A 72,089-nucleotide genomic window follows, 5' to 3' on the forward strand; every position below is an offset into this window, starting at 1 on the left:
TCCCTTTATTCAGAAATTTTGAATGGCACTAAATAGATTAAAGAGATATAAGAAGGCAAAGAAGCACAAAGAACAAAATAAAATAATTCAATATTAATTGAAAACTTCATTGCAAATGTTTGAAATAAAAAAAAAAACAAAGCTAAGACAGAACTTTTAAAGAAGGAAGAGATGTAAAAATTTTAAAAACCCAGCAAAATGTCAACATAGTTAGAAAAATGTAAAAGAGAAAAATTGCATGATTAAACACTTAGATTGAAGTAGGTGACTGAACTTTGAGCTTCCCTGCAAAGCTCTGAGAATCCCCATTCCTCACTCTCACAGATGAGTCTAAGGTTCTGTATCAAAGCCACATTTCTTACTCAGGATCCTAATAGTACCCAAAAGATTCAGTCATGTTGGAATCCTTACTAACTGCTAACTAATTAGAGTTGATCTAATCTTACAAGAAGATGTTTTGGGCAGAACCTGAAACAAGGTACTAAGTAGAACTACCCATAATCCCTCTCTCTGGAAGGAGCATAAATAGGCCAATGGGCCAGTCGGAGACTTCTTGAGAGAGGAAGATGCTACAAGTCGAGATTTCACCGGAATGACATGAAGACTGGAGCTGGCTGGAGGCTAAAGAAAGCAGAGGCAGAGGCTGAAGGACCAGACCTTTGGATTTAAAGACATTTGGAGAGAGCTCTTGGAACCAAGCAGAGAGATAGGCCTCTAAGCTAACCAGGCTATATTGGGATAATAAAAGATCTGAACTTTTATCACCTGGCTGCTTTTTGAGAAGAAAAAGCTCACCACATTTTGGCGCCCTGAACGTGGGGCTGACAGACCCCTCAGTGGATTTCAGTGGAAAACCTCCGATCCTGATTCAAGTGGAAAAGCCTCTGATCCTGATCCAGTGGAAAAAACTTCAACCCAGAAATTAGGGTGAGTGCAACAAAGAAATTTTGTTAGAAGAGTTAAAGTAGAATTTCAGCTAAGATGGGACAGATATTTAGAAAACAGCCTGTTTCTGTTCAAGGAAAATGTTTAGAGAGCATTATTAATGTTATGGAAAGCCAAGGTTTAATTATAAGTTTACAGCAAATCACTGAATTTTTACAAACTGTAAAGGACATATGTCCTTGTTTCTCTCTTGATAAGGAATTAGATCTAAATGAATGGAAATTGGTTGGAGAGGATCTTTGTCAATTCTATGATAAAAATGGGCCTAACTCAATAATTAATACATATAATGTAATACAATTGGCTATAAGAAGTTATTTAAGTGATAGAATGATGAAAAGGAAAGTACAGGAGGAAGAAATGCCAACTTTACTAGGTGAAAAGGAGGACGAATCAGATGAGAATGGATTTAATTACAATTCTGAGTATGATACTTCACAGCAGGAGGAATTAGGTGATTCCACATCTCATGACCCTCCCCCCGCAATTAACCCTTCATGGGTGGAACAAGGGGGAGGGAGAGAGGCAGAAACACAGTCAGCTTCTCCTATAAAGCAGAATTTGACAAGATTAGAAAAAGCATTAATTAAAGCAAAAAATGAAGGAGAAGATATATCTGATTTTATAAATGCATATCCTGTGATTGAAAAGCTCAACTCCTCAGGTCAAAAAGAGAGAAAATACACTGCTTTTAATTTGGGAAAAATTAAAGATTTGAAAAAGGGTTGCTCTCTTTATGGGGCTACATCATCTTATGTGAAGATGTTACTAGATAATTTGTCTTATGAAATCTTAACCCCGAATGACTGGAAATCCATTGCTAAAACATGTTTTGAACCGGGACAAAATTTATTGTGGCTTTCAGAGTTTCATGAATTATGTAGGATTCAAGCCCAACGCAATAGGCAAACAGGAGCTATTGTACAAGTTGCTTTTGACCAACTAGCTGGTGAAGGTCAGTATGCAGAGAGTTCAGAACAAATTTATTATCCCATAACAGTGTATGAGCAAATTTCTAAGGCTGCAATAAAAGCTTGGAATTCTCTCCCTGGACAGAAAGATGGAAATAATGCTTTCACAAAAATAGAGCAAGGTCCCAATGAACCTTTTGCAGATTTTGTGGGACGTTTACAAACAGCTGTAATAAGAACCATTGGAGACAATGCAGCAACAGAAGTAATGACTAGACATTTGGCTAAGGAAAATGCCAATGAGATTTGCAAGAGAATTATATGGGGGCTAGACAAAAATGCTCCTTTAGAAGAAATCATTAGACGCTGTGCCACAGTGGGCAAAAATGCTTATTATGCCCAGACTATGATGAACATGGAAAGACAAGGTCCTTCTTGGCAGAGGAATTCTAGAGAAACTCGTCGATGTTTTCAGTGCGGAAAAATTGGACATTTGAGAGCTCATTGTAGATATGGAGATAGAGTGAGAAGACAGGGTGAGAGAAAACCCAAAACCCCATGTCCAAAATGTAACCGAGGCTTTCATTGGGCCTCTAAATGTATATTGACCCAGAGGAATGAGAGGCAGGGCCCAGCTCTAAAGTATCAATCAAAGGACAGGTGGGGCATGATAGCAGCTGAGGTTACACCCAGAGAGACTTTAGAAATTCAGAACTCTGATGTCATCAACCAACAGAAAAGCAATCAGGATTACAGTTGGGAAGAATACAGGCCTTTTAAGACAACAAGACAATATCCAATGCAAACAGCTCCAATGTAATTACCAGATGATGAGGAGAAATCCCAAATTTGGTAAATAGAAGGGAATTAGATTAACTGTTATATTTCCACTGATGAAGAAAGAATCAGATGGCTGACAATGAGACTGTCAAAAGGACTCTTAAAATCTTCAGAAATCTTTGAATTTCCTAACACAAGATGAAACTATTTCAGTTCCTGAAAAACCAGCAAGAATCATTGGGTTCCTTAAGATGAAAAATTGTTGATGAGACTTTTTGCAGTACTTCAGAGCTTACAGGAACTATTGGATTCCTGGCACATGAACTAATGGACAATGGAATCCTATTGGACTGTTTTTAGGACTTATGGACATGTGTAAATTTTCAGGATGATTCATGTTATTTGTTACATTACTACTAGCCTGTGTTATATTGCTATGTGCTTATGTAAATTATGTATAATGCCTCCCATATTGATGGATTTATGTATACCATGTATATCTGTTACAAAGTTCTGGCATATATTGATGGATTTATGTGTACCCCCTCAGAAACCCCCTATGTTTTAAAACAAAAGAAAGGGGGAGATGTTGGAATCCTTACTAACTGCTAACTAATTAGAGTTGATCTAATCTTACAAGAAGATGTTTTGGGCAGAACCTGAAACAAGGTACTAAGTAGAACTACCCATAATCCCTCTCTCTGGAAGGAGCATAAATAGGCCAATGGGCCAGTCGGAGACTTCTTGAGAGAGGAAGATGCTACAAGTCGAGATTTCACCGGAATGACATGAAGACTGGAGCTGGCTGGAGGCTAAAGAAAGCAGAGGCAGAGGCTGAAGGACCAGACCTTTGGATTTAAAGACATTTGGAGAGAGCTCTTGGAACCAAGCAGAGAGATAGGCCTCTAAGCTAACCGGGCTATATTGGGATAATAAAAGATCTGAACTTTTATCACCTGGCTGCTTTTTGAGAAGAAAAAGCTCACCACACAGTCATAATGACTAAGAGCATTCTCTAATGTCCTTAGCTCATTGATTCATGAATTCTCTATGCCCCCTTTTCACACTTACATACCTTTGATAAGTTGATAATTATCATATTATATATAATATTATATAATTATAATAATTAACTGACAAATTGAGAATTATTTAGCTAGTTGTCTTAAGCAAGGTGTTTACAGTGGTCATATGGTAATAACACTTGATACAAATCATCAACATATTCTTCTCAAATTTCACATATTTAACATATATTGGATTACTTACTGTCTAAGGGAGGTATGGGGGAAAGAAGGAAGAAAAAAAATTGCAGCACAAGGTTTTTCAAGGTGAATGTTGAAAACTATCTATGCATATATTTTGAAAAGAAAAGGATAAAAAACATTCTTCTTCAAATTCTGTGACACATTTTCCTTCAAGTATATACAGAGTCCAGAGAAAAGTTGGATCAAGCATAGAAAACATATATGACAAAAGTTTAACTCATTGATATGGATTGCTGGATATCCTTTCCTACTCTCTGTGGATCAAGAATTTCCCTGGGATATTATGTAACTTTGTTGTTAGGCTTGAGAAGTTCAATTTCCAGCTCACTCTTGGGTCCCAGGGTAGACATTGTTGTGAGCTGATCAGTAGGTACTGCCATGATATTGATGGGAAGATTACAATTCCAAAATCCTATAGGCTCTTAAATGCTCCTCAAAGTATGTGTATATGTGGGGAGAGCAGAGAGGAAGAAGATCTGGCCAAGGCTGAAATTAATGCCTTTCTTTCTCCTTCACCCATGTGCTGGAAAATGCTACACTTGCTCCATCTTATTCAACTTCTTGAAGAACTGATTCTCTGGTCTGTTAATTTATAGATAATTCTTGGGATATGACCAAGTTTGCTCTGCCTATCCAAATATAATTCTTGCACATAGCACTATAGTTCAAATGACTTTTCCCGCTGAATCTGAAGCCTATAATCAACTGATTATCTTATGATTTACTTTAGGTGGAGAAGGGTGACTTGATTAAATAAATATCATTTAGACCTATGTTTACAAACTGGAAAGTGGCAAGGCCAGCTATAGTTTATAATTATTGGCTCAAATACTTCCTAATGACAAATAAACTATGAGCAAAGTACTTTTTTAGCCTCTTCTAGATAAAATCTGGTCAAAATTATCTTAACTGTAGGTATTTGTTACTAAAATACTACTAGACTAGTGACCCTGACAACTAAATATTGGCTAATTACACATTTATGTATTTTATACAAATCATTCAGAGCTTGTAGCACTCAAAAACTCAAGAGAAAAAGCCAATCAATATTTATTAAGTGCTTGCTCTGTACCAGGCACTATTACAAATAGTATAATCACTTAAAAAAAAAGTACATTAGATGAGGAGGGAATGATAAAAGTTCCCAAGGGCAATTGATTATTAATTAGGTAATTAACTTGAACAAGATATTTCAAAGTATCATGTCATTTTCATTGTTTTTATGGATTATCATAAAGCCTTTGATTCAGTTCCACACTCATGGCTTTTTCATGGCAATACAAATATTAAAAAAAAAAAAAAAACCCAGAAAACAAATTAGCACCAGACTTAGAAATGCTTGATGTCTAAATAAAAATTGTTTTCTGTTAAACATGCAAAAATACTGTAATATATAGAACAATTGCTATAAAATGGCATATTTCTCAGGGAGATAATTTAAGTCTATAATGGTTCAACCTTCTTTATATCCATTGTCATCCCTTTTAAATAGAATCAAATATAGTTTTCAAATTAAACAATGACTGTAAGAAAAAAAAAGTCTTAATAATTTAGGGACAACTCTACAAAACACACAAACTCACATTAAATGGAGATCTTTCTCTAGTAATATAAAAATGCTATTTGGACATGCTAAGTGTAAAATTTTAATATATGAAAAGGAAATATAGAACCTGAGGTCTCTGAATTGGAATTCAGAAATCATATTGAATATATGGTTGAAGGCAGGACTTGCAAATGCTTTGTTTTTCTCCAGGCAAGATAAATCAAGTATAAAGTTATGAAGGAGAAGACTCTGGCTGAATATATTTACTGATATCCTGAAATCAAAGCTGAATGGGAAGAATATATTGAATCAATTGACACCTTGATAGCACTAATCTTAATATATGCTTTTGGAACTTGAAAATAAACCATAACAAAATTGGAAAGTATCCTCATAAAAATTCATAAAATATTAATGAAATGCAAGATTCTATTTCCCTAAGGCAGATATAGAAAAGTTAACTCTTTCTCACCACAAGAGAGGAAGAATAATAGCCATTCTTAAAATGCATTATAAAGAGATTAAAAACTTAAAGAAAACTTTGAAACAAGAAGACATTATTTCACTAAGCAAAAGCAATAAGGGAAAACAGGTCCATGTCATTAGACTCACCAATATCCCTCAAAGTGGATAAAAGTTGTAAAATGCCTTGTATCTAAAAGTGGATTGTTTGGTAATAGCAACTTGAATTCAGTCGAGACTAAGTTAGCAAAGAAAGATTGAACAAATGGTCAAGTTGTGTGAGTTGATTTATAAATATGGTAGTGTTTATAATAGTAGTTCAAGATTGTGTTATTCTGCTAAAAAGTTTATCTCTAAGGAATCTATACCCATTGATCAATGTAGATTATGTGATAAAGTTGTGGGGAGTGCTACACAATGCTACAAGTTGCCAAAATTTAGTATCTACTGGTATCTGAGTGTGTGTGTGTGAATTATTAGATGACAAGAATTGCATACTAGATATTGTTTCTCTCTCCTTTAACTTACAGATGACAACTCATTAAACCAGAAATGCAAATTCCAGATGTCCTTGAGAATTCAGGGAATTAATTGTACGAGAATCAGACCAACATTATAGACAGAACTATTGGGGACTTAATTTTAACCTATAAAATGGAAGAACAAACAATTAACAGATTTCACCATGTACAATATTTGCAATCTCCAAAATATACAGAATTAAAAGCTTTCAAAATATATAGGCCAATTGGAAAACATTAAAAACATATACAAATGAGACATCCTCATACTTGTTATTCCTAGAATTCTCTCACAATTGCTTTCAATGAATCTAAAGAAGATAGGCTCACATTCTTATTCAATTACAAAATAAAATCATTTTGTCCACCTGCAGAATAGCCTACAGAACACTAAATATATAAGAATAATGGTAGAAGAGTGACTTGTCCTTGAACCATTTCTATCTGAACTTTATAATAAAAGGACATGAGATAATTGCTATTATTCATATAGTGCTCTCAAATTTGCTATATGCTTTCTTTACATATGCTATTTTATTTGGGATTCACAACAAGTCTGTGAGCTAGGCACTTTTGAGTATTGTGTATGAATGAGAAAATTCAAAATCAGAGAGGTTAAATCACTTACAAGGTCACATAATTTGTACTTATCATTTTGAATTCAAGTCTTCCTGACTTCAAAACTAGGGCTTTATTGACTATTACATTGTGCTGATTCAGTGATGAAAATGATGTTCAAATTACTATGAAAAGAAATAGCTACAAATTTTTAAAGTTTAAGTCATGGATATCTTATCTTAGAATCCAGGCCTGGAGTCAGGAAGACCTGAGATCTGATCCTGCCTTAAGATTCTTACTAGCTAGGTGACTCTGGGCAAGTCACAATCCCATTTCCCTCACTTTCCTCATCTGTGAAGAAAGAAATGGCAAACCATTCCACTGGGAGCCATGAGGATGCCTAAGAAAGAGAGAGTCAACCCACGTTGAAAATGGAGTATGGCAAGACTGACTCATGCAGCAATGGAGTCAGGCCTGTGAACAGAGGGCTCAAACATGACATCTGACTTCTGATGAGCTTCTCTGTTTCTGTTTTTCTGTCTTCTGATTCATCAGATGTATCTACATCTCATATTCTTCTTTACCTCTATACCAATGTAACATTACCAATTGACACTCAAGAATCCTGACAATGGACATCAGAATCTAATTGCAAATTAAGCAACAAACTAAATTCTATAGTTTTTAAAGGAAAAAAGGATGAAAAATCCAACCATATTTATTCTTATTCTATTATAGGCCTTTTTCTTAATCAGTTTCCCCTTTTCTTCTTCCCCTATCAAGATCTAAAAATTTTTTTATGGAGAAATGGCCTTTTAAATAATTGAAGACTAGTGTCATTTTGATTTTTTCATTCTTGCTTTGGTTGCTGTGGTCAAAGAATTCCTCATCTAGTGGCCAACAAGCAGTGACCAACTCTTGGTCAATGATCAATGACAAATTGGCTTTTTATATTCTTTTCACTTCCTCAACTAACAAAATCATTTTGGATAACATATTTAACTGTGATAACCATAAGGACCTGGTCCTCTTGAATTAATGATCATGTTATCTATTGCCATCTACCAAACTTACATTGATTGTCTACTATTGATGAATTAAGGACTAACTCAAAAACAACAAGGAGATAGAAAGAAAAGACGGTCACAAGTCCTGCCCCAAATGAAATATAAGATATAATTGGGAATGAGAATAATGCAAAGTCATAGGCTGAGAGAAATCAACATATTCAAGTATCAGGAGTGCTAAATTTAGAGCCAGAAAACTGAGCATAGATTCTGGCATAAAGTAACTGGATTAATTTGTCAAAACTTCATTTTTACCTTTTTTAATGAAAATTAGAATCAATTCAACTCAATTAATGTTTAGTAAACATATGCTTTGTATTCCAATATCCCATTCAGCTCTAGCAGTCTATGACTTGGTGATTCTAAAGTTTATCCAATTCTGACATTGTATGGTCTTTGATTCTTATGTCCCCTCTAGTTCTAACATTTCATATGCTAATATTCTATGATTCTATGACACTTCCCTCACTCTATATCCCCTGCTGCTACAAAGAAATCTTTTTATCAGAGGCATTGTTGCATAGTGGCAAGAGTATTGGAGTTAGAGTCTTTTATACAAATTTAAATTATACAGCTTACTAACTCAATGGTCATGGACAAGTCCCTTCACATCACTGGATCTCAGTTACATCATCTCTAAAAGCTGATTGCTAGGTGAGATCACCTGTAAGATCTTTTGGAATCCCATGCTACTATAGTCCTGTGATTCTAATGCTCTTTCTTACTTTTACATTTCAGTATTTTATGCTAAGGGTTCAATGGCAAATATGAGTTATGAGTGATTGGACTTCTCTAAAGATCACTGTGAGGTTATGTCAACTTTCCTGGAGAATGTGGTCTTGAAGAATAAACCGAGTTTGAGAAAAGCATTGAGGAGTAGGGAATGACAATCTCAGTAGGGGCCAATCCCAGTCTGTAAACTGAAGGGTAAAGACAGACATAATTCCGTTTGCTTTTCCCATAAAATAATTGGTATAGAAATTGAGAATCTGACAAGGATCTAGATCCTCAATTTCTAAAATAACTATAGAGATAGGTTTGTGAGAAAACTGAAACTCAGTTGTTATTGAATTAATGAATTTTTTTCTAAAAGGCAACAAAGCTCATGAATTCATTGAAAAAAAATTGATGTTTCCATAAGCAGAATTGAATTAAATATTAGTTAGTTAATATTAATAGCTTAATGTCAGATGATACTAAATAAAATGATAATGCATTAAGGATTGTTATTTATATATGGGAAATGGATAAGATTAGAATGCATTCCATATAGATAGGCCCCCTTATGATGAGATACATGCTCTGCTGTCATCCAAAGGATATATTCTTCCAAAGTCTCTTGGCCAGTCCCTTAGTTCTCTTAATGGAAGGTGGTGTCAAAAATTATTGTGAATAGTCCAACCTGTGGATTAGGTTAGGAGCAAGAAAAGAGATGCTGGTCTCTTTTCAGACAGTCTCTTTGTTTTGATTTAGCCTATATCTGTTCTCCCTTGGATGTCCTATGAGGGAGGAGGGAACTTCTTAACTTTTCCTCCTCTCAGTAACAATTACATCTCATTTGTAGCACCAGGAACCTATACTATGCATAGTAGCCACACCCCAGTAAAACTGTCTATCAGATATGCTAAAATAGACTTTAAACCTGTCATTGAATTAGGCGGACATCTACTCCAAGCACATGAAGACTCCTCTCATGGAATGGGTAAATAAGGACAATTTGTTCCAATAGCAATGAAGATGGCTGAAATTTATCAAGTGCTTAGAACTTGGTCAGACATTGATGACCCCAAAGTTATCCACTGCATCCTGGGCCATTGCCAGTCAACTTAATTTTTATCTTGCCACTGGATTTCAATAACTATGGAGGAAGGAGTGAATTTGTTAATTTTGTGTAGTTATGCCTCACTTTGAGCCAATTTACACTAGAATCAACTAATCATCCCAAGATGATATAGATATTGGAAATGAAGCATTAACAAGAAAATGATTATTAGCTAACTATCCTAAGGTCAACTTGGGATTGTCTACCTCTTCTTCTTTTGAATATAAGTCATTTGATCATATTACTTAGAAATGTACATATCCAGTTTCATGAGACTGATAATTTGGAAGTCACTGAATTAGTTGTTGTTTGTCCATTAGGACATGTTTCCTCAAATGCCTCTTTAGGGGACAAGATGCCATCAGGATAATGGACCATCCATATGTGACTGACTGGAGTTATGACTTTTGAGTGTTGGAGAATACAAATCCAAGGTGAAAGTAAAAAACAAAACAAAACAAAACAAAACCCCAAACCTGTTCAACAGTTCAACTATCTTTTACCTCTCAGGAAAATATAATTAATAGTGATGAGTATAATTTATATTTTAAGTATATATTAATTCAAATTTATGAGTTCTTGTTATTTCTTACATTTCTTGGATGGTAGAGAAAAAATAACTATTCTATATCTGATATCTACTACTTTATTAGTTGAGTAACTTTTTTGGAAGATACCCTGTTAAAGGGCATGAGCTATAGACAAGCTTTCTTAAAGAGATTTTTCATTGAGGCTCTGATTTGGAGCAAAATATGCTGAAAAGTATAAGAAAAAGCCTGAACTTCTCATACACACTCCTTTCTCCCACATATACACTTTGTTTTAGAGGTAAGGCTTAAATAGAATTGAACCCATGTCGTGTGATTTCAGAAAAGTAAGCCTTTTATGTAAATATTAACATTTCCCCCTCTCTGGATAATCTATATACACAATTTTAGTAGATATACATATATGTATATGTGTATGTGGAATACATTCACGCACATATAACATATATATGCAGATATGAAAACATCTATTATATTATCTAGAAATATAGATGTTTCTATCTATATACATTGAATTTACTATCAGCAAATAATGATTGATTTGGAGTCAAATTTTATTGAACTCTGACTTGCTAGAAAACTTTAGTTCCTGAATAATTTAACACATAAGATGAGAAACACAATGCCAATTTTTTTTAGAGATAAAATATGTTATAATGAAAAGAACCTAAAGAACTCTGACTGTGGAGTTAGAAGACTTAGATTTGGTGTTATTTTCCTTTTCTGAGCCTTAGTTGCTTATCTATAAAAATGAAAAAGAAAAACAGTAATACCTATATGCATAGATAATTTATTACCCACTTAACAAGATTATTGTGACAATCAAATCATAGCATGCATGTGAAAATATTGTATAGATGTGGGAGGGAACCTGGACCTGGACCAAATAAAGAACCTTCTTGTATCAATGCATATTGATATATTCTTACCAATTTCAGGGATGTGTCTAGAATATTGAGATATTAAGTGACTTGCCCAGGATCACATAGGTTGTATGTGTCAAAGGCAAGACTCCAGCGTAGATCTTCATGACGTTGAGACCAACCGCTTTTTCACCATGTCATACTGCCCAACTTCTATTTCTATAAACTTATTATTATCTAGCAGTTTTAAGAAAAGAGCTGTTTCACATATATGGACTTTTGAGATGTTATTATGTGTGTCTGTGTGTGTCTGTGCACACATGTATTATTGTTATTAATGGATAGAGCTCAAATCTGAATTCAGGGATTGTTAAGCTTCTATATTTTTACCATCCTTAATGGAAGAGTATGAGATATCAGAGCCATAAGGGATCTTAGAAATCATCTAATTCAACCCTTAATTTTATAGATGGGTAAGCAGAAGTAAGCAGAAGTAAGCAGAAGTAACTTGATCAAAACCATAGAGTTGTGGAATGATGACCACAATTCACATTAACCTTTCTAAGACTATTTTATCTGCATACTTAATGACCTATCACTGCTATTATTTTTCTGATTCTCATGCTTTTTTAAAAAAATTTTTTCTGTCTCTTCCCTTGATATCAATCTATCATATATCATTTCTCATTGCTATCAGTGCAGTGCCTCTTTCAGTCTCCCTCTCTTTACCATGCTTTTAATTTACTGTTTAATATGCTGTCAACTGAGAACCCAAACATCCATGCTGATTAGAAGTCTGTGCTAAGTGTGGTAGCACAAGCCTATAATTCTAGCTACCTGGGAGACTGAAGTTGAGTTGAAGCTGACAGACCTCTTCAGCACAGGAGTTCTAAGCTGAAGAGGACCATTCTTATTGGTTGTTGGCATTATTTGCCATCTATATAATGAGTTCCCTTGAACTGTATAGGAGTGTTAGGTCATCTAAGGAGGGGTAAAATTCTGGTAAGAAACAGAACTGGTTAAAATTCTTGTACTGAGGAAGGAAGGAAGGAAAGAAACAAATAAGAAAGGAAGAAAAGAAGGAAAAAAGGAAGAAGGAAGGAAGAAAGGAAGGAAGGAATAAAAGAAGGGCTAGGAAGGAAAAAAGCTGTGTAAAACAGAAGTAAATAAGTTATGTATCAAAGTATATAGTCTTTTGAGTAAGGTGTATGGATTTTGTGATAGTTATATTGTCTGCCCAGATACTTTTGGTTTGGCTTGGTATGGTTTAGTTTTGCTAAATTTTTTCAGCTGTGTTTTAGGTGGATGAATATGACAAGAGAGCTGCCTTTATATTATATAATTTTATCATCTGTCTATCCAATTTTGATTTTTTTATAGGATTAATATATTGGTATCCAGAAAAGACTTTGTGATCCTTAAAGAAAACTATGATGGAAAAGACTGGGCCCACTTCTTCACATATAGGAGTGTGAATCATATTAACTCTTTAAGCCACAACACTACAATACATTAGAATAAATCTCATCTTGATATCAGCCTAACTTGCTCAATAGTATGAGGCATTAATTGTTTCTCTATATATTGGTATGCTAGTTCATCACTGGAAATTATGGCTTAAAAGAAAATAAATCTTGATTACATATTTGAACTTCCTTGCTAGTGAAAATCTTGAACTATTGATCATTGCAATACTGTACTCATTTTTTTTTTTTAATTATTTCCACTGGACTGGGCAGAGACTTTATTCTCTAATCTCAGTTCTGATAAATAATATGATTACTATGAGAAAAACAAAACAAGATGAACTTTTTTGTCAAAATATTGGGGTACCCTAATTCTTACCATTATAATCAGTGCTATATTTCTCATAGTGTTAAATATTGGGCAGGTAAGGAAATATTCATGAAAATCATTGGAATACATAGAAGAAGAATGAGTTTAAAATCAGGAATGGTTGGATTTGAATCCTACCTTTAACAATGACTAGTTTTGTCGAAAAACCTGTTAAAGCCTTAGTTTCTTTACCTGTATAAGGAAAACAACAATGTTTATCATACCTGTCTTCTAAAATTTCTGTCGAAAAGTTCTTTTTAAAACAGTGTATAATTGGTTATAATTATTATTCAGGGAATCTGCTTTCCAGCTTTTAGAAGGATCTGAAAAAAATTATATATATATAATCTAGAATAAACAACTGAAATTCTAAATGCATTAGAAGTTCAGTAAAGGGAAAGATTAATATGGGTTGGTGTTACACAGGAAGTAACAAGACAGGTGGGCAAAGAAGGAAGGAATTAGCCTAGAAAACTGAGGGAAGGAAGTACATTCCAAATGGATTTGCCCATGTGAAGGCTAAGAGATGATAATGCACATAGTAAGTTCAGGAAATGACAGGTAGACCAGTTTGCTGGAATGTCAATTTTATGAAAGCAGACAAATAAAACCAAAAGGGGAAGCTCAGGTCAGATTGTGGAGCTCAGAATTTTGTCCTGCAATCAAAGACAAGTCAAGGCAGGCTGTTGAGCAGGGAAGTGACTTTGACAAAAGTGGTGATTATCTCTCCTCTAGCAAAGCTGATGAAAGACGAGTGCTTTTTCTGGTTTGTCAGTATCCAAAGCATAGTTTAGGTATAATCTCAGAGATCAGTTTTTTTTCCAAATATCAGTCATCTTCTATTTACTCTCCTTTGCCACACAGATTCAATCAGTTTCCAAATCTTATTAATCCACCTCTATAACATTACTCAAATCCATCTCATTTTCTGTCTTCATATGGCCACCACCTAGACTGGGCCTTCAGCATGTCTTACTCTCTAATTGGTCTGGCTCAAATCTCTCCTTTTTAATCCATCTTCCACATATTTAGAAAATTGATATTCCTAAAGTTCAAGTTTGACCATGTGGATCTTCTCAATAAGCTCTATCAGCTCTCAATTTCCTCTAACATAAAAAGTAAACTACTCTGTTGTACCTTCAAAGTCTATCATGAGCTATCTCCAATTTACTTTTCCAGGTTTATTATACTTTGCTCCACTAGCCAAACTGGATTTATTGTTGTTCTTATGTAACATTCCCGTCTATATTACTGCCTTTATGCTGTGCCTCAAAATCTTCAATATCCCCCCTCCCTATCACCTGCCACTTACCTCTTCTTATTAGGCTCCCTAGCTTCCTGAAATGTCACTATCATGAAACTTTTCCTGATCTCCTTAGCTGCTAGTTTGTCTTCTTCCTCTCTCTCCTGAAATTGTATGCATTCTCTATATATTATATATCTTTAAAAATAAACTTATATATGTTGTTTTCTCGAATAGGCCATAAGTTTCTTGAGATCAAAGACTATTTCATTTTTTGTCTTTATACAATATCTTACACATAGTAGGCACTCAATAAATGCTTATTAATTATTTCTTCAGTGGCAAAAATATTTTACCAGGTTTTGAAATCTTTCATTTCAAAGCTCCTAAATTCTTAAAACATAAAACTGTGGTGGAGAAAATAATAATAAAAAAAAAAGATTGCATTTTTTCCTTTATCTCCTTCTCCTTGAATGGAGTTCCTGCTACCCAGTTGCAACTGAGTGTTTCCACATTTCCTGAAGTCACAGAAAGCAGAGTAGCACACACATGAGAATCTCAGTTTTTCCTAGGCAGAGTTGAATCATATGATCATAATAATAACTTGCATTCATATAATGATTCAAAATTTAGGATTTTTCTTTATAACAGAACTGGTAGTCAATACAAGCATCATTATTCTAATTTTAGAGTTCAAGGACTTTGTGATTTGCTTTTCCTTGGGTCCTTTTAAATTAACTTCTTGACATGTTCTCTATCTTTCCATCCAACTCCCACCTTCTCTATTGCCTTTCTGTTATTCCTTTTCCTCCTTTTTCTCCTTTTCCTTCTCATCCTCCTCCTTCTTCTCCTTCTCCTTCTCTGTCTCTGTTTCTTCCTTTCTCTCTGTGTGTATCTTTTTCTTTCCCTAACCCTTCTTTCTCTCTTTCCTTTAATTCTCTCCTTCTCTTTCTGTTCTTCTTTCCTCCACTTTTGCCTACATTTCAAATTGAGTATTCATGAAAGCATTTCTAAAATCTCTTTGCTGAAGATCTTGCTTCCTCTTTTCCCCTCATGTTAATGTAGACACTACACAAACATATATATGCACACAAATATATGTGTATTTTATACATTTTAAATGTATGTATTTTATATATGGAGTCTTCGTTGATTAGATTAATTCTTCTTGGTTTCAGAGGGTAGAATTTGGAGCAAAAGGTGGCAATTTTGAGAAAAGTTTTAAGAAAACTGTTAATAGAAATTTTCTTTAAAAATTAACATTTAAAAGATGGAATGAAGAGACAGTGGTTCCTCATCAGTGGATGATATTAAATGGAAGTTAGATAATTATTTCTTTGAGAATGATAAATAATAATAATAATAATAATAATAATAATAATAAAACTGCTACTTAGATTTGAAAATGACATGTTATCTCATTTTAAACTAAGCCTTGTTTTATTCTTTTTCTTTATATAACTGGTGCCTATAATAGTGCTTTGCATATAGTAGAAACTTAATGCTTGTTGATTGATTGAAGAAATTCCTGCTTCAGTTATAGTTTTGACTGGGTAACCTCTGAAATCTCTTTCATTTCTAATATTCCATGATTCAGTGTTTAGATAATCCCTCACCTCTCTGACAAGTTTTGAAAGTCCATTATTAGGGCAGCTCTAGTAGATAGAGCACCAGCCCTGAAGTCAGGAGGACCTAAATTCAAATCTGATCTCAGACTCTTAACACTTCCTAATGTGTGACCCGGGGTAAGTCACTTAACCCCAATTGCCTTAGCAAAAACAAACAAACAAAAAGAGATAGTCTATTATTTTAAGATATCGAATAGAAAGAAACTAGCAAAAAAACTTCCAAGTTTCTCTTTATGGAACACTGGTTGTTAACCAAGATGCCAATGAGGATTCCTAAAGAGTCCATTGATATATTTATATTTTAGAAGATCTGTGAATTTAGGTGACAAAAAATAAAATAAAAACTTTTTTTATTTTTAACAACCTTCATTATTTTTGTCATTCTATGTGTCATATGACATATTTAAAAATAAGAATCCATAGGCTTCTTCAGACTGTTAAAAGATTCCATGACACAACAAAGGCCAAGAATTCCTGCTATAGAAGGTCTTTGCTGCATAAAATCTGCTTTGCCCTGAACTATGGATATACATTTCTTCCTATTAAAAAAAAAAAAAAGACAACGTTGTGGTTTGTGGGATAACCTTTAATAAGCACCAGATTTACTTTAATAATTCTCTCTAAAATGATTTACTAAGATCTGAGTGTCATGTGCCTTTCAAGTCATCATGCAGATGTGCATCTAGAACATATTTGGGTCCAATCTTTCAGAGTGGCCACCCACCTTGTGCATATGATTAATTTTACATGTAGCTAATTGTTCCCACAATTGGCTAATTGTTGATGCAATTAGTCAATTGCAGGCACAATTGGCCACTTGTCCCATAATTTGAAGGTGCAAGTGGACAATTAGATATGTACCCAATTTTACATATCTAAAAACAGGCTGGAGAGAGATTCTCTGAAAATGTTTTCTTTAACACAGAAGAAAAATCCATATGGAATGATCTTTTGGGTAAAAAGAAAAGTTATAGTTCGTTGTACTCTTTTCAGCTTCAATACCCTAGCTGTTCTTAATTATTTTTTTTCCAAAATAGACAGAACAACAATCTATGCTAAATCTGATTTTTAAAGTGAAATGAAACGTTTAGAGTACAGGATAGAATGAACATACCCCAAAAACGTTGGTTTCTATTTATTTTCTTACAGTTTTAAAAAGTACCAACTTTGTTTTGGGGGGCAGGAGTGAATAATTGTTTTAAAATGTTGTTTTCAGTTTTAATATCTTTTATGTCATAATAAATACTTACAAATGACTTAAAAACTTCTGAACTTGTAAATCTCTAGGGTTAATAGAAATGTAAAAGACCCCTTTGAGTAGAATTACAAAGGCTATCTTGGCTCATGGCCCAATATTTTTTGCCTGCCTCCTACCCCAATTCACATATTCTTCTTAATGTCCTTGATCTAATGGAATGCCCTTCATCCAACCCCTCCCTTCCATCCCCCAGCTGTCTAACAGCTGCAATATCATGAAGACCTAGAAGGACTGGGCATTTTTACCCATTCCAATTACCATGTCCATACTCAGTGAAATAGATGATGACTTTAAATGATACTTTCAAGGACATCATTAGTTTAAAATGAAAAGAAGACAACGGTTTCTCTTCATAATCTTTCTGAATTACAACATTACAGAGCACGGATTCCTGATTCCAAATGACTAAATAAATATTAACTCATTTATGCAATATTTTTGACTCAGGTATTTCATATATATCAAAGCCTAAATCCAGAAGCAGGTGCAAAACAATCAATAATGAATCATGAGAACACTGAAAATGTTGCTTATGTACCTAGTGATAACTAAATGAGAATAATTAAAAGTCTGAATATCTGAGATGGGAAATTCAATTATTTGTTATTTTCCCTACAAATGAAAATTTTAGTCAGTTTATATAAAGTCCCAATTAACTATGGAAGACAATGTTGTATAGTATAGAGATGTCATTCATGCTGACCATGAGTTATAAATGCCCTACAATATTCATTAAAATGGCCAGAATCAGATTAAAATGAAAGTGAAATTTGTGAGAACATATCCCAAACTCTGAAAGTTTTAGAAATAAATTTATTAGGTCATTTAATAGCAGAGAGAATCCCAGAAACGAAGTAGATTTCCTTTTGTCTAGGTTATGGAAGGTTTACATACTAGATAAGGGTACCAAATACAGAGTAAAACAATGTTGCTGAAAGAGTAACTTGACCAAAATACAAAGAAATCCAAAATATAAGCTTGAATGGAATAATAATGAAAAACAAAAATGATTGGGTGAATCTAGCATCTTGAGGAACCCAATACTTTGTGGCCATCACCAGCATTCTTAGAGGGATTCTGAACAATTAGTAACTCATAATCATTTTTCTATAGTAGGAAATAGTTGATAAAATTAAAATACAGTATGATACTACATTTTAAAACCAAGAGATTTTTATGTATGATGATTCTCATTTCTCTTTTAGCGTGGAACCTTTGGTACAATTGAGATAAAATTGACCCTGACCAAAGGTGGAAGTAACTATGAAAAGATCCATGAACATTACTTTGGAAATCCTTAGATCATTGCTTAGAACAACAGTAATTCCTATTTACAGTTGTAACAAATGATTGTTGGTTTCTAGGTGATGGCTTATTAATAATAAAAAAAAAAAATTAAGGGAGCATAGTATATAGGCTCAGGGTACAAAAGGTTCAAACCACTGACATCATTTCCCCATTACCTGAGTACAAAAAGCCACTGGGAGCTCTAGTTATTCCCGAATACTTGACCTTTGAATCACCATTGGCAACTTAGGATCAGAGTAGCTGTCTTGAATCAACTTTATGTCTTCATTGACTATCCTTTCTTTCCATTATCAAAGTAAATCTTTTGTTAACTTTTAGATTGACTATGAGTATCTCATTTTGTTTTACTTTTGAACCTTAATTTGACATAGTCCAAAAAATAGAATAATCCTGAAATTGGATGTGGACAGAGAAAAATGAATCATCATAGGCTTTTATGGATCTGGTGGTACTTGTGGTGATCCCTCTGGTAAAGGTAATAATTACAATATGGTAATCACTTCAGTGGTAATCAATACTACTGATAAGGTGTCCTCCATTGCTTTTAAAAGACTAGAGAGTAAACTGTGACCATTCATTAACTAGAGACATATGTAAAAATACTCTGTGGCTTTTAAGAACTATACCATGGAGATAATCACATTAACTATGTTTGTTGGATTTGCATGAATTTTTACATTTTGAAGGGCAATCAGTTGGTAGACTTCAGTATCCTACATTTCGTACACAGTAATTTTGAGATAGAAGAATTGGACGGAAGAAACTACTTAGAACTTTTTGCATAGCATTTGGGAAGCCATTAGGAATAATAGTATCTGACCTTTGTTGGGATGCTTTGATCCAGGGTTCTGGAAAAGATAATTGAGTAGATATTGTTTTGTCTTCCTTGATCCAGGATTGAGGGGAGGAGGGAGGTAGGGGAGGATACTGGTTGTTGATCTGTGTTGTAGCTAAAAGCCTTCTGCTGTATTGCTACAACATTCATGCATAATATGTGTGTAAAAAATAGGTTTTCTGGGTTAGGGGATTTAAGGGAAAAGGCAGCTTCACCTCTACGTTTGAAACTGTAAACTATAATTCTCTCTCCCTCCCCCTGCCCCTCTCTCTGGGATTTCCAGTGTGTTGAGCTAAGAGATTCCTTTACAATTCAAGACCCAAGTTCCCTACTGACCCGGGTAGAAATGATGATCTAGCACAGATGTCTGCTGGGCTAGAGGAGTCTTTAGCTTGGGGCCAGCCATGGAAAGTTTAAGCTATCAAGAGCTTTGGGTCATTCAACTGGGGTTGAATGACAATAGAAGGAATTTCCTTTACTGGTGAGAATGACTATGTATAGGAGGAAGAACTTACACTGTGACTTGATTTACTAAAACTCTTTGAATTACCTGAAATAGGTTATGGGGATATATTTGATCTAATTAATATGAATGGCCATGGGGCTAATGAAATCCTGGTCCCTGTCATTGTAAGTATGTAGATTAGCTCAGTTGGTAGCAGGGGAGTAGGAACGGAGTGAAGATGGAAGGGGGGGAGGGTAAATAGTTTATTATATATGGTAAAAATACATATATTTTATAAGATTATTTAAGTTTCCTGATAGACTTTTTTGGGAGGAGGGAAGGAGACTTAAATGAGTTATTTTCCTAATTTTTCATCTCTTTTCTTCTCTCTTGATTTTTAAAATCCTTTTTTAATTCTTTCAAGAGAAATTTTGGGGCTTGAGAACAATTCATATTCCCCTTTGAGATTTCACATGTAGGCATTTTTAATGTTGTCTCTTCTGAGTTGTGTTTTAATTTTCTCTGTTGCACATAGTAGCTTTCTAGGTCAGGATACTTTTCTGTATCTTACTCATTTTTAGTCTATTTTGTGACTTTCTAATTTTTAAAAAAGACCTTTTTTTCTCTTTTTTTTTTGTTCTCTTTTTACTGGTTATATATGTACATTTTTTAAAATACACAATTCTTTATGAATCATGTTGAGAGAGAAAAATCAGAACAAAAAGCAAAAACCATGAAAGAAAAAAAAAAAAAAACAGAAGAAAAAGAAAAAAAGTGAACATAGTATGTGTTGATTTACATTCAGTCACCATTATTCTCTCTCTGGACGCAGATAGCATTTTCTATCCAAAGTTTATTAAAATTGCCTTGGATCATTGAACTACTGAGAAGAACTACATCTGTCATAGTCAATCATCACATAATCTTGCCGCTACTGTATACAATGTATTCCTGGTTCTACTTGTTTCTTTCGGAATCAGTCTGTGTAAATCTTTTCAGGTTTTTATAAAATCAGTTTGCTCATCATTTTATAGAACAATCATATTCCATTAATATCATATACCATAACTTATGGAGCTATTCCCAAATTGATAGGCATCTACTTACTTTTTAATTCTTTGCCACCACAAAAAGAGCTATTACAAACAGCTTTGCACATATGGGTCCTTCAATCTATCTTTTTCTGGGTTCTGTCACTTGAGAATCCATTTAGAGGCTTGTTTTAATGTTGTTTCTGAGGGAAATTGAGAAGAACTCAGGCAAATTCCTAGCTTCTCTCTGCCATCTTGGCTCCATTATCAAGATGATAAATGTTAAAAGTACTTTTGTCATCATAAAGAGCTTTATTATTATTACTATCTATGGAAAATATTTATACATGTAACATTGCCTCTAGAACAGTAACATGTGGTCAACAAGTCACGTCAAGAAGAATTTATAAGCATTTACTGTTTGCCAGGACCTAGTCTAAATGCAGGGGACACATACACACACATACACATACATACATACACACATACATACATGCACACACACACAGAGCAAATATCTGCCTTTAAGGAGCTCACACTCCTATGAGACAGGAAACATGCAAATAATTATGTGCATAAATAATACATATAGATTAAGTTGGTAGTAATCTCAGAGAAAAGGCATTGATGGGGTGGAATGAAATGCTGAGCATCGGGAAGGTGGAGGGTGGGAAAGAAGTGAATAAGGGACTGGGAAAAAAGGTTTCTTGTAAAAAATGGGAATTGAGCTGAGAGTTATTACTGTAAGTGTTAACATAAAACATAAAAACAATAGCTAGAATTCTCAACTCTGATGTCATGAATTAAAGCACCAGAATGTTCTAATGAACTTGAAATTTTGTTGGGTAGTACATTGCTTTTAATAGTTTTCTAAGACTGTACAAATAAATGTAGTAAATGTTTAAAAAGTTACTGAAAAAAGTCATGTAGTACACAGTCATTAGTTTAGTATTTTCTCCATCACTTTCATATGTCTAGAAAATCAGCAAATGAATAAATCAAACCCTAATTTGTAGCATTTTCTGATTTCTGAGATTTAAATGCTCACACTAACATTTAACTATAGGCTCTGAAAGCTGGCTCAATTTGACTCCTACATAACTTTTGACATTATATCAATAAAATGGGCTGGCCAGATGACAATCCAATTGATCCTCTCTCTTTTAGAATGTTTCTATTTCTATGTAATATCTTTAAAATAATGGAATGAAGCAAAATGGTGACTTAAAAAGATTTCAAAGCATTTGGACAAGTCACATTGTTTCATTAACCTGTTCAGTTTGTAAATTGACACAAGATAATTTTCCAAATAATATCCAAGAAATTCTCCAAAGATTTTAAACCCCCTGTGGGCAAGCTCTCGTTATTATTTATTCCTATTTATTATTATACTGTTATACTATATTATATTATTATAATACTTATTCAATAAACACATTGTTATAGTGGGGAAAAAACTTACTTAGAAGACCTGGATATTTAGATTTGTAGCTAAATTTCATGATTCGTAGTTTTGATTCTGAGACTGAACTATCTTTTTTTTTCCTGAGGTAATTTGCTGAGTTGTGACTTGCCCAGAATCATACAGCTAGGACCTGTTAAGTGTCTGAAGTCATATTTGAACTCAGGTTCTCCTGACTTCAGGGCTGGTGCTCTATCCATTGTGTCACCTAGCTGTCCCCCAAAACTGACCTTTCTTAACCATTTTAGCTCCTGGAGAGAAGGAAAGTGGAATAGTTAGAAAGAGAACTAGCTTAGGAAATAGTATGTGGATTTGCCTCCTGGCCCTGCTATTTACTACCTATGCAACCTTGGATATATCACTGTATTGCTAGCATTTCAATTTCCTCATATATGAAATGAGACAGGATAGATTAACTCATTAGTAAGGCCCCTTCTAACTCTCAAAACTATGATTTTCTCATATGACTTTTGAAAAATTAAATAGGATAAATAGAAGGATCTTTTAAAACTATTGTAGCTACTTTGGGAAGAATTAAGAAATTTTTGCCAAAAAAAAGTCATCTAGTAATGCTAAACATAATCGACTTTATTTTGGGTGTACTTTATCTTACATAAGAAAAGATATTTAATTCCTTAGTAGATTATGTGGAAGGAGCCACATTGTTAAATCATTGTTAAAAGACAAAGAGATTATCTGGGTTTTGGTGAGATAGTATTGAGGCAATGGAAGAGGACTGAAATTCTTATGAGGAAAAGCATTCAAATTTGACTTCAAAGTTAATAGTCTTTTTTTTTTTCTACTTAACTACAATTCAGTATAGAGAAAACAGTGTGCGATGGTCAGTCAGAATAAACAAAGTTTTTAACAATTTGGAAGAGGATAAAGTGTTTTATAAGGAAAGGAAGTTCACACTCAAATGTGTCTGTTCAATTTTCCTGACAAGGTATTTGGAAGGATTATGAGCTCTGCCTAAAATAGACAAAAGCTGTCAGTAGAGATGCTAGGCCTAAAAACCATCTTTTTAGACCACCACAAAAGTATTCTGAAAAGCATAAAGTGATAAACTTGTAGCAAGTGCTTAATAAATATTTGTTGAATTGAATCAACAGATATATAAAATAAATACTCGTTGAATTGAACTAAATCTTCAACAAGCAAAAATCCTTCACCAAAAGCAATATTTCTCCCTTCACAGAAGTATAGAAAAATATATGACTTTTGGAAGAAAGCTTAAAAAATATCTAGTGCTACCTTCTTTTTGCAAACATGCATAGGTAAGTATATTAGTTTATCATTCAACATCCCCTCCTCCTTTCCTCTCAGTGTTTGTCATTGTTAGGGGACTTGGAGTATGGTGAGATATATTCACCTATTTTATGAATTAGTATGATAGAAACTGGGAAAGCTAGAGAGATTTATTCATTCACTCAACAAATATTTACTGATCACCCATGTGTGTAGGACTTTATACTCAATACTTTGGGGTATAAAAAATAAATGAGAGAGTTCTGGTCTGTAAGGGGATACAGTATTATTTAGAAACATGGAGATTCAATCTCTATCTTCCTGTCTCTCTATTTCTTTGTCTCTGTTTCTTTTTCTACCTTTGTCCCCTTCTATCTCTCTGTTAATCTTTATCTGTTAATTTCCGTCTCTCTCTGTCTCTGTCTCTTTCTCTCTTTGTTGCTCTGTTATTCTTTGTGTCTGTCTCTTTTGTCATCTCTGTCTTTATCTTTTTTTTTTTTCTGTCTCATAGACATGAAATTAATCTTATCAGTCAACGTAGATCAAACAACCTCATTCCATAGAGATGGAAACTGAAATATAGTATAGTAAAGTGACATGTCCAAAATCACACAGGAAATAGTAAAGTTAAAATTTAAACTAAGTTCTTTTGACTCTATATCCAAAGTTCTTTCAATAACACCTTGCTTCTTTCCTTTTCAAAATCAGTTATTTTATCAACTGAGATTTGAGGGGTGCTTGATGATGTCTAAGTTAAAAAAATTACCTTGTTGGCATTATTATTATTAATACTGACTAACTTGGTCTTAAACAGCATAAATGCAATACAGGTGCTAGTCAGTAAGTGTAATCACCATTAGCTGAGGCAGAGGCTTGATTTTATAGCTTGTACCCAGGAATATTATCCCCTTGTCATTTACCCTATCAATTTTTAAATAATATGCAAGAATGAAGGGTTGACAGTATGAGTCATTAAGCTACTTAGGAGAACCAATTATTTTCAAAGCACTTTAGGGGGAACTATTTGCATAAAAACAAGAGTTAATAATAATAATAACCCACATGTCTATAATGCGTTCAGATTTACAAAACATTTTCTTCATAATGACCTTGTGAGATTAGGAGTGCTTGTACTTTTATCCTCATTGTTTTCACAGATGGAGAAACTGAGGTTTAGTGGAGTAATAGTGAGATGACAATAGTTACAAAGATATAGTCTTAACACACGTACAAAAAAACCAACCCTTAGGATTAATGTATTTGAAAAGAATTCAGCTAAATTTAAGCCTATGTAAACCTATATATGCCTAATATGTATATTCAAAATTGTTCTTAAGTCTTCCCCAATCAGTTCACATTCATGGATTTTACTATACATTTAAGCCTATCATTAAACTATATATTAGCATTTTTAGTGTTTATGCCTCATACACCCATGCTAGATTGTAAGGTAATAGAAGTCTACGAACCCCACTCATTTAAAATGGTGGACTCAAGGAAAAACAAAACAAACAACAAAAACAAAACAAAAAACCAAGCTATCCTTTAGAAGTAAATCAAAATACTTACTTTGCTCCTTTCCCCTTATTAATCCTTCTGTTTCCCTGATTTCCCAGAATTCAGGGGAAGTGTATCATCATTGTTGCAGTGGAGCTCTGGAGCTTAAGATTTGCATTTGAGAAACATTCAATCAATCAACATTTATTACTGGTGGAAAACCTTATGAGCCAGGAACTAATTTAACCATACAGGATAAAAAGAAAGCCCCTGTTCACAAATAAAATATGAGCTCTTCCCTAAAGGAATTTGTATTTTCAAGTAGAAATTAAAAACAACTACCTTCATGTCCCAGATCTAACACTTGGAAGTAGGTTGATCTTTATCCTCTCTTTGCTTCAGATTCCTCATATGGAAGATGTGAAGCATAACACTAATGCTATCTACTTCATGGAGCTATTGGTGAGGATTGCACTTTTTAAAAGTCTTAATAAGTTGCATTATTAAAACATTATTATTAGTTTAATCTGTTTAGTTTCATTACTGATGACAATAAACAGAACACTATAAGGCACCCTGTAGTAGTAGACGACAGAAAGCTGGTCTCAAGAATTGGGAAGACCAGGATGCAAGTCCTATCTCTGATACATCCTAGCTGTATGACTGGCTAAGTTATCTAATCTTTCAGACAACCAAATAAATTTCTTTCATCATATGTTGTAGAACAGTTGCAGATCTGCTTCAAAAAAGGGAATTTCCTCACTATATGCTGATACCATCATGGGTCTGAACACATGTCCCTCTCCTCAAATTAAAAAGAAAAAAAAAAACCTTTTTTTTCTTTTAATTAATCAGCTTGTTGTTAATAGGAGAAAAACAGACATTTACAAAATCTTGTTTTAAAATAATTCACATTTTTACAATGCTTTACATTTTGCAAAAATACTTTTCTCAAAAAAAAACAAAAAACAAAAAACAAAGTACTTTTCTTGTAGTACTTTTCTCAAAAAAATACAAAGTATTTTTCTTTACTTTTTTTTCCCCATTGGACCTGTGATTTCATTGATACAAGAAACTCTGAAATATAGAAACTCCCTCTATCAATACAAGTTAGTATTATCCTTTTTACTTATAGTCATAAAGAGTTGTCTAGAAAACTTGAGAAGTTAAAAGATTTATCAGAATCTCTCAATGAAAGGTAAGACTTGAATCCAGGTGCACCTGACTCCAAGGCCCTCTGCTTTTCCACCATCGTAATTTCACTTATGTGAGATCATTAGTGTAAATATTTTTACACCCTTTGATGAAGCAAATGAGACTGAAGGAAGTAGTAGTCATATAGGTAAGGATCTACAGTACTCCAGTGAGTCTTCTGATTCTAAGATCAATGTTCTTTCCATTGCAACAAGATGCATATTGAAAAGTTCAACAATAGTAACTCAGAAGGTACACACTTGTTTGTCCTTTGCTCTCAAAGAGGACATCAGAGAAGTGATGTCATAAAACCCAAGTGAATTGGATTTGAGTGAGAGAGGGCTGTGCAAAATCACCTATCTCACTTTTCCCTCCAGAGCCATCTGGGTCCAGGAGGCCAGATATAGATCATAACAACTAGAGATTGGAGACCTTGGACTTTAAATTAAGGTCTTGGGGCAGCTAGGTGGCTCAGTGGATAAAGCACCAGCCCTGAAGTCAGAAGAATCTGAGTTCAAATCTGGTCTCAGACACTTAACATTTCCCAGCTGTGTGACTCTGAGCAAGTCACTTAACCTCAATTACCTCAGGAAAAAAAAAAAAAAAATTAAGGTCTCTAACAGATCTCAGTTTGAATCATATACCCCCCCTCCCCCCCATATAATGTATACATAGCTATATAATATTGTAATTGTAATGACTCAGGTTAATTCATGTATACATAATATTACATATAAATTTAAATGTCATGTATAAATATATTTACACAAACATTTATCTCTCTGTGTATATGTGTTTATATGTGAATGTGCATTTGTAAATACCTATACATAATATATAATTTTATATGAACATATTATATGGATTGAGTATTATAATGGACTTATAAATTACAGAAACTTATCTTTTTTTGTCTTTATATCTTGTCTATCATCTAGACTATGAGGTCTATGAGGCTTCCAAGTTCCATGAGTGATTTCATATCATACATTCACATGTGATGCATTTAAACTAACCTTGGTTCCTGTATGAGGCTGCAATGACAACTGAGCTTGGTTGATGTGATTCTACCTATTATTGTTTGGACTAATAATTTCATTAGAATCATAATAGAAACTTCCTCTATCACCATCAACCTTGACCTAGGAAATCTGATACTGTTAAATTAATACTTATCACTCATTTCATTTTAGGGAGTGGGAGGGGGATTTTTGAGTTTCTTTTATTATGCATTATCATGTGGAAAGAGGGAGAGTAAATATGTCTAAATAATTAATTTAAACTTTATATTTCTTCAACACTTAACCTAGCACAGTACTAGGTATTTAACAAAGACTACTGAATTAAATTGCAACATGAATGAAATAAATGCTGTGTCAAACAATTTTTTTTTTTTCACTTGCTGAACTCTGTTAATAAGGATCCTGACAAGGTTACCACCTCTGCAAAAATTAGAACCATCTTTCTATATATGACAATATCTTTTTAGAAATGACAAAAGTTCTCATTCTCTTAATCATTTTAGTTAATTGAGCTCATATTTTCCTAACCACTACTAGGCATTTGGCTTTTCCTAACTTCCTGTTTATCACCTCTTCTTTTTGTAAGGTTAACATTTCACCAATCTTCCTTTTCTCTTCTGATTTGCTTCCCACTTTCCATCTCCAGGCTCCTTTATCTTGCTTTACTTTTAATAGGATTGTTGAATGTCAGATTTGAAAGGGACTTTAGAATTATAGGAAACAGTGTGATATAGAAAGGACCTCAGAGATTATCTAGTCCTACCACCTCCTTTAATAGTTAGAAAAATAAAGGACCAAAAAGGCAAGGCCATTTTTTTTTCAAGTCCTAGAAACCAGGGTTCCTGATTCCCAGGTTAGAATTCTAGCCATCTCATCTCCTTTGTTTTCTACTCTGTTGGACCTTTCCAATTATGCTCAGGTAATACGCACATACACACACATTCTTAACTAAACTCCCTAATGACAAAAATCAACAAATTTCTGGGAGAATTTAAATGGATGCTTCAAAAATTTAAAGCAAATGACATATCATGCTGGGAATGTTGTGGCTGGGGGATAAATGATAGCAGAGAAACCAGAAGGTTGGATAGTTCTGACATATTTCCCATGAATAGACATCAGAACATGCATGTGAACACAAGAGATGGGAGAGGCAATATGATATAGTCAAATGAACAATGGATTTCTTAGATTATGGTTCTGGTCCTACTTTGTTGTTTGCCATTTTAGATAAATGACCCTGGGTAAATCATTTAGCTTTATCTGTAAAATGGAACAATAATAATGCTTGTGCAGCCTACCTATCTCAAAGAGGGATTATAAGGATTATCTATCTATCTATCTATCTATCTATCTATCTATCTATCTATCTATCTATCTAAATACATATATCTATATCTATATCTACCTATCTATTTATCTATATAGTGTGTGTGTATGTGAAATCTTTAAAAGGGGCAGAACAGAAGGAGGCAGAATAATTTTAGCAGGCAGAAGGGAATGAAATCCTTTCCAATTATTTGTTGGTGCTACTATGAAAAAGTATCACCAAAGTGGGTGGGTCCTGTGGACATAACTAACTACTTCAGGTTAGAATTCATGATGGCTATTGATATTAGTTCTGATCATGAATTATATATTTTGGTCCTATTCCTTTGAAAGCTTCACCAGTATAACCAGTGCTTTTTGAATTACAAGACATAGCTGGCATCACCTTGGGTAGCATCAGTACTGACTGCTATCAAGAGGACTGCCAATATTATTACCAGATGCAATAAAAAAGCACTTCTTCAACTGTTTTTTCCTACCTAATTGTCAAAACTGAATAATATTATCAGCTTTTTATCCTTTGAGTATTTTTTCTAATAAGAAAGCACAGAGATGCATTGCAAATAAAAGCAGAAGATTTGAGGATGCAAAGCAATCATGCAAAATGACTTTCATATCAGTTTGATAAGCAGCTGAAATTTAATAACTACATCTCTCCTATGGTGCCAGATGAAAGTTTAATACTTTCTGCTTTCCTTTCGTTCTTCTACAAGATGCTTATTCAGAGTCATAACTTTTCCTTTTATAGTCAGAGAAATGAGAGGTGCAGTGGATTAATCAAAGCCCTTAGCTAGGACCTAATTTGAGCCCAGTCCAGATTAAAGTGACATAATCTAAGCCAAGCCGAAGGCTGACAACGATCATAAGGGAAATGACTAGAGATTTCAAGCTGTAGGTAATATTAGCTATAGAAAATTCACAGATCTTGTACCACTTGGCTAGGGCGGGCCATTAAATCTGTTCTTCTTTTCAATGAGGGCTTGTGATAAAAGGAGAAAGAAGCCACATGAAGTAGATTCAAATTAAAATGCATGTATGTGTGTATGTATGTATAGATACACACGTGTGTTTGTTTTTAGGTGCATATCCATATAACATACATTATATATAAATATATAAATAAAATTATGTAAATATATAATATAAATATAAAATAAAGTATTTACATACACAATATAGCACACACAGTTATAATATATTATACATGTGTATTATATGACCTCCACAATTAGTAATCAACCGCAGTGGCTCAATGTGGCATGGAATTGACTGTGGGTCTTCAAAACTAGGCTGAAGGAAGCTGTCATATGCTAGCTGTCAAACTGGAATGTTTTTACTTAATGGCCACTGTTACACATGCACACATGTATACATGTGTCTGTACATACATGCATAAATGTCATGTATGTTTTTAGCATGTACATGCACGCCTGTGTCTGTTTGAGCAAGCACTCAGCTTTTGACTTTTTGGAATTATTTATTTGTTGTTTCCCTTTTTTATATCACTGAAGAAACTAGTTCCAAAGAGCGGTGAAATGATTTATCCAGCACACACTGACTCCTTGGTGGAGTCGGGGCAAGGACTGCATTTCCTGCCTGTCGGGCCACTGACCATTTGATTTTCTTCCATACCGAGAGTCCCCATGACCTTGGCAGCAGCTTGTTTCTCCAGTCTTCCAAGAAAACACTGCAAGAGAATTGTATTAGTTTCACAACTTGGCAACGTTAGGAGCCTCCTGGAGATAGCAATGAGAGAAGAGAAGAATTAAAAGGCAGGAAAAGAGAATTTCGAGATGGCCAAGATAGGGCAAGAAAACGCATAAGGTGCCGGGACTCTTGGGTTCCGGGTGAATTTCCTCGGTGTGGTCACACCCTCAAATCAATAGGAGACAAATTCCCCCAGGTGCAGAGCGAGTCTACTTAGGAGAGTCTGAAAGTGTGCTTGACTGCATTGCTCTTACACTGCCCCCTACTGGCCAACATTCCCTTAATCTATTCGGTTTGAATGGGAGTCAAATACTTGGGGAACTAAGAGGGTCTTTTATAGACGTTCTCATTCCTGATTTTCCGTTTCAGGAAGAAATGGCCAATTTAAAATCAAGTAGAAGGATAAGAAGTTTGGGAATTTATATATTGACCATATTGTATGTAAGATACATGTATGTGCGCAAATAATACATACGGACCATACCCCATAGGGTCATTCTAGTGATTTGCATATACTAGAGGAACATATTGGGAATCTATATGGATATTCCTATATGTATGTGTGTGTGCATATAGATGGTGAATATTGAATTTTTATGTAGGTATAAACAGCAATACAATGAAAGAACATCTGATCTAGTCATCAGATCTAACTGCAGCCTTTAAAAAGGAACTGCAACTCCAGATGTCGTCTTAAGAAAATGAATCAATTAGTCAAATGAGGAATCCCTTCATAAATTAGAGCTAGAGAAGCAAAAGTCCGGTAGTGGAGGAGGGCTGTGGAGAGGAGCTGGGGCACATAGCTCATCTTGGGGAGGAGGTGGGGAGGGAGGGGGAGGGTGGTTCCTGGCTGCTTTCTGATCCATTTAAGTTTTTGTTTACCTTTTTGAATGCTGGTTTGATTTGAGAAAGTGTGCAGAACGTTCAAAACCTTTTCCCCTGAAAATAATAATACCTCAGTCTTTCAGAGTGGGACCCAGCTTCGGCTGGTGTCACTATTCATAAAATAATTGAGTTTACACAAAAAGTGATTTCAGTAATAGCCGCCTTTTTACAAGTATGTACATTTTATTTAAAATTACTGACTCAAAAGGCAAGGTAGAAAAAAAAAATCACCTCCAACAACTTCCTGTAATTGCGAATTATTGTGAGGGAAACAGAAGGAAAAGATTTCGAAATTATGAGCCATTATGCTCAAGAGAGAGAGAGAGAGAGGGAGAGAGAGGCAGTGGGGGAAAAAAAAGACATCTCGGCTTCATGAAACACAGCTGACAAGCCCGACTAAATTACCCCCGGACCATTACAAAAATCACTTAATTGCCAACCATTTTGTTAGGTCAATTGACTCTAATTGAAAAAATAACAAAACCCTTATTATGCTGCAAATGCGGCCGTGGAAAATGAGTCTTCTGTTAGAAGGAAACAATAATTCTAAATTTCAGCTGCTGCTAACACTACAAAGTTCAGTGTTTCCTTCAGAGAGAATCCACTATGTGAGAGAAAGTGAATATACTTCAATTGATTGATTTTCTTTTAAGCCTCCTTTGCTCTTGCCTCTACTCCCCCCATCTCCTTTCCCATATACCCTCCATCCTCTTCTGCTTGCCTTCCCCCCGATTTCTTTCTCCTGCCCCCCCATCATGCCCACCCCATTTTCTTTGTGTGAAAGGGCTGATGGCATCATGACAGTGCTATCCTGTGGAGATTGGGTAGGGGGGTAGTGACTACTCTTGCCCTTTGTCACACCCAACCTTCCAGCCAAATCCTTCCACTTCAGCCCCGCCTCACCTAGTGCCACTATGGCTGCAGTCCCAGGCTTGGCAAAACTGCTTTCCACATGATTTTATTTCCTGCATATCTCTCTGTCTCTGTCTCTGTCTCTATCTCTCTGTGTCTCATTCTCTCTCTGTGTGTCTCTCTGTCTCTGTCTGACTCTCTCTCTCCCTTTCCCTCTCCTTCCTTTCCTCCCTCCTCTAAACAGATATAATGGAGTGGAGCTACCCCCGAAATTTCTCTGAAATAGCCCCCTCGCATGCATAAACAGCACTGGCCTTGATTGACATGCAGCACGGTAATTAAAAACTCAGCCTATTGACGTAGGTGAAGGTTTATTTATAATTATACATTTTTAGGATGGTTAGCATGAGTTTTGTGCATTTAAAAAGATAAATCGGCTCCAGCGCTGTTATTGCCCCAATTACAGATTTGAATGGTGTAGGCTTATAATAGGATTGATTCTGCGATGTGAAAAGTAATTATTTGTCCATAAAGCCAGGAGGCTGCAGTAATGAACTCAGATGGCAGCAGCCTTTTGTTTGGCCGGCGATGGAGAAGAAAGTGGGGGAATATTGAAGAAACTTCTCAGTAGCTCCAATGCAGAAATAAACCAGAGAATAGCACCCTGTTTGTGAGATGCTCTCACTTTGTGCTGGTGAAATTCCTCTGCTTATTTCTGCTGGACCAACACTGGGAAATTAGAACCAACTTTTATAAGGCCCACCACAGATGGGCTCAACAATCATGAGTCACCCAGATTCAGAGAGATAGAGAAACAATGCATCCTATAAGGATGCTGTTGTCACATTATTTTACAAAGAATGAAATCAAACTTAGTTTTATAGGCCGCCTTTCCTACTTTAGAGATCTGAAATTGCTTTGCAAAGCAATGTATTAAATACCAGTGAGTTCCTGCGAAAGCAAAGAGGGACAGCCATTATCTTTTAAATATAGGTTCCTTATTGTTTTTAATCTCTTAGTTACAGAAGAACACAGCAAACTACATCTTTTAGCTTAAAAATCATAATATGTGTTGTTTCTTTGGGAAGTATCTACAAATGTATAGAATCAATAATGTATTCCCTCTGAGTGTGCCACAAATTATCAGTTGTCTGGCACAGTTCTAAATGAATGATCATGCTGTTATTTTAAAATATGTGTCTTTAGTTTTTTACAGGTGCTTAAGTTTTTGCAGAGCACATTTAACAAAAATGTGATAGATAGGTCCAGGCCTAATATTTTTTCTTAGATGAAATCTAGTTTCTTTTCTTTTCTGTGGACTGAAGAAAGAGGTTCCAGGCTCCCTTTTTACTTGGGTGACCAAAAGATGCCAAAGGATGGAGAATCAACATTAAGGGAAAACTATACTAATACAGATACCGGGCAGAAAGAAAAGTGAGTCCCCTCAAATGAGTGGGAAAGCCCAGCTAAGAGAAATAAAGTGAGAGATGGTGAATTCTGTAACACTTGCCAGACCAATAGGCTTCATCAATTAATCACGGCAAAATAATCACCACCTACATTAAAGCATAATACATGAAAAGGACATAGCACAGCTTTAACTTATTCAGAAAGGGCTGACTCCCTAATCCCTCTGAGTCCTGACATGTTAACTGGGTAGCGACTAATTAGATGTCAAAAATTCATAAGCACTCTTTAATATTGCATATATCTGCAGCCGACATTTCAATATGAGAGTTGTATACACAGAAGTCACTATAGCATTAAAACGCAGCAGGGTGGGAGAAATAAAAAGAAAACAATAAAAACAATGGCCCTTAAAAACCCCAGAGAATGCCTCCTATGGAAGTGTGTGCTTTCTTATTCAGAGAAGGTATCACCTTAATAAGCATTATAGGCAAAGGAGCACTGCTGTTCCATGCGGTGCGGAGGAAAAGAGGGAGAAAAGACTGACTTATCAAAGGCAGTGCCAGGTAAATAGTAATTTACTATGCATGCACAATGAATGCTACAGAGTGCCTTGACACAGGGCAATAATGAAAGACATGTTATTGTGGCATCCATCGGGGGAATTTTTTCCCCCCTTCATTCTTCCTTTCCCTGTCTCTCTTGAGCAAGGAAGCGGTGATGGTTCCTGGCAGCTGCCTCCTGTTTCAAACCATTTCACATAATGTAGGAAGAACCTGAAGTTTAGTGTATTAAGTAAGTGAGTTAGTTTGCTGGTTTGGTAATATATATGTTGCTTGCATGTGAACTTATATTTCAAGTGCCGGGGACTATATTTTTATGAAACAAGCCTTTTCCTGTCGGAAGAATTATAGGAATGTGATATAATACAAGGCAGTGAGATTAAAAACAATGCATCACAGCCGAGAGAAAATACACTGTTTTATGACTTGCATCCTTTAATTGTACCTCTCAGGAATAAAAAGAGAAGTGCTATGCAGAAACCTGCTGGATAATCATTCTCTCTTTTGACTGCCAATTTTTTTTTTCTTTTTCTTCTTCTTTCTTCCCTACCGCCCTCTACTTCCTCCTCCCCCCCCCTCTGAATATTACCCCATATCTTCTCCTATGCAAAAGCTATGCATTTAAAAAAGTTAAATCCTGCCTTTCAATTTTGCTTGCAAGTTTCCGTTTTACATAGATTGACCCAATTTGTGACAGCACTTAGGGAACTTCATTTCTCTACCTAGAACCCAGATGACATTTTCAACTTGTCTTTGTCTCATTATTTGAATTTTATTTTGTAATGGCTCAAGTATCATTGCTGTGATGTAAGCAGGAGAGTATAGATTAATAATTGGTTCCTACAGTTTGAGGTGAAGTCTTTTTTCCCCCTAAGACAATGTGGTGCTCCCCAGTGCAGGAATGATGTATATAATAATGATGTTTGCAAGTATCAGCTGATTAATACCCTGCTATGCAGACATCCTTCATTGTGATGTCAACTCAGAGGCAGGATGTATCACAAGGAGGGGAAGAAGATCTGATTTAGTTATCTGCAACAGGATTCTAGCCAATGGTCAATCTTTATCTGATTATACAGGGAATTTGATTTGAAATTCACTGCATTAATTCAGCTGTTAAAAAGTCTTTTATGACCAATCTTTAAATAGTAATTAACTGTGCTTTTTTTTTTTTTTTTACTTTTTATACTTGCTTCTTTTTCACTTTCTGAAATAGATCTTCTTTACTTAAGTTTTTCTATCTTTTTTTTTTTTCAAAGAAGAATTAGCACTCTATAGTGACTTGTGTCCTCTAAAAGCAAAGCTTTCATAAAGTTCGTTGAAATGAGTGAATAATATACCATGGAAAGATACCTTCCAGGAATGGAAGTTTACATTCAGTTCCACCAAGGAAAAGACAGCTTTAATATGTCCCTCCTTCTACAGCCCTATTTTCTCTACTCCAAAAAAAGAAAAAAAAAAAAGCAAGAAAAAAAGTACCATTGCTTCCATGACCTTAGTTTGTGCTCTTTAAAATACTTTAGGAGCTAAATATTTGGATACTTTGATCTGTCTTAACTGCTGTGCAGCAAGAAGTAAAAGCAGGAGTCTGGATCAGGCATGTCTCCAACCTATTTTTCATAGAATCATACTCTAGAAAGTAAATAAGGAGGGACCTTAGAAATGATTTTATTCAATTCCTCATTTCACAGAGAAGGAAACTAAGGAACAGAAACATCAAATAACAAGGTCATGTAAGAACTGAGTAGGAAAGATGGTCTTTGTATTAAAGTCTTCTAAAACCAAGTCTAGTGCTTATTTTACTCTAAAATTCAGTTAGAGAGAACTTGAATCATCTTTCAGTATCTTTGCATGAGCATTGTGACTTCTTGGCTTCAAATTACTATCTTCAGATGAGTTGTCTGGGAATAGAACCTTTCTATTTTTGGATAAGTAGATACAATAATAATAATAATAACTAGTAGCCCTTTATAGTTTATAAATAAAATTACTTCATTTAATCATCATAACATCATAACAATCCTGGGAGGTAGATGGTAATATTACTTTCATTTTATAGAGAAGGAAAGGCATAGAAATTGTGCCTAAACTGTTGGAAAAATCATGAATTATAAATTCTAATCTTGGCCCTAATACTTAAAAGATGCTTGGCTGGACACTTCAGAAAATGTGATTATTTTTGTCAAATTGGACTGGCAATCTGTCATGCTTGTCTTAAGTGGAATTAACAACAATACACTTTCATATAGCACTGCAAGTTCTGTAAAGTCCTTTCCTAACAACAACCCTATAATGTAGGCAATACAATCATTAATAGTTTCCTTTGAAAGAAGAAAAAGAAGTTTCAGGGGAGTTCAATCAACCAGCCTTTTCTAAATGCCTACTATGTGCCAGTCACTGTGCTAAGCATGACTCGCTCATGAATGACTCATTAAATATCTGAAGTGCAATTTGATCCAATGTCCCTTGATTTCAGGTCTACTGGAATCAAGGTTTCAATATGCTATGTTGTTTCTCAGAACGGTTTTAGCAATTAAGTAATGAAGGTCAAGGATGCTGTCCTGAAGTTATTGAGGTATAATGGACAGAATTCTTGATATGGAATTAGAAACACTAGCTTTTGTGACCTTAATCAAATCATTTCCTTTCTCATGGTCTCTTGTTTGTCTTATCTGTAAACGAAGATAAAAGTATTAATATTATTATCTCACACATTTATTGTGAAAATTGAATAAACAAATTATTTATAAAGTTCTAGATATAAATTTATTTTTCTTATCATGAGTTTCTAAGACTTCAGTTACCATAACCTCTACATCCAACATGCAGTCAGTTGTCAAATCTTATTAATTTTATATCTACAATGCCTCTTCATCCCCTTCTCTATAGACTTTACATGGCAAATATTTTGTAAGTCTACACAATTTTAGCATTCTCCTAATTTGCATGGATAGCTAGGTGGTACAGAGGATAGGGTGACTGGAGGACTCATCTTTCTGAATTGAAATACAATCTCAGATACTAGCTGTATGACCTTGAGCAAGTCACTTAATCTTGATTGCCTCAGTTTCCTCATTTGTAAAATAAGCTGGAGAATGAAAGACAAACTCCTTCAGTCTCTTTGCCAAGAAAATTCTAAAAGGGTTCACAAATAGTCAGACATACAACCAAACAACAACAATAAAAATTAATTTGTATCCCTGCTTACATTTGCCTCTCTACCCCTTTCACTTCATTCTCTACAAAGCTTCTGAATTAATATTTTCAAGGTTCTGTTAATTTTTGATAATTCCCTGTTTCCTCTATGTGAAAAATGCAAACTTTTCTATTGTTCAATCTGGCTCCAACATAATTGTTAGACTTATTTGATATTATTCTACTTCATACTTACTCTATTCTATTCCAATTAGCCTGCTAGCTTGTTCTCTGAACTCACCATTTCATCTTCTGCCTGCATGCCTTTAAAATGATTGTTTCCTATGGAATTCACTTAGAATTGACAGCTTCCTTCAAAGCTCAACTCAGGCATCATTTCCTTGAAGAAAACTTTTATGATTCCATCTCAAATTATCTTGTATTTACTTACATGTAGATATCTCATAATTATGAACATTTTGAATTGTTGCTAATTTAAAAAAAATCCTAATTGCTTTTGTATCTTCAACACTTAATTAAAAAAAAACTTACATGTAGTAGGCGAATTGAAATTAATTCTCAGTCATAAATATAAAGTTTAAAGGAAATTTTAAAACCATTAGTCTTCATTATTAAGACCATTAGGTATGGCCAAGCACACATCATCTTTGTAGCCTTTCTGCTTAGTTTGAGGTACCAGAAACTGTCTTCTATACCCAGGGCTTCTTCCACAATCAGTGTCCAGTCTAACAACTATCCCTCTCTCCTCCCTCTTCCCCCCTCCCCTTATTGGAATAGCTTACTCCATGCTCACTTTATCAATTTTTCCTCACACAAAACCTCTCTGCTACATCAGGAAAGATGTTTCAGGTCTTTTTGCCTTCTCCTCTTCTTTTCACGGATCTAGGAGCAACTCACTTAGAGGTTCCCAACAAAAACTTTAAATCCTATATCTCAATGAACTTTTCAACCAAGTGATTTTCCTGGTCCTGATGTTATCCTATATCTTATTGTTTGGCTCATCTTTTTGTGGCTCTATGATATATTCTAAAATGATAAGCTTCTGCTTGAAAGCTCTATGTTTCGATGGATATTTTCTACAACTAGCTTACATTTATACCTTATTTCATAGAAGGACCTCCAGGCTAAGCCTACTGTTGAGGTAACTGTTCTCAAATTGCAGCTGGTATAGTAGAAGTGTGAACCTAAACACTCTCCTTCTCTAAGCCCATGGCTCTGAAGGATCCCCACTGGATTTCTAAAATAAATGCACTTTCTGGGGTCACACTTTTCCCATCTCTGAAGAGAACCAAAGGCATGCTATTTTCCAGCCAAGGATTTAATATGCAAATGCCTATTATGATAGAACTGTGCTCTGTTATTGCATAGGCTCCCACAATTTCCTTTTCCTTTTCTGTTTGATTTTCATTTTATTTTTTACTAAAACATTATACCTCTTTATCTTAGAAGTGTGGGGGGAAAGTAAAACTATTAGTTATATTTCATGAAGAATTTTAGGCAGATCCCTTACAGGAGAGCTTCTTAAACTTTTCCCATTCACTACCTGTTTTCATCAGAGAAATTATTTTTTTGTAATACTAGGTATATAGATATATAAATCAAACATTTACTGATAATAAATCAATAAATCACAACACCCTGCATTCAGTTATGAGACTCCATTTGCTATCATGATCTACAGTTTAAGTAGTTGAACCTTAAAGTACATGTTCCTGACCTACTTTCTCTAGACAATAGACATCAGGAATCTGAACTGGCTTTGGAGTTCTTTCTTTAGAGTTCCCCTTTGGGTTGGAGGAATAGGAGCCCTTTTTTAATTTCTACATGATAAAATGTACAAAAACTTACTCCTCTTTTGAATACTGGAATGATTATTAACTCTTTTTATCTCTATCCTTTCCTCTTTTTCTTTCTTACCCTTTTTCTCTTACATACATATTTAGCTGAGTCACCCAAAACCTAAACTTTTATAGTCCCCACTATATTGCCCTCTTTCTTGAGTCAATTCATGTTATTAATTTTGTAGATTTCAGGTATATTGTTATTGTTCAATGGGTTCAGTTACATCTGATTCTTCATGATAATATTTAGGGTTTTCTTGGCAAAGATGCTAAGATGGTTTGCCATTTCTTTTTTCCAACTTATACATTTGAGGAACTGAGGTAAACTTGCCTAGGATAACACAGCTAGTAAATTTGTGAGGCCAGATTTGAATTCAGGTGGATGAGACTTTCTAACTTTGCACTTTATCCACTGCCCATCTACCTACCTAGTGTTATATGACAGCAATGTTTGAAGGAGTAATATCTCAGAATGGAATAGCAGATTCAACAGCTGTTAGAATTAGAGAGAGCTTTAGATATCTAGAAGACATCTCAATAGGAAAAAAGTGACCAAAAAAACACCAGCATCATCAAAATGATCTGGTGCTGACTATGAAATCAAAAGAACATATTATGTACACAGTATACAATAGTAAATGACTACAATATTCTAATATTTGATGAACATAAATATCTACATTTGGGTGGGAAAAATTCACTGTTTTACAAAAATTATTTGAAAAACTAGTAAGCAGTTTGGCAGATATGAGTCAACCAATTTTTCACATCCTATGCTAAGGTTAGGTCATAATAGGTATATGATATAGGCAGAAAGAGTGATATCATAAGCAAATTAGGGGAGAATGGGAGAATTTACCTGTCAGATAGATGTATAAGGGAGGACTTTTGCTACTAAGCATTAGATTCAGAGAGAATAATAAGAAGTTATATGAATAATTTTTATTACATGAATTTTTGCACAATATGAATAATGCTTGAGATTTTTCAATGACTTTCACATCTTTCCTGCAAGAAGATAATGTTCTTGGGTCAACTGATTCCTGAAATCTTTATAATATATTGCTCCTTCATAAATCTGTCCTTTGTAGATTTGACTGGAGGCACTTTTACTATTTCTTTACTACTTTGTTCTATTCAGTAACATTTCTATTTCATCTACAAAATAATGTTATTCATACACACATACCTATATTTGCATATATAAACATACATATGTACATGAATACATATATGCATACAAATAGAAGATGAGTTGTATCCAAAGTAAATTAGGATGAGGAAAATAAACTAAATTTCCATTGGATAGCTCCAGAACTTTTTTTAAAAAGTGGCTCCAAACTTCTCCCCAAAATAAAGACTCATTTTTTAATGACAATATTTTACTATGTTGTTTTATAGCAATGAATCATGAAATATTACTGTCTCTGAAATTCGCGAAGGAGTATTGTACAGAAGAAAGTGGAGAGGCAGTTTTGGGAAGATTACAACATATAAAAGTAAGAAGCTTCAATTGGAATAAAGAATATCACCAAGATAATGAATAAAGTCAACCAAATGGTTTTGTGCTGCTCACATGACAAAAGTAAGGAATGATGTATAAGAAATGAAACAAGCATTCATAAAGTAACTACTATATGTCAGATACTTTGTTAAATGAGTCACAAATATCTTATTTGCTTTCCTTTTAAGGGAAATATTGCTATTACTCTCCTTTAATAGTTAAGAAAACTGAGGCAGACAGATGTTAAGTAATTTTCAGAGTCACAAAGCTAGTAAATTAAATTGGATTTGAAGTCAGGTGTTCTTAACGTTATGACCAGCATTTTATCCTTTGTACCAATGAGGTGCCAGTAGGTGTGGATATACAAATTGCATAACTGATACCCCTATGATGTCAGGAAGTCAGCATGGTGAGTTGCCTATTTGTGGAAATAAGTGGATAATAGTCACACAGCTATGTGGATGGACTACAACTTGGATTGATAGAAAAAATATCCAAATCAATAAAGTCATGTGACTGAGGGATGAGCTTTGGATGGAGAGCAGCATACCAAAAATCATTAAGTGGCTTGCTTTACCTAACGCAATTAAAGAGCTGATAAGGTAGTAGCTAGATGTCCTCAGTGAATCATCAGTCTAAATAAACTAAGATGTGATTTAGTTAACAGAAACAAAAATATTGTTAATGTGATTATTGAGCAATTATTTTGAAATATCTTGAACAATGGAAGATGTGATTTCAGGACAGAAGAAGGGCAACTGTTCCACTTTTCAAAACAAAAAAAGTAGAAGGCAGAGTCTAGAAAATATAACCCAGTGAATTTGCATTGCATCTTCACAATTTTCTTGAACTCATTCCTAAAAAGAAAATTTGTGAACAAATTAAAAGGAAACTGTGATCATGTAAAAATAGGCAACATTTCATCAAAAATAGATTTTGCCAGATTAATTTCATTTCCTTGTTTTAATAGTTCACTAGGCTGGTGAATTATGTTAATATTGCAGACATTTTCCCAGAAAACATTTGATAAAGACTAATTATGATTTTTATAAACAAGATTAAAGATATTAACCAGATGATAGTACCAATAGGTAAACTCAGAGCCACATGAATGGCCATATTCAAAAAGTAATCATTAATGGTTCAAGGTCAAAAAGAAGAGAAATCTCCAGTGGGATATCCAGAGATCCTATCTTGGCATTGTACCATACAGCAGTTACCAGTTAATTAGTTAAATGAAAACTAACATGCTTAACACATTCTATTTGACAGAAATCTAAGAGAAATACCTGGTAGATTAAATGAGACAGTCACATTCAATGGTCTTGACTTGAATTTAAAATCAACTTCAGAGAGCTGAAAAAAATTCTTTATAGTGTTTTTGAGAAAGGTCTCATTTCTAAAATATATAAAGAATTGTGTCAAATTCATGAAAACACAAGTCATTTCCCAATTGATAAATGATTAAAGAATACGTGCAAAAATTTTTCAGATGATGAAATTAAAGTCATCTATAGACATATGAAAAAAATGCTCTAAATCACTATTGATTAGAGAAATGCAACTTAAAACAACTCTGAGGTCTCATCTCATACTTCTCAGATTGGCTAAGATGACAGAAAAAGATAATGATAAATGTTGGAGGGGATGTGGGAAAGCTGAGACACTAATGCATTGTTGGTTGAATTGTGAAAAGATCCAATCATTTTGGAGAGCCCTCTGGAGCTATGCCCAAAGCACTAGAAAACTATGTATACCTTTTAACCCAGAAGTGCCACTACTGTGTCTGTATTCCAAGGAAATCATAAAGCAGGGAAAAGGACCCACATTTGCAAACATGTTTGTAGCAGCTCTTTTTGTGGTGACAAAGAATTGGAAAATAAGTGGATGTCCATCAATTTGGGGAATTGCTGAATAAGCTATGGTACATGGAGGTAATGGAATATTATTATTCTATAAAAATGATGAACAAGCTGATTTTAGAAAGGCCTAAAAAGATTTACATGAACTGATGCTGCATGAAACAAGCAGACTCAGGAATACATTGTACACAAAAACAGCAAGAATATGCGATGAATAACTCTGAAATACTTGGTTCTTTTCATTGGTTCAGTGATCCAAAGCAGTCCCAATACACTTTGAATAGAAAATGCGGATGTGCATTAAAATAAATATATAAGTAAATTTAAAATTGGAAAAAATAAAATCAACTTCACAAATAATGGATAGGAAAACACAAGTAGTTAATGTTTACATTGAAAAACTGGGCACTTTGATGAACTGCCAACTCAATATGAATCAACCCTATTCAGAAAACTTCATTCAGAAAAACTAATATAATATCTTATGTAGCAAGACTATTCTTTATATGTAATATGGGATGACACTGCATGATTCAAAAAGAGGCAGAATAGACATTTCTTTTTACCCTTCCTTTCTCCAATGGAGATTTTAACTCCTGCTAAGAGGAAAAGCAGGAGCTTGAGAGCAGTAGTTATCCATTCTGCTCTTCTCAGAGAGAGAACAGACTAGGCTAGAATTATATCTATTTGTTTCCTTCAATATTATTGGTCTAGAAATTATTAATCTAATAAAAGCTGTTCATTAATAGGAAAAAGAAGACCCACATTCTGAGGCTTGACTTCCCAATAAGTACTATTTCACCATGAAAATACATAGGAAATAGCAAAGAAACTTATTCATTCAACTCAATAGCAAAACAGCAAAGAAAGCATATAGACAATAGAATAAAAGAGCTCTCCTATGGGAGGGAGAGAGAATCCCAGATTTCATTCTAGGGAATATTCCCTGAAGTCTTTAAAGTGATAAAATGGAGAGAGGAACACAATAGGGCCTTCTGACTCCTCTCTTATTAGCTTCTTTGGAGCCTTATTTTCCCTTCAGCAATCTGAAAAGGATTTAACATCATTCATTTTCTGTCTTAAACTTAAAAATCCAGAACACCAGAAGTGATTGCAAAGCTTGAAATGATAGAAGAGACTGAAGTGCTATTCCCTTTCAGAGGAAAGAACTAAGAGCCAAAGGTAGAAATTACAGGAAAGTGAACTTCAACTTAAGATAACTTCCTAACAATTAGACATATTCCAAAATTAAATATAATACTTCAGGAGGGAGTGGTTTCCCCTTTACTGAACACCTTTGAGCAGAAGTTGAGTTACTACTCATCAATGGTAAGTTAGAGACAGTTTTATCTTGGCATAGTTCTGATTATTTGACAATTGAAGTTCTTGGGCCAGATGAACCTAGAGATCCCATTTCATGGAGATTTCATTGACCTAGTTATTTAATAATGGTCTTAAAATGTGGTAAGAGATGAAGAGTAGATCATGCAAGGTTGAATGATGGAAATGGAAATGCTTACCTAGGGAAGAAAAGATTTAGAAAGAAAAAGACATATTCTTTCATCTCTGAGAATTCTACTCAAATCTCTTAATTCTTTCCTCTGAATCCAAGTTATACAAGTCTCTAGCCTAAACATTTCATCTATTCAACCAATCCAGGTCAGTACCATTTAATATTCCGACTGATTTCCTTTGGATTCTCTCTAGTTTATCAAGTTCCTCCCTGAAATAATTCAATTAATCTTGTTGAGTATTTGAAGATTTGCCACATGAAACACAGATTCTACTTAGTTTTGACTCTTAAAACATTTGGGAGAAATGGACACACAGATTTCATCCCAAAGTAAGGAAAAATTTCTTAACAAAAAACTGTCCAAAAGTAGAATGCTTCTTAATCTGAGATAGTTATTCCATTATATATTTTTAAATAGAGACCAGAATGACTATTTGGCCATAAATATGGTGATTTTTTTTGATCAAATGAGATTTGGACTAGATGACCTCTGAATTTCTTTTTGATGATTAGATTCTGTGGTCCTAGGAACTTTAGAGTTGAGGGATAAATTCAAAGTGTTTTTAAATTTAAAATTTTCAGATTATTTGGGAGTGAGGGTGAGTAGAAGGAGAAGAGATTAGCTAAAGGAATAAAGGCAAATGGTCAGAAAACATCACCAGAAGGACAAATAACAGATGGGAGAACATGTATAAAGTGCCAAATAGTGGAAACAACTGTCAAGTTGGACAACATATCATCAAAGAAACAAAATGATCATCAACACAGTTTAATGATAGAGTTGTTTTACTGAGCTTAAAGTCATAGAAGGCCAGGATAGAATTCTCCATTTACAGGTTGTGTAAACATTATTGAGTAATTTAACTTGCCTTAACCTCAGCTTGTTAAGGGAATAATAACCCCTGCACTGTCTAACTGTAAGTGTATAGAAAAGCATGGTTGTAAAAGCTCCTATAAAACTAAAAGTGGGAATTAGGATCAAAATATTTGAGTGGGAAGGGATCTTAGGTCTTTTCTAGCGATCTTCTTAAATTACAGATGAGGATATTTAGGTCTGGAGAAATTGTTTAAGACCATATATTTAGTAATGTATCTGAATTCAGATGTACTATCTACAAATCCAATGCTCTCTCTGCTCCCTTCTCATTGTAACTCAACTCATTAGTAAATCTTATTAGTATTATAATAGAGAGTTTAAGGAGGTACCTCAGGATAACAACCAATCTTTTTCTTGGAGATTCCTTTGGCTATTCATATGACTGAAGACAGCTTCCCTGAGCTCCTTCATTGATCCACAGAAAATGAACAAACTTTTTCTGCCATCTAATATCTCCAAACTCCATAGAAAATACTGACAAGATTTTAAGCCTCTGGGATTCATATTTGACTATGGTAGGAAATGTAGGGAAAATGGTTATTCATTCCAACACATATGTAAGGAAAACAGTCTTTTAATGCCATAGGCATGGTGTTGTCTTAGTCTCCTAGTCCTAAAAAAATTCTGTGAAAGAATCGATACTATATCTTTTTAGCAATAACTTGCACCCTAAAAGTGAGCAATGGTCAGATCAGACTTCCAATATTCAAGCCCAGCCATAGTTACTCTGATATTTCTTGTTTATTCAAGGTATCTTAGAATTGGTCAAGGGGCAAAGCCAAGATGGTGGAGATGATACATATTTCTCTCTGACCTTCTCTCTACAACTCTCCCATTAATTACTGAATCCAGACTAAGAATTAGCTCTGGACTGGCAGAACCCACAAATATTGGGAGTGCAACAAATTATCAGCAGAGGATAATTTAGAAGATTGCCAGAAAAGGTCTGTTTCAATTGGAAATGGGAGTGAGGCAGTCAGTGCAACTAGCTGAGCACAAATGCCAATGCAGACAGCTTTCAGGATGGTGCAGTCGCCATCTTAGAGTCTCAGGACGGTACAATCTCCATATGGTGATGCAGACTTCTTGTGGCAGAGAATCTACTGGAGGAAACAGACTAGAAAAGGTCTGTTTCAATCAGAAACAAGAGAGGCAGCCTAACACAAACAGCTGGCCACAGACATCAGCATAGACAGTGCAGAGTCCTGGGATGGTGTAGACTCCACAGGTGGTATGGGGCAGACTCTGCATGGCAGATAATCTAGGGGGAGGAATCTACAGGAATCTACAGCAGTGTTGGTGACTCTGCCCTGGTTGTAAGCCAGCAGATAAGCAGAGAAGTTATAAAACATCCTACACAAATACAAAAGATCAATAGTGAACCCCAAAACACCAGACTCTCATGGGACTTGGCCATGCCCACCTAGCACAGGACTGAATCAGCACTTATCCAGTACAGTTGCAGTTGCTTGGAAAACCTTCCCCATCCTACAGGCAGACCTTAATTAAAAAAAAAAAATGTAAAAAAATTGACAGCTTTTTTTGGTGAAAGAGAAGAAGAGATTTCAAACCCTGAAGAGACTAAAGGCACATTGTGTCCATGTGAAACCCCAAAAGTCAATATAACCATCACACAAGGCTCTCCTAGAAGAAATTAAAAAGAATCTTAAAAGAGAGCTAGAAGAAAAATGGGGAAAGGAAATGAAAAATTTGCAAGAGGGTTTGGAAAAGACAACAAAGAAACTATCTGAAGAAAATTCACTACAAAATAAACTTAATGAAATGGAAAAAGCATATAAGCCATTAAAAGATAGATTTGATAAAATGGGAAAAGAAAGCAACTCCCAGAAAAACAGAATTTTAGAAATGGAAAAAAAAATTCCATAGAACAAAACAACTCATTTAAAAATTCAATTTCACAAATACAAAAGAAGTAAAAAAAAAAAGTAAAGGAAGAAAATAACTTACTAAAATTCAGAATTGAACAAATGGAAATGAATGACTCAATGAGACAAGAATCAGTCAAGCAAAACCAAAAAAATGAAAAAATTTTAAAAAATGTAAAATAAATAATTGGAAAAAACAACTGATGTGGAAAATAGATCTAGGAGAAACAATCTAAGGATTATTGGACTCCCTGAAATACATGATGAAAAAAAGAGCCTAGACACTATCTTTCAAGAAATCATCAAAGAGAACTGCCTAGATAACATAGAAACAGAAGGTAAAATGACCATTAAAAGAATTCATTGAATGCTTCCTAAAATGACTCAAAAATTAAAACTCAAGGAATATTGTTATTAAATTTGAGAACTATGAGACCAAGGGGAAAAAATATTATAAGTAGGCAGAAAGAAACAATTCAAATACTGAGGAGTCACAATAACCATTACTTAGGACCTAGCACCTTCCACTTTAAAGGATTGAAGGGCCTGAAATCTGATATTCCAAAAGGTGAAGGAACTTGGAATGCAATCAAGAATAAATTACCCTGCAAAACTGAACATTTTCTTTCAGGGAAGAAGATGCACATTCAATTAAATTGGTGAATTCCATTTATTTTTGATGAAAATATCAGAGCTTTAAAAAAATGACCTCCTAATGTAGAACTCAACAGAACCATAAAAAAGCAAAAAGCAAAAAAAAAAAACTCTTGAGAATTGTATTTCTCTTATGGGTATACATTGAGAGTACATGTTTAATCTGATTTTACTATTATAATATAAAAAAGAAACTAAAGATGGAAAGGGGATTGTAACAGAAAAAAGGGTAAAGTGGAGGTAAAATGAGGGAAATTACATCTCAGGAAGAGTCGAAGAAAATGTATTATAATTAAGGGAAAAAAGGGAAGGTAAGAATATTGTATGAATCTTACTCTCATCAGATTTGGCCCAAAGAAAGAATATTAGATATATTTGGTTTCACTGAGAAAAATCTCTCATTTAATAGAAAAGTGGGAGGAGAAAGGGGAAAAGGGAAGGGGCAGGCTAAATAGGAGGAAAAAGAGAAATAGTACAGGAAAGGTATAAGAGAGGGGGAGGGTCTCTAAAGGGGGAGGACTGCTTGAGGCAAGTAGTGCTCATAAGTAAAATATTGGGGAGGAGGGAAAGGGGAAAAGGAAAGAGCAAAGTATAATTTAGGGTTAATAAGATGGCAGGAAATACAGAATTAGTAGTTTTAACTGTAAATGTGAATGACGTGTACTGTCCCATAAAACATAAGCAGATAGAAGACTGGATTAAAAGCCAGATTCCTACAATATGTCATTTACAAAAAACACATTTAAAACAGAGTAATGCATACAGAGTAAAAGTAAAAGACTGGAGCAGAATCTATTATTCTTCAGATGACGTAAAAAAGCAGGGATAGCCATCCTGATTTCAGATCAAACAAAAGCAAAATTGATCTAATTAAAAGACATAAGGAAGGAAACTACATGTTGTTAACGAGCACCATAGATAATGAAGAAATATAGATATTAAACATATATATGCACCGTGGTGTAGCATCTAATTTCTCAAGGAGAGGTTGAGAGTTTCAAAATGAAATAGGCAATAAAACTATAATAGTGGAAGATCTCAATCTTGCTCTCTCAGAATTAGATATATCAACCCATAAAATTAATAAGAAAGAAGTTAAAGAGGTAAATATTATACTAGGAAATCTAAATATGATACATCTTTGGAGAAAGTTGAATGGTAACAGAAAAGAGTATACTTGCTTCTTGGCAGCTCATGAAACCTATACAAAAATTGACCAGATATTAGGACATAAATATGTCAAAATCAAATACAGAAAGGCAAACATAGTAAATGTTTTTTTTTTTTCAGATTACAATGCAATAAAAATTATATTCAAGAAAGGGCCAGGGGAAAATAGACCAAATAAAAATTGGAAACTAAATAATCTCATCCTAAAGAATGAATGGATGAAACAGCAAATGATAGACACAATCAATAACTTCATCCAAGAGAATGACAATAATGAGACAATATACCAAAAATTGTGGGATGCAGCCAAAGTGATAATAAGGGGAAATTTTATATCTTTGGTGCTTACTTGCATAAAATAGAGATGGAGAAGATCAGTAAATTGGGCTTGCAACTGAAAAAGCTAGAAAGAGAACAAATTACTCTCCCCCAAATCAAATGCCAAACTTGAAATTCTAAAAATAAAAGGAGAAATCAATAAAATTGAAACTAAAAAAAATATTGAATTAGTAAATATAACTAAGAGTTGGTTTTATGAAAAAAAAAACAACAAAATAGATAAACCTTTAGTTAATTTGAATAGAAAACAGAAAGGGGAAAATCAAATTGTTAGTCTCAAAAATGAAAAGGGAGAACTATCCACCAATGAAGAGAAAACTAGAGCAATTATCAGGAGTTACTTTGCCCAGCTTTATGCCAATAAATTTGACTAAGTGAAATGGAGGAATACCTACAAAAATATATATTGCCCAGATTAACAGGAAAGGAAATAAATTATGTAAATAGTCCCATTTTAGAAAAAGAAATAGAACAAGCTATTAATAAACTCCCTAAGAAAAAATCCCCCAAGACCAGATGGATTTACATGTGAATTCTACCAAACATTTAAAGAACAATTAACTCCAATACTATTTAACTATTTGAAAAAATAGGGAATGAAGGACTCCTACCATATTCCTTTTATGACACAGGCATGATTCTGATAACTAAATTAGGTAGGACAAAAATAGAGAAGGAAAATTATAGACCAATCTCCCTAATGAATATTGATTCAAAAATCTTAAATAAAATATTAGCAGAGATTACAGATAATCATCCCCAGGATAATATACCACAACCAAGTAAGATTTATATCAGGACTGCAGGGCTGGTTCAATATTAAGAAAACTAATAGCATAATTGACTATATCAATAACCAAATTAACAAAAACCATATGATTATCTTAGTAGATGCAGAAAAAGCATTTGATAAAATCCAACACCCATTCCTATTAAAAACACTACAGAGTATAGGAATAAATCAATTTTTTTAAAAATAGTCAGTAGCATCTATTTAAAATCTTTAGCAAGCATCATATGTAATGGGGATAACCAGAACCATTCCTAATAAGATCAGGGGGAAAACAAGGTTGCCCACTATCACCATTGCTATTCAATATTATATTAGAAACGCTAGCCTTGGCAATAAGAAAAGAAAAAGAGATTCAAGAAATTAGAGTAGTTAAAGAGGAAACCAAATTATCATTCTTTGCAGATGATATGATGGTATACTTAAAGAACCCCAGTGAATCAACTAAAAAGCTATTAGAAATAATCCACAACTTTAGCAAAGTTGCAAGATACAAAAAAAGTCCACATAAATCTTCAGCATTCTTATACGTCACTAACAAAATCCAACAGCAAGAGATACAAAGAGAAATTCCATTTAAGTATAAAATATTTGGGAATTTATCTGCCAAGAGAAAAATCAGGAAGTATGTGAGAAAAACTACAAAACACTTTCCACACAAATAAAGTCAGATCTAAGCAATTTGAAAAATATCAAGTGCTCTTGGATAGGTTGAGTGAATATAATAAAGATGACAATACTCCCTAAACTAATCCACTTATTTAGTGCTATATCAATCAAACTACCATGAAACTACTTTATTGATCTAGAAAAAATAACAGCAAAATTCATCTGGAAGAACAAAAGGTCAATAATTTCAAAGGAATTAATGAAGGGAAAAGCAAATGAAGGCAGCCTAGTTGTACCACATCTAAAACTATATTATAAAGCTGTGGTCATCAAACCCATTTGGTACTGGCTAAGAAATAGAGAAGTTGATCAGTGGAATAGGTTTGGTTCACAGAACAAAATAGCCAATGACTATAACAATCTAGAATTTGACAAACCCAAATTTGGGATAAGAATTCATTATTTTTTCAAGAACTGCTGGGATAATTAGAAACTAGTATGGCCGAAAATAGTCATTGATCCACACATAGCACCATCTACCAAGATAAAGTAGAAATGGGTTCATGATCTAGACATAAAGAATGATACTATAAACAAACTAGATATCACTTAGATTTGTGGAGGAGGAAGGAATTTGTGACTAAAGAAGAACTAGACATCATTATTGATCACAAAATAGAAAATTTTGATTATATCAGGTTAAAAACCTTTTGTACAAACAAAACTAATGCAGACAAGACTAGAAGGGAAGAAATAAACTGGGAAAACATTTTTATATCCAAAGGATCTGATAAAAGCCTCATTTCTAAAATATATAGAGAATTGACTCAAATTTATAATAGTTCAAGCCATTGTCTAATTGATAAATGGTCAAAGGATATGAACAGACAATTTTCAGATGAAGAAATTGAAACTATTTTTAGCCACATGAAAAGGTGCTCCAAATCACTATTGATCAGAGAAATTAAGACAACCCTTAGATACCACTACACGCCTGTCAGATTGGCTAAATTGACAGGAAAAGATAGCAATAAATGTTGGAAGGCATGTGGGAAAATTGGGACACTGATTAATTGTTGGTGGAACTGTGAATGGATACAGCCATTCTGGAGAACAATTTGGAACTATGCTCAAAAAGTTATCAAACTGTGCATACCCTTTGATCCAGCAGTGTTTCTTATACCCCAAAGAAATCCTAAAGGAGGGAAAGGGACCCACATGTGCAAAAATGTTTATGGCAGCCCTCTTTATAGTGGCAAGAAACTGGAAACTGAATGGATGTCCATCAATTGGAGAATGGCTGAATAACTTATGGTATATGAATGCTATGGAATACTATTGTTCTGTAAGAAATGACCCACAGGATGATTTCAGAAAGGCCTGGAGAGATCTATGTGAACTAATGCTAATTGAAATGAACAGAAACAGGAGACCACTATACATGGCAACAACAAGATTATATGATGATTAATTCTGATGGACGTGGCTCTCTTTGACATTGAGATTATTCAAACCAGCTCAGCTTGTGCAGTGATGAAGAGAGCCATCTATACCCAGAAAGAGAACCATGGGAACAGATTGTGGAATACAACACAGCATTCTCACTCTCTCTGTTGTTATTTGCTCGCATTTTGTTTTCTTTCTCAGTTTTTCTTTTTCTTCTTTCTTGATCTAATTTTTTTTTTGTGCAACAAGATAACTATATAAATATGTATGCATATACTGAATCTAACATGTATTTCAACATATTTAACATGTATTGGACTATCTGTCTTCTAGGGGAGGGAGTGGGGGGAAGGAGGGGAAAATTTGAAACAAAAGGTTATGCAAGGTCAATGTTGGAAAAATTACCCATGTGTATGCTTTGTAAATAAAAAAAAAACTTTAATAAAAATCATTGCAAAAAAAAATCTTAGAATTTAGAGTGACAATAGACTTTAAAGATCACCTAACAATCTCATCCATTTATATAGAAGGAAACTGAGTTAATAAAGGGGAAATGACTTGCCTTAAATATTCAGTGGTAGAGCCAAACATTGAAACCAGGTTTTCTGACTTCAAGTCTATCAGAATGGGTTCCATATATCTGTGATCTCACTATAGCTTCCCTTTCCTTACAAGGACCCAGATTTTTCTCTGGCTCTGAACTTGATTGACAAAGTTTCCATGTTAGGCAGTGTTCTTTCCAAATAGCTGTTGTCTCCTATTATTCTTGTTAAATGCCTTCTCAGCTATAATGTCAAGTAAGACATTGGGGGTATGGAAATTTGACCTTTGTAACTGAGTAACCTTGGACAAGTAAAGTGACTTTTCCTTGCAATAATTTCCTCATCTATGAAACAAAAGAATTAGAATTTAGATTATATTTAAAAACTTTGTTCTTTCTTCTTGTTTTCTAAGTCTTGTTGGAAATGGGATGTATAGAACTAGGCATACATTTCCAGACTGAACACAAATTTGTTTTGCATGACTATATTTTTGTTAGAAGTAAGGGCTCTTTTTCATGGGGTAGGAGAAACTAGGTAGCAATAAGTTTAGAGATCAAACAAAACAAAACAAAAAAAAAAAGCAAAACAATTTTGGTACCAGCACAGTAAATTAAATGACTATTAAAAGCAATAAATTGGATGTGGTTGAGTCATAATTTCACATACAGCCCCAATTTTCTGTGGATGAAAATGTTCCTTTGTTGATGATTCTAATAGACAACCCACCACAATAATTTTAATGATCCTTTCATAGTTTTAAATCCTTTGATTCTATGAACTAGTTTTGTTCAAGATAACTTAGAGGTCAGGGACACCAGCAGGAAAGGTGAAATGTGATGCAAAATAATGGTGAAACGGGGCTTTTTCTGGAAGAATTTTCATGATATACTAAATACCAATAATGATGATGGTTCAATATCTGCCTGATTAATTATCATCCACTAGATATGATTGTGGGGAATAAACATAGGTTTATTACAGAGTTATTTTTCTGAAGAGGTACCTATCCTACCCCACTTTAGAAGTTGCTCCCCCTACTCATTTGCAATACTAATCATATAAATTTCCAAAAGTTGCTAATTGAAATGTAGTTTTACTTCAAAGAACAGCTGTTTATAAACTGAAATCTTAGTGTCAAATACAGTCCAGAGAGTTCATCAGTGGACCAGAGGTTTTTTTTTTTTTTTTTTTTTGGCAATAAATTATTGCTAGACCTCTTTACATAAGAATTATCTCTGTAAAAGATTTGACTTAGGACATGGGCTCTCAATTCTACCTTTCTCTGGGATCAGTTCCTTCTAAGAATTGCCCCAGGGCACCCTTGACGTTTTGGCCTTGGACTTTTTGATTTCTTTGTTTTATATAAAAATCTACTATCTCTGACTGGCTTATCACTACTGATCCACTGTGATGATTAGTATCCTGCCTTATTTCATCTTGTGTGGCCCTGGTCCTCTAAAAGGTATCCATTGCTATGGTATCCTGGGTGTCTTTTTCGCCTTCTATTGCATACTTCAGATGAAAAGTGTGTTGTTTTTAGAAAATTTATTTATTTAAAACATTTTATTGGTATCTCTTGCCTTTATGTTATCTACATTTCCTTTCTTGATGTATTTCTTCTACTACCTCTTCTCCAGAAGCCATTCCTTAAAATAAAGAATAAAATGGGAAAATATGAAGTTAAAATGAACCAATATATAAAAGAAAATTGTATTTAGTATTCTGCCACTACAAAGAAACAGCAGATGAGTATTCTTATATCTGTTTTGGGGATCAAACTTGGTCATTATAATTTCAAAGCATTCAGTTTCATTTGTTTTGTTATTTATTGCTTAACAATGTTATAATAATTGTGTTTTTCTTTTTCTTTTTTCTTTTTTTGGTTCTTCTTGCTTCACTTTATGTGAATTCACAGAGTTACAAAGTTTACTTTGTGAATCTCCCATACTTGTGAACTCCAGTGAGTACTGGTGTGAACACAAGCATTGTTTCTCAGTTCCACTTAGTATCTTGTTTCAGGTTCTGGCCCAAAACATCTTGTAAGATCAGATCAGTGATACTGACCCATGCTAAATTAGATAATTATTGTCTCTATCAACTCTAATGACTTAACAGTTTGTAAAGATTCCAACAACTTTGCATTAGTTCATATGTCTTTTCATGCTTGTTGCATTCAGCATATTCATAATTTCTCACAGTACTATTCTATTAATGTTGTGTACCCCAATTTTGTCATTTTTTAATTTAAAAGATATCTATTTTGCTTTCAGTTTCTTGCCACCACAAAAAGGATAGCTATAAATATTTCAATATATAGGGCCTTTCTTTTTGTCAGCAATTTCCTTTTAGGTATAAGCAGGGTATTTATTTGTAAGAGAAAATAAAAATTATAGAAATGCCAATGGTAAAATTCAGATGATGAGGAGTAATACTTCTATCCCCACTGAATGGATTATGACTGTCATAAAATATCCAACATAGCTAATATTTCTACTATTTGGTCATAATTCCATCAGAGAACCCAGTTCCTCCTTTTCCTACTTACCTCAGAAAGAGAAGGATCCATGTTCCACTGCCAATATATGACTAGTCTTAGGAAAAGGTATGTGATCTGGATACCTGGCAAACCAGGTTTATTTTTAGCCAAGTAAGCAAGAGACCTCTGGATGTTTCATGTATTCCTTCCCACTGGTGTAATCACAATATAACAAATAGCCATTTTATACCTCCCTGAAATAAATTCATTACATGATTTCATATTCAGCATTATAAGGAAAAATATTCCAAAGGTAAAGAGACACTTTTCAAATCCTACAAAATAGCTTTACATACTTTTAAACATAAGCTTATTAGGGTGAGAGGTGGGGAGTATTTATATAAATATAAACTTTAAATTTATTGAAAGAAAATATCATGAAACATTTTGTCTTGCCAGCCCTGGTCAGAATACTTCTGGAATATTGTTTGGTTCTGGATAATACATTTTAGAAAAGACTTTACAATCTTAAATGATATTTTAGATTTGGAATTACAGACTTTCTAAGTTCATAGATAAGAAAATAGGACCAAAAAAATTAAATAATTTCTCCAAGGTCACATAGGTTGTAAGGGACAAACTGAGATTTAAACTTCTATGCTCCAACTCTAAATTCATTAGTTTTCTTCTCTCCACCATACTACCTCTTTAATGTTTGGAGAATGCTAGAAGGACTAGGAACCATGCCATACAAGGATCATTTAAAGGAACTTGAATTATTTAGACTAAAAGAACACTTCAGAGATACATGATATATTTCAGTATTTGAAAGTGTCATATGAAAGAGATTAGAATTCTTGCCCCTAAAATATAGCATCAGAAGTCATGCAGAAGGCAGGGAGCAAAATCTTTAATATTGTCTATGTATCAGGTACTGTGCTAAACACTTTTTACAAATACATCACATTTGATTCTAAAAACAATCCTACAAAGGAAGTACTGAGATTAAGTGATTTATCCAAGATCACAGAATTTGTGTTAAGCTGAATTGATCAATCCTTTTTGTCTTCAGGCCCAGCACTCTATTCTACCAGAAGGCTTGTGGAGATTAGAGAGAGTCAGGTTTCAATTCATTGAAACAGAAAATTTTCTAACAAATAGTTTTTGATGACCCTGGGGATTACTTTCAAATCTGAGATCCTATGGTTCTATGAGTCTTGAATATGCATGGTACAAGCCAGAATTTCTTCTGCCTCCTCATCTAATAACAAATTTGTTTAGGGATCCTATAAGTCAAAAGAAGCCAGAGTAGTAGCTAATAATAGATCTTGAAATTATATCTATAGGTCAATTGCTCCTGCCACTTCTGTCTCAATTACCTAGAGGACCCCTCTTCTGTTATCCAGGATTTCTAGCCAAGATTGCATTAGTGGTGGTCCTTGTACTTATTAAGGATTTTATTAGCACTATTCTCACCATCTACTATGGGTTATCTCAAGACTTTGTGCAAATAGAATATTTTATATCTCTCTATAATAAAGCTATAATTTTATTTATATAATCTATTGCTATATCTGTCTAGGATAGATAGATAGATCGATAGATCATCTACTCACTAAAAGCCAAAGGGCTTTGAAATGCATACAGTTCAAAAATTATTAGAAGGAAAGATTTAAAAGGAGCAATATTAAAAAAAAAACATAAACCTCTATACTTCCTTATATTTCTGTCAAGTGCTCCTGAATAACATTATGGTTAAAGTCTATAAACACCAAGTGAGTCATTTACCTAAGAGAATGGCTCATCTTTGTGAAATTGGGTTTCATTTCTTACTGATCATGTCAACAACACTCCAAAACTAATTTGCTAGCTCAGTGATTCATCATACATGAAAGTGACAAATGTCAATCATGTAAAAAATACTTGATTTCAATACTTAATGTAAGGAAATATAATATAACTATCGTTATTTAATTGAATCTAATTGAATCTAGCAAAATTTTCACATTTTCCTGTATATATTCTTGCCTGGCCTCTGTTAAGACTACTCTTGAGTTGTCTGAACTCTTCCTCAGATCAACAACAGATCAAGCCTCTGAAGTAGTTTTGAGGTGACAGAAAACACAAATATTTGGAATGTAACAAATTTCTAGCAGAAGATATTTTGGAAGAACTTCAGAAAAGGTTTGTTTCAATCAAATATAAGGAAGCTTGGGGAAGGGAAAGTGACCAAGCAAAGGTGTAGTGCAGGGAGTCAGGGTGGTATGGCATCCATATACCAAAGAAATTTATCAGGAGGTTCTTAACCAAAATAGAGCAGCACTGGCCACTCTGTCCTGGTTCAAAAGCCAATGGCTCAGCAGATTAGCTATGAAACATCCAACACAACAACAAAAGGCAAATATTGAGCCCCTAAACTCCAGAAAAAGATGGGACCTGGCCACGCCCACTCAATACAGGAAGGAAGTCAACAGCATCACCCCCAGACCAGCAAAAAGCTGTTGTCACCTACAGAGGAAGCTTGGGAAAATCTCCCCTTTCCCTAAAAACAGACCTTAACTTTAAAAATGAGAAAAAAAATCAAAAAGAATTCTGACCCTAAATAGCTTTTGTGGAGAAAAACATACCCCCAAACCTGAAGAAACTAAAAGCAAATCATCTCCAGATAAAGCCCCAAATGGTGATATGACTTGGTCTCTATTTCACAAGGCTCTCTTGGAAGAATTCCAAAAGGATCTTAAAAGAGAGAAGAAAAATGAGTAAAGGAAAGGAGAACATTACAGGAGAGTTTAGAAAAGGAAACACATAAATTATCTGAAGAAAAGTCCTTTAAAATAGATTTGATGAAATGGAAAAAAAAAACATATAACTCCTTTCAAAATAGATTTGGTGAAATGGAAAAAGAATCCAACTCATTGAAAAACCAAATTTCTGAAATGAAATGGAAAAAAAAATGAACAAAACAATTCATTTAAAAGTTCAACTGGCCAAATACAAAAGGAGATTAAAAAAAGAAAATAATTCACTAAAAATTAAAATTGACTAAATTGATTCAATGAGAAATAAAAAATCAGTCAAAATAACCAAAAATATGAAAAAAAGAAGAAAGTACAACACACCTCATTGGAAAAACAACTGACCTGGAAAATAGATCTAGGAGAGACAATCTAAAAATTATTGTACTTCCTGAAACACATGATAAGATAAAAGAGCCTAGACAATATTTTTCAGGAAACTGTCGAGGAAAACTGCCCTAATATTCTAGAACCAGAGTGTAAAATAATTATTGAGTGAATTTACCAATCACTTCATCAAAGAGACTCCAAAATGAAAACTCCAAGGAATATCATATCTAAATTCCATGATTTCTCAAGGAGAAAATACTGCAGTCAAAATGAAACACTTCAAATATTGAGAGGCCACAATAAGAATTACCCAGCACTTTCTACTTTAAATGATTGAAAGACCTGGAATATGATATTTCTAAAGGCAGCCAAGAATCAACTATCCAGCAAAATTAAGCATTATCTTTCATGGAAAAAGATGGACATTCAATGAAACAGGGGAAATTCATTTATTTCTGATGGAAAGACCTGAACTTAACAGAAAATTTGATCTTCAAATATAGAACTCAAGAGAAGCACCAAAAGAGAAAAAGGAAAGAAAAAATAACTTGTTTTTAAAAGTTAAAAAGTTTACATCCCTATATGGGAAGCTATGCTTAATTCTTGAGAACTGTATCTCTCATATGGATATATTTAGAAGGTGTAGGTATAATTTTATTTAATTGTGATAATATAAATAAGAAACTAGGGGTGGAAAGGGAATAATACTGGATGAATAGGAAAGGGGAGGTAAAATGGAGTAAATGACATTTCATGAAGAAACAAAAAAGAGCTACTACAATTGAGGGGAAGAAGGAAGGGAGATGAGCATTGCCTAAACCTTACTCTCATTAAATTTGGTTGAAAGACAGAATTTCAGATATATTTATCACATAGAGAATCTTGTCTCTCCCTATAGGGAAGCAGGAGGGGAAAGGGAAAAGGAGTGACTTCTAGGGTGGAGCCAAGATGACAGAGTAATGTCAGGAAGCTTCTCAAGCTTTCCCAAATTCCCTTGAAAACCACATGAAACCAAGCCTCTGAATAGAGTCTGACAGAATGAACCCACCCTCTAGCTCAAGATTGACTGGAAAAACTCAAGAAAGGTCATTCTCACTGAGGTAAAAAGCATGTTCAGTCCAGCTCAGATAGACTCTGGAAAAGTTGGTGAGAGGATCTTAATCACAGCAAATCAGAAACAAAGACCTTCAGTACTGGCTCAGTAGAGGAGCAAATCAGGCAGGGCAGCTTTCAGTCCCAGCTTAGAAGGCAAACTCTGGAAAATTAGGTTGCTTCCTGGAAAGAGCAGGCAAAGCTACCCCCTGCAAACACAAGGTGTCCCTATGTTCAAAGTCAAGGCTCAAGGCTGCACAGGAAACTTGGGACAGTACCACCTTTTACCCCAGGAACAGAGCTTGACTTTAAAAATAAAAAAAAAAAAGAGGAAAATACTAAAAGTACAAAAATTTAGCAAGAAACAGAAAATAACCTTGACGATAGAAAGCTACTATGGTACCAGAGGAGAGCAAAACACAAACTCAGATGAGGACAGAATGTCCACAGAAGAAAATTCAGAGAGTGATATGAATTAGTATCACTGAAAGAGCCTTCTTGGAAATGCTCATAAAAGACTTCAAAAGGCAAATAAGAAAGGTAAAAGAAAAAATGAGAAAGAAAATGAGATATATGCATGAGTCAACAGCTGGGAAAAGGAAGGAAAAAACTGTCTGAAGAAAACAACTTAAACAGAATTAACCAAATGGAAAAAGTAATACAAAAGATAACTGAAGCAAATAACATTAAAAACTAGAACAGGGCAAATGGAAGCAGCAAGAATCAATTAAATAAATGAAAAAAAAAATAGAGGAAAATGTGAAATACCTAATTGGAAAACAGCCAACCTGGAAAATAGATCCAGAAGAGACAAGTTAAAAATTATTGGCCTACCTGAAGGCCAGGACTAATAAAAGAATCTGTATATCATTTTATAAGAGATCATTAAGGAGAACTGCTCAAATATTCTAGAAATAAAGGGGAAAATACTAATTGAAAGAATCCATTGATCACCACTAGTAAGAGATACCACAAAGAAAAACCCAAGAAATATTGTTATGAAACTTTCAAACCACAATACTAAGGAAAAAATACTGCAAGCTTCAGACAAAAACAAATCAAATATTAAGGAGCAATAATCAGGATTACTCAGGATCTTGCTTATTCCACAATAAAGGATCAGAAAGTTTGGTATATAAAATTCTGGAAGGCAAAGGACCTAGGATTATAACCAAGAGTTAACTACCCAGAGAGACTCAGCATCATTTTTTAGGGTAGCAAATGAAGCTTCAACGAAGTAAGACACTTTCAATCATTTCTACTGAAAAATTCAGAACAGAAAATTTCAGAAAATTTAATCTACAAACACAGGACTCAAGAGAAGCATGGAAAGGTAAACAAGGGAAAATATATATTTAAAAGTTAAACTATTTACATTCCTAGATGGGAAAATGATATCTGTCATTCTTGAGAACTGTATCTGTCATGGGGGCAGAATGGGGCATCATATAGACTGAAGGTGTGGTTGTGAATGGACTCTGATGTGATGGCATTGAAGAAAAAAAGGTCGGTACTGGAAAAATAGGAAAGGGAAGGTATAATGGGATAATTAGTTCACATAAAGAGGTACAACAGACCTATTACAATCGAGGGAAAGTTGGGAGTGGGATGAGCATTGTCTGAAGCTTGATCTCATCAGTTTTGACTTTAAGAGAGAGAGTAACTTAATCATTCAGTCTGGTATAAACATTTATCTAATCTTATAAAGGAATATGAGAAAGAGGAAAAAAAAGGGAGGGACAGGATAGAAGGGAGGGCAGGAACACTGGGGAAAAAGAAAAGAGAAGGGGGAAAGGTTGATAGACGATAAGGTACTGCATGGTACATGCAAAAAACACTAATAAGAGAAGGGAGATTATAGGAGATAAGGCAGTGGATGGATGGGCAAAAAAAAACAAAAAAAAAACACAGGACTAAAAACAAGGGGAAAAGAGAGAACGAAAATATATATAGAAGAAAAATGGGATAGTGGGAAATACAGAGTTGGTAATCATAACTATGCATATGAATGGGATGAACTCTCCCATAAAATGGAAGCAAATAGCAGAGAAGATTAAAAAACAAAATCCTACAATATGTTTTTACAAGAAACACATTTGACCCAGAGAGACACATACAGAGTAAAGATATAAGGCTTGAACAGAATTTATTATACTTCAGCTGAAATTAATAAAAAAAGCAAGGATAGTAATTCTGATCTCAGATAAAGCAAAAGTAAAAATAGATCTTATTAAAAGAGATAAGGAGGGAAAGTAATGAAGTAGTAATATTAAATGTGTTTATACTAAATGATAGACCAGGCAAATTCCTAGAGAAGATTTTAAGCATGTTACAGGAAGAAATGGACAACAAAACTATCCTAGTGGGGGACCTCAAACTTCCCCTCCTAGAATCAGACAAATATAACAACAAATTAAACAATAAAGAAACTATGAAGATAATAGGATCCTAGAAAACTTATATATGATAGATAGACCTCTGGAGAAAATTTAATAGGGACACAAAGGAATACACCTTTTTATCAGCAGTACATGGCACCTACACAAAACTGAGCATGTACTAGTCCATAAAAACCTCACAATCAAATGAAAAAAGGCAGAAATAGTAAATGCTTCCTTTTTAGATTACAATGCCATAAAAAACTATATTCAGTAAAGGACCAGAGAAAGAGACTCAAAACCAATCAGAAATTCAATAATCTAATTTTAAATAAATTTAAATAAATCATATAAGCAAATCATAGAAAATTTCATCCAAGAGAATGACAGTAGTATGACAAAATGTATGTGAGATGCAGCCAAAGGAGTACTTTGGGGAAATATTTTTTATCTCTAAATAGCTACAAGAATAAAATTTTTTAAAAAAGGAGAGCAATGGATTAGGGCATGAAACAAAACAAAACAAAACAAAAACTAGAAAAAGAACAAATTAAAAAGCCACAATTAAATATCAAATTAGAAATTCTGAATCTCAAAGGAAAGATTAACAAAATAGAAACTAAGAAAACTATTGAAGTCATAAATAAAACTAAGAATTTGTTTTATGGAAAAGATAAGAAAAATAGATAAAACTTTAATTAATTTGATCAGGAAAATTAAAAGAAAAAAGTACAAATCACCAGCATCAAAACTGAAAGGGGTAAATTTACCACTAATTAAAAAAGAGATTAAAGCAATAATTAGTGGTTATTTTGCCCAACTTTATGTCAGTAAATCTAACAATCCACCTGAAATGGATGGATATTTACAAAAAAATTAATTAACCAGATTAACAGAAGAGGAAATATAATATCTAAATTATCCCACTTTGAAAAAGAAATTGGATAAGTCATTAATGAACTCTCAAAGAAAATATCTCTAGGTTCAGATGGATTCACAAGTGAATTTTCCAAACATTTAAAAAACAATTATTTCCAATACCAGGTAAAGTATTTGGAGTACTGCTAAATTCCTTCTATGACACAAATATGGCACTAATACCTAAACCAGGAAGAACCAAACTAGAGAAAGAAAATTACAGATTAATGTCCATAATGAATATTGATGCAAAAATTTTAAATTTGCCCAACTATATGCCAATAAATCTGATAATCTAAGTGAAATAGATGAATACTTATAAAAAATATATAAATACACACACACACACACACACACACATATATATATATATATATATATATATATATATATATATATTTCCTGGATTAACAGAGGAGAAAATAACTTACTTACATAGTTCTATTTTAGGGAAAAAAATTGAATTATCAACTCCTGAGAAAAAATCTCTAGGGCCAGATGAATTTACATATGAATTCTACCAAATACTTAAAGAATAATTCATTCCAATACTATGCAAACTATTTGAAAAAACAGGGAAAAAATGAGTCCTACTACATTCCTTATATGACACAAATATGGTGCCAATTCCTAAACCAAATAGGATCAAAACAGAGAAAGAAAATTATAAACCAATTACCCTAATGAATATTAATGTAAAAACATTAAATAAATATTGCCAAAGTGATTACACAATTATCCCCAGGATAATATACCACAACTATGTAGGATTTATATCAGGACTGCAGGGTTGGCTCAATATTAGAAAAATTATTAGCATAATTGATTATATCAATAACTAAGCTAATAAATAAAATTATTATCTCATTATACTCAGAAAAAGCATTTGACAAAATTCAAAACCCATTTCTATCAAAAATACTAGAGAATATAAGAACAAATAGAGTTTTTTCTTAAAATGATCAGTAGCATCTCTCTAAAATCATCAGCAACTATCATATGTAATGGGGATAAACTAGAACTATTCCCAGTAAGATTGGGGGTGAAACAAAGTTGCCCACTATCACCATTACTATTCAATATTGTATTAGAAATGTTAGCTTTAGCAATAAAAGAAGAAAAATAAAATTAGAGGAATTAGAGTGGGTAATGAGGAAACCAAATTATCACTCTTTGAAGATCATATTATGGTATGCTTAGAGACTCCTAGACAATCAACTAACAAACTACTAGAAACAATTCGCAACTTTACTAAAGTTGCAGGATATAAAATACATCCATGTAAATTATCAGCATTTTTATGTTACCAACAAGGAAAATTCCATTTAAAATAACTGTAGCTAATATAAAATATTTGGGAGTCTATCTGTCAAGACAAAGTCAGGAACTATTGAACACAATTACAAAACATTTCCCCCACAAATAAAATCAGATCTAATTAATTGGAAAAATACCAAGTGCTCATGGGATGGCTGAGCTAATAAAATAAAAATGACAATGCTACCTAAATTAATCTATTCATTCAGTGCCCTACTTATCAAACTCCCAAAAATTATTTTATAGACTTAGAAAAATAATAAGAAAGTTCATCTGGAAGAACAAAAGGTCAAGAATTTCAAGGGAATTAGTAAAAATGCAAAAATGCAAATTAAGGTAGCCAGCTGTACCAGATCTAAAACTATATTATAAAGCAACGATTATTAAAACCATTTGGTACTGGGTAAGAAATAGAATAGTTGATCAGTGGAATAGGTTCACAAGACATAATAGTCAATGACTATAGTAATATAGTATATGATAAACCCAAAGATCCCAGCTTCTGGAATAAGAACTTACTATTTGACAAAAATGGTTGGGAAAATTGGAAATCAGTATGAAAGAAACTTGTCTTTGACCCACACTTAACGTCCTATAGCAAGGTAAAGTCAAATTGTTTTCATGATTTATACTTAAAGAGTGATCATATAAGCAAATTAAAACAAAGGATTGTCTAACTCTCAAATGTATGGAGAAGGAAAAATTTTATGGCCAAAGCAGAACTAGAGTGCATTATGTAATGCAAAATGAACAATTTTGATTATATTAAGTTAAAAAGTTTTTGTATAAACAAATTCAATGCAGACAAGATTAGAAGAGAAACAATAGAGTTGGGAAATTTTTTTACCTCCAAGGGTTTTGATAAAGGCCTCATTTCTAAAATATAGAGAGAACTGAAATTAATAAGAATTCAAGTCATTCTCCAATTGATAAATGATCAAAAGATATGAAAGACAATATTCAGATGAAGAAATTAAGAACCTCAGAATCAGCTCAAGTCCTTATTGGAGGAGTGAAGGAGACAGGAAAACCATCAAGAGGCTGGTCAAAAATGAAATGTCTCATTTCCAGTCCTTCTCAGTCTTTATATTCCTTAGTACAATTATGTCATTACAGCATACTGATTATGTGTGAACTAGAGAACCATTATATCACCATACTTAGTATAAATGTGAACTAGAGAACCACCATTTCATCAATTCCACTGAATTAAAGACTTGTTTCAAATATACTTCTCCAGAGTTCTGGCCTTCTATATAAAGCCATCTATAGTCATATGAAAAATGCTCTAAATTATTATTGATTGGAGAAATGCAAATTAAAACAACTGAGGTACCATCTCACATCTCTCAGATTGGCTAAGAAGACAGGAAAAGATAAGAAATGTTGGATGAGTAAATGATAAATGTGCTTGAGATAGTTTGATAGTGGAAAAAGAATAAAGAAAATGTATACTCATTGATGCCTCTCATTCTACTACCTCACTTTTAGTTCTATCTAGAACAACAACTAGACATGCATATATACATGTTAATCCCTCATGATTAAATAAATCTATAGTGTGTGGGGGAAGCCCTATGGAAGATGAAATGTAAAAGTCAAATTAAAAGCACACATGGAGAAAAGAAAAAAAAAATCTCATAAAAACAATGCTCATTGCTTCAGCAAAGAGTAATAATATTCTTTCTGATTGCATTTTTACCTTTCTGTCTCTGCTGAGGTGAATAGATAATCAGGGAGAAGTATGATCAAGGATCATGAGCAGCTCTATATCCAGGTCCTACTGAGACAATGACTACTAATAAGTTTTACATAGCTATCTCAACATGCTGTCAAGTGGGAACTGGCTCTTACTGATTTAAATAAATTATTTTGAGACCAACATAGTCCCTCCCATAACTTTAAAGGAATGTCAAATATATTTAAAGCTATAAGACCCAAACAGAACTTTAGAGATAAAGAAAGTATTTAGTGTATCTTGAATTTATGTTCATTTGTCTACAAAGGAGGCTGTGTCATATATATGACAATTATGGACTAAGATATTGGAGAGGTTTTCTGATGCTAGCTTTGCCTCTAAATCACTACGTCACTTTTATTATAGTACTTTCTTTCTGAATCTTATATTCTTTTCTATAAAACTTTGGGACTGAATCATTTCATTTCTAAGGCCATTTCCTTCTCTAGTTAATTTTATAGACGAGAAAAACAAGGCAAAGATGATTAAGCAACTTGTTTAATATCACACAGCTCACAAGTATCTGAGATTAGATTTGAACTTCATAGATGAGTTATCTTGATTCCAAACCCAACATTCTATTTGCTTGGCCAGTTTTAGTGGAAGGAAATCTGTAGTTCATTGATAGTTAAAGTGTGAAGGACTTGAGACTCAGAAGTATGGTAAAAAGACAGACTGATGTATCTGTATGAAACACAGCACAATTGAGGGAATAGAAGGGAGGATCCCCCAGAGAAAACATCACCCTTTGCCCCTACCTTCCTACCCTCTATATCTTGGGGGGCTGGAACAGTAGCTTATAATAAATCTAACTGGGAATGAAGAAAAGTACACCAAAGCCAAACATGGACAACAAATATATATATATATAATATATATATATATATATATATATATATATATATAGAGAGAGAGAGAGAGAGAGAGAGAGAGAGAGAGAGAGAGAGAGAGAGAGATTTTTAAAAAAAGACAGCTGGAGAAGCCAGCAGTTTCAATGGAGAAATAAGGATTGTATTTCATGATGTCTGTTATACCAGAAAAAAGTTTCTAGCTATAAATCCTGAAAAGGTACTGAGTCTCACTGCTCACAAAGAAGGGAGCTATATGGGGATTCTAGAAACTCAGAGTTGCAAATTATCCTGTTGTCATATGTCACATTACCTTCATTGTTGTCTGAACACACTCTTCCCAAGAACCTTGTGCGTGTTTGCCAAGAGAGAATTTGTCCCTCATCTGGGGAGAATATCTCTATACCCTTAATTTTCCTTGCAACTTCTCCATTAAATATGTTTTCTAAAAATAAGTTAAGTCTAACTGGCAAGTTGATAATGGGGAACATTCAAGTGAGGTTCATGGGAAAGTATATAATAAACTTAGACCCTAAAAGACATCATTAAAAGTCTGGGGAGTAGCAGTCAACTTATCTGCTGAATGCTATAAATTAAAAGTTACTCATATGGAAATATCCCCAGAGGGGTTGCTCTATCACTTTGACTATAATGGGAAATGTGTAAAGGGTACTAATATGTAATAAGATTGCAAAGATAAATAAGAGCCATAATATAAAGAGTTTTTAATACCAAGGGAAATATTTTATATTTTATTTTGGAAAGCAATAAAAAGCTACTTTCTTTTTCTTTGTTGAGTAAAGGTGTGGAAAAGTAGGAATTATCTATCAGTTTGGCACCTCTGTGTAGGACAGATTGATGGGAAAAGAGATATTAACTCTCAATTGAAATAGTTTACATGAATACCTGAGTTTGGATTGTAGCCCCAGTATTGGAAAGGAGAAGAAGATTAAATGTTTTTACTATATGAAAAGCACCATTCTAAGTGCTCTATAATTATCTTCTCATTTGATCTTCACAACAATCCTAGGAAATAAGTGCTATTATTAATCCAATTTTACATATGAAGAAATCATCTGTAGTTTAAGTGTCTTACTTATCAGAGGTTAAGTGACTTATAGTCACATAGCTAGTAAGTGTTCAAGACCAGATATAAACCCAGGTCTCCCTGACTCTAGGCCTGATTCTTTATTCACTGAGTCATGTAGCAGCCTCTAGAAAGATAAAGTTATAAGAGATGTTATAGTTAGGGTTAGAATTTACTAGATTTAGAAATAAATATTGAGAATTCACTATCTGACAAAAACTGCTGGGAAAATTGGAAAAGAGTATGCCAAAAACTAGGCATTGACCCATACCTAGCATCATATACCAAGATAAGGTCGAAATAGGTTAATGATTTAAACATAAAGAGTGATATTATAAGCAAATTAGAAGAACATGGGATAGTTTACCTCTCAGATCTGTGGAGAAGTAAGGAATTTGTGACCAAAGAAGAACTGGAACTAATTATTGAACATCAAATAAATAATTTTGACTATATTAAATTAAAAAGATTTTATACAAACAAAATTAATTCAGACAAGATTAAAAGGGAAATGATAAATAGGGAAAACATTTTTATATTTAAGTGTTCTGAAAAAGACCTCATTTCTAAAATATATAGAGAATTGACTCAAATTTATAAGAATTCAAGCCATTCTCCAATTGATAAATGGTCAGAGTATAAGAGCAGATAATTTTCAGATGAAGAAATTAAAACTATTTATAGTCATATGAAAAGAAGCTTCAAATCATTATTGATCAGAGAAATAAAAATTAAGATAACTCTGAGATACCACTACACACATGTCAGATTGGCTAAGATGACAGGAAAAAATAATAACAAATGTTGGAGGAGATATGGAAAAACTGGGAAACTAATACATTGTTGGTGGACTTTTGAACAAATCTAGCCATTTTCAAGAGCAATTTGAAACTATGTTCAAAAAAGTTATCAAATTGGTGCATACCCTTTGATGCAGAAGTGTTTTTATTGGGCTTATATACCAAAGAGATCTTAAAGGAGGGAAAGGAGCCCACATGTGCAAAAATGTTTGTGGCAGCCTTTTTTTGTAGTGGCAAGAAATTAGAAACTGAATGAATGCCCATCAGTTGAAGAATGGCTGAATAAGTTATGGTATAAGAATGTTATGGAATATTATTGTTCTATAAGAAATGATCAGCAGGATGATTTTAGAAAGGCCTAGAGAGATTTACATGAATTGATGCTAAGTGAAATGAGCAGAACCAGGAGATCATTGTACACAGCAACATCAATATTATACAATGATTAATTGTGATGAATGTGACCCTTTCCAACAATAAGATGATTGATGGCAGTTCCAATGATCCTGTGATGAATTCAGCCATCTACACCCAGAAAGAGGATTGTAGGAATTGAGTATTGATCACAACATAGTATTTTCACAATTTTTTATTCTGATTTGCTTGCTTTTTTTATTTTTCCCCTTTTGATCTAATTTTTCTTGTGCAGCAAAATTATTGTATAAATATGTATGTATGTAATATATATATATATATATATTGGATTCAACGTATATTTTAACATGTTTAACAAATATTGAATTACTTGCTAGCTAGGGGAGAGGGTAGGGGAAGGAAGGGAAAATTTGGAACACAAAGTTTTGTAAAGGTCAGTGTTGAAAAATTATCTATACATATATTTTGTAAATATAAAACTTTAATTAAAAAAAGAAAAACGAAAACAAACAAAAATAAATATTTAATGTGGTAGGGGAGCTGACTTTAACCTTGGGACCCTAAATGATTGAAAGAATCATGCTCTACTTCACAGGAATGTGTATTTTTTTTCTTTATTATGTTTTAGGAAGGAAATATAATGTTTTGTTTTGAATAAGTTGTTTGCCACTCCTATGGGATATCCAGGGGGAGATGTCTTGTAGGTGTTTGGTAAGTGGGATTAGAAATCAAGAAAGAAATTAGAGTATAATATCTAGATTTGTGAGTCACTGGACTGGATATTAAAAAAAAAATCCGTGTGGTCTTAAGTTGAGGTAGAGTAGAGAAGAACACCCAAGAAAGAGTCTAGGGGAAAAACCACATTGAGTAAGCAAGAAAACCACTCTCTGCTCTGATACTTTAACTTTTTTGGATTTAAGATTTCTTCCATCTTTAAAATTATGTGATTCTACATAAGAGGAAAATCAGTGAGTAATAAACTGAAACAGTGATTCCTTTCAAAAATTTGTAAATTTCAACATAACTGATTGAAGAAAAAGAAAAGAAAAATATCTATCAAAAGTATAGGAAAATGGGTAATGTCTGAAAAAGAGATACATAATAAAAACATTATATGCTTAAGACTCTCATTTATGTAATACTTAAATAATTTTCTTTACACTAGTAAATAATTTTAATACTGTAAATAATTTTTATGTTGGAAAACTGAACTCATACTATTCTAAACTAAGTAGTAATGATAACATTAAAGCAGTGATATGTAGTATTTAAATAGTGTTTTACAGTTTGCGAAGTTCTTCATATATTTTATTTCACTTGATCCTCATAACAACCTTGTGATATAGGTTCTATTATTATTCCCATTTAACAGATGAGGATACTAATAAGCAAATTGCCCAGGTTCATACATCTAGTAAATATCTGAGGTGAAGTTTTAATTTAAGTTCTCCTTACTCCAAGTCCAATAATAAAACCTGCCTCATACAAAATAATTGAACTATTTTACAAGGCTGAGTATGTGTGCATATGTATATATAGAGCTATCTATTTATATACCTATACGTCTGTCTATACACATAGAGTTATGATGATGCAAGAGTTCAGTAAGGGGAAGAACAAGTAAACCTTTGGCAGGAATGTAGAGTGTATACTCTACATATAAAGGTAGAAGGGTAGGGATCATGTTGGAAGGAGCTTTAATTGCAAACAGAGGACTTTGTATTTTATCTTGGAAGCAAAGGGGACAATGAATCTTCTTAGATAAGAGAGTACTCGGATAGAACTATTTATGAAGAATAACAATTTAACAATTTTATGAAAACTTATTGAAATAAAAAGGAATTGTGGGCAGGGAGATAAATTAGGAGGCTCCTAAAATAGTCTAAGAGCAAGAACATTGTGAATAGAGAGAAGATAAGAGATGTGAAAATATTGTGGTGGTAGAATCAACAAGAATTGTCTATAGATTGAATATGAGGGGTGAGAAAAGCTAGGGTTACTCGAAAATAGTATGTATATACATATATACATACCATCTTCGAGTCACCCTAGTGTATGTATGTATAAATGTGTATATATGTAAATATATACACATTATAAATGTGTATATATGTAAATATATACACATTTACACATACATACACAAACAACTCAGAACTGGAAGGAATTTTGAACATCATTTAGTGCAGGTATTCTGAATACTTTTTATGGGTCATAGACTTCTTTTACACTTTGATGAATCCTATGAATTAAATTTTTTAAATAATTAATTTTAAAATGAAGAATATTTAAATGCATAAAATGTCATATGCATTATTATAAAGGAAATCAATTATACTGGAATAGAGTTAGCAACATACATTTATATCTATTATATGTATGTGGGCATATATTATATCTATATTTCTATCTGTAGATACAGATATCTTAAAAATACATAACAAGATATATTCTTAGATTCCAGATAAAGAGCTCTAGATCTAGTCTGCCTCACTTATTTTATAGAAACTGAGGCTCAGAGAAACTTATATTTCATATACATTATGTCTAAGATCAGAGGAAAATTATGATAGGTTTTACTCTGTTTCTTTGAGTTAAGGTTCCAGGAACTGAAATTCATATAGAATGGCTATATATACCTAAATTAAACTAATCAGTTTCAAAGGATTAATTTTTCTAAATCTCTAATAATGTAGAAAATTGGCTGAAAGGAATGTCCATCAGGGCTGTGCTGGAACCAGTTCAGACTTGTACATGAGAACCTATCACAAAATTATTAGGGTGATCAATAACAGTAGAAATTGGCAAACATTTTAGATCAGGGCTTGGTTTATTGTTGTGATTATCTAGATACAATAGAATGATAGAAAAAAAGTCAAGACAGATTGAACTTATAAAAGTATAAAAGTGTATTTTATTCAAATTTTTACCCTGAAAGCTTACTGAGAACAGTCAATATACATTTATTAAGTGCCTATTATATATCAGGCACTATTCTAAGCTCTAAGACATACATATAAATATTAAAGATAGTCCTTGATCTCAAGGAACTTACAAAACAATGAAGAAATACTAATACATTCCAGAGAAATTTTAAAACATGAGATGGTAGAAGATATCTCATCAAAGGACATGATGGAAAAGTTAAAGAAATTCAAAATAAGTGCCAGGGGTGGGAATTGAGGATATCTCTGAGACATTTGTTAAAACACATGCTCCTAAAGTAAATTCTGTACTCAGCTCTACCACTAACCAACTTTAGGTCCCTGGGAAGTTAATTCTTCATGCCGCGTATAACAAGGTGATCTAACAGTTATAAATCTTATGAAAACTAGCAATCTATAACAAATAGAATCCCTAATAGTTTAAATTGACTATGTGCTGTGACACTAAGGAGCTGTTCAGTTCTATCATTCTATGTCATTAAACTCCTTCCAGTTGAAATTTTACTACTTTGATATTTCAAGTCCCCTTTCAATTAGGATATTCTATTTTCTTGGTTTATTCTTGGCAAATTCTTTCATATCTCTGATCAGAGACTTCATTGCCTTCTCTGTAAAATAGGGGGAATGGACAGTAAGATCTTCAACGTTGTTTCCAAAAATAAAATTCTATGAACTATCTATGTATCTATGTATCTATCTATCATCTATCCATCTTTGTCTATATAAAGAGAAGTGTTTTATAATGCATTCAGTTCTATAT

This window comes from Antechinus flavipes, chromosome 2, assembly GCF_016432865.1.
Source record: "Antechinus flavipes isolate AdamAnt ecotype Samford, QLD, Australia chromosome 2, AdamAnt_v2, whole genome shotgun sequence".
NCBI classification, from domain to species: Eukaryota; Metazoa; Chordata; class Mammalia; order Dasyuromorphia; family Dasyuridae; genus Antechinus; species Antechinus flavipes.